At 39.7% G+C, this 72089-nt stretch overlaps 1 protein-coding gene and 1 long non-coding RNA gene across 6 annotated transcripts; both read right to left on the bottom strand.

Annotated features, from left to right (window-relative positions):
• Positions 1–34507: 34507 nt before the first annotated feature.
• On the bottom strand, positions 34508–52669 carry LOC107312187 (uncharacterized). Its single transcript, XR_004306780.2, has 2 exons — positions 51412–52669; positions 34508–34634 (listed from the first exon to the last, which is right to left on the bottom strand). It is a non-coding gene; the product is annotated as an uncharacterized LOC107312187 (long non-coding RNA).
• Positions 52670–62775: 10106 nt separating this feature from the next.
• On the bottom strand, positions 62776–67388 carry MYCN (MYCN proto-oncogene, bHLH transcription factor). 5 transcript variants are annotated; one of them, XM_015859475.2, is made up of 3 exons: positions 67170–67388; positions 65463–66291; positions 62776–64375 (listed from the first exon to the last, which is right to left on the bottom strand). In XM_015859475.2, exons 2-3 carry the CDS (start codon positions 66187–66189, stop codon positions 63777–63779), a joined length of 1326 nt encoding a protein of 441 aa, XP_015714961.2. In that variant the 5' UTR covers positions 66190–66291; positions 67170–67388; the 3' UTR covers positions 62776–63776. The 5 variants fall into 5 exon arrangements, with proteins under 5 accessions (XP_015714961.2, XP_015714959.2, XP_015714960.2 ...); XM_015859473.2 differs by having other exon boundaries at positions 67174–67388; XM_015859474.3 differs by lacking the exon at positions 67170–67388 and adding an exon at positions 66826–67090.
• Positions 67389–72089: the final 4701 nt, after the last annotated feature.

Raw genomic sequence — 72089 nt, 5'->3', positions numbered from 1 at the left:
ATGACTTGTGGGTTAGCTTTGCTTTGCCTTTAAGCAGTCAGAAGCAGCCTCTGTGCTTTTGTTGGGATTCACTTCCCAACCAATTGAGTTAGTCTGATATGTCCTCTGAACAGTGTCCTCTCAGCAGCTCTCCTAAGTGCTCCATCATGAATTTGGTGTTTTTTTCTTATCAGGAGGTATCAGAGCCAAAAATCCAGAACGTCTCGCTTTCTGTACAAGGCTCCCCATGTATTTTAAATGAAACAGATATAACAAAGAACACAATGTGAATTTATGCAGCTCCAGCATGAGAGAAACAAAGTAATTGGTTCAAAAGGCAGACAGAAACATATCAGTCTTCCAACCACAAGCGACCCTCAGGCAGGTACAGCACATACGCCTTCTGGCTTCTGTGCAGACAGAATTCAAAAGACCAGCCTTTTTCTGACCTCAGATATGAGCATCTGGCTAAGACCAGCATCCTTCACAATTCTGGCAGTTTGCAAAGACACAGACTGGCCTGGGTTACAAATTGGAAGCACTCATCACAGCTGAAAGTGCATTTTTGCCATTGGGATAGTAGAAAACTGAGAAAGACAGACATGCAGTTGGAGGAAGGAGAAGGCAAAGCAAGACTGCTTTTTCTCTGCTCTTGATGCAAATATTTATGCATGAGGCTGAGAGGAATTCTTGGGTCCTCCTTCTCCTCTGTCTAAAAAAATACCCACATCTGAAAGGAGAGCTCACAACAGTGCCTAAGTTTGAGAACGTGCTGATGTCAGAATTTTGTGCTATTTACATGCCCTATGTGAAGAGCAGCCAAATACCTGCTTATCATAAATCTCTCCTCTTCTCTTTCTCCCTTCATCCTCTCCACTGAAACCCCTGTGATTTTCAATACATAACATCAATGCACAAGTAGTTTATTCTGTGTATGAAAGCAGTGCTTGTGGAAGATGTTTGAATACACAGTCCCAGAGACTCACATCCCCTGCAGAATAGCAAAGGAGAAAAAGATACATCATGGATAGCAGCACTGTCAGCTTCCTCGCTTGGATTTACCAGGTTCACTGAGCCTGAAGAAACATCCACTGGAGTGAAAGGATCATTCATCCTTTATAGCCAAGTTGTTGTCCTAGCTGCTAAAATTGCCATGCAGAAGGCTAATTAGAGCTGGTTATGGTTATGGCTTTTGCAGTGTTCACAGATGTGAACTGCTCACCCAAAGCAAACGCTGCAGGTTGTGTCACTTATACAAGCCATCAGATGTAACAATCTGCTAAACTACAGTGGACTTATACTTGCCTAAAGAGGAAATCAGAGCGAATGGGTTAAAAAACCCTCAAGATCCATCTGTCTGCATCAGCAGATCATAACTACACCACTATTGAAAACTATTTGTCTAACCTATTTTATAGTTCTTTTCTAAAAAGGACTCCAGGGCTTCTACATGCAGCTCATTCCAGTGCTTCAGTATAGGAACTTTCATGAGAAAGACGGTTTTTGAGTGTTTAAACCAAACTACCTCCATGCTTCCTATATGCTCTATTCCTGCCCTCTCTGCAGGGTTCCAGCAGATAAACATGCCTCTCCACTTTATTCTCAGTTTATAGTCCTTTCTTCAAACATGACACCTTCTAGATCATTCTGTTATCATTCTGTTGTTCACTCTGGACCCTTTCTGGCTGGATTATATATCTTATAAAGCACAGCTTGAACCAGATGGGACACTGTTCTAGTCCATGCTTTGCAAAGTTGGAGAGCACACAAAGGTAACTGCAGTGTCTTACAGGTAATCTTCCTGCCTATACATCCCTAAGTTCATGGGATTTACAGAAGCAAGATTCAGCTCAGCATGTCTGCTATGTGAGTCAAATGACTCACTGCTGTCATCTCCTTTCTTTCGCTCCTTTGTCTGACTCTTCATCCCCCACAGAAAGAGACTACTCTGGCCATGCTCCAAAATTCATGCAGAAGCACTGAGAAACTTGAGTTGCCCTTCAGTAATGATATTAATGACAACAATAAATAAAATAAAAGAAGAAAACTTCACAAGACTGCTATTTCTCACCAGTACATCTAAGCAGGAGGTAGGGAAGTCAGCAATATATTTACCAGCATATCAATAGTCCTGGCTGCTTTTATTTATTTCAGTGCCTCATTCTTTCCTCAGTTCTGTGAAAGAAAAACTAGATATTATTAAGAGAAGGACTGTGTTATTTAGATCAGGATGAAACCATAGGTTTAGGTCCCAATTATTTCTCTTAAAACTGAATATAGACAACACTCAAACTGCATTAAAACTGTTATTTTCATGACAGCAAGTATCTCTGAGCTCACGTATTAATCTGGAACCTTCTTGTATCACAATGCCCCAAACGCACAGCTGTCAAATAGATTATATCTGTGATTGATATAAGATGTATGGATATGACGTCGAGAAAAAGCTGCATTGTGGGACAAATGTCCCTGAGCTTTTGGTAGTATAGTTCCCAAAGAACTGGTATATGTTTGAACTGCTTTATCTGGCATAATACAGAATTTTAGTATAAACTGATTGGCACTCTTACTGGAGAAACACAAAAATCCCTCTATACAGCATTTACAACTTCCATCATTTAGATTTTGTTAGAAAGAATGACGTGTGTAAATAAATGTAAATAAACATCAATACAAATATATATTAGGGGAATGAGAAAATTAAGTGCTATTCATAGCAGAGCAGTTAATCAGATCCCATGCATTCCATTAAAGCCAAAGAACTTCTATAAAAATTAAAGTGTGTGGATATTTATGCTCTTTGGAAAATTGTTGGGTTTTTTTGTTTGTTTGTTTTTGTTTTTGTTTTTAAATACTTGTTTTAATGCTGTGCTTTGTGAGAAAGCATTGCAAGAATTTACAAATAGGCATTTCATTTGATGATGAGGTACCTATATTGAAAATAAAAGCAAAAGTTATTGCATAGATGAGAATACTTCCTATGTAAAAACAGGCTTTTAGATTTTACACAACTTGGGACTACAAATAAACTTGCTGCTTTGCAAAGCATTTGTCTGTAATTTCACATTTTTTATAGCATTGTAGCTTAAAATAGTACAAAGGTATATGGCATTTGGGGCTCAGAAAGACCTTTGGCCTTTGACCTTAGGATATCTTTATGTGGAGGCCCACGGTGGATTGAATTTTGACAGTACAGTGCCAGAGCCATACAAAAAAGGTATTCATATTGACCAAGTCAGTGGATATTTCAGATCAAAATGTCAGCAGTTGTCTTTTTCAGCTGACATCCTGGTCTGAGAAAGTTGGATTTAAGGTTTACTTGACTCTCATATTTTGATTTCCTGCCATATAGGGCTGTGTCATTAGCTCTCTGGAATGCCTTTCAGTTTCTTCCTCGAAAAATGTTAAATAAGTTCTCACTTTACCTACTGACTGAATAAGAATACAAAAACAGCGGACAGCTGTGAGGCATCTGCGTGTCACATAAACAGTGTTGGCACAGTTTCTGCATTCAAGAGATCAGCAAGAGCCTAGTAAATAAGCTTTCTTCGCTAAAAACCACTTTTGTCCATGATCATTGGAGCTGTACTTTACTCATACACTCTCTGAATTCCTCTTTTCTTCAGTAATCACACATGCCTAGCATGATGGCTGATTCTATTCTACAGTCCAGGGCCATGTAATTATGTGGATAATTGGCAGACAAGATGTTGTGAATACCTGAATCCCAGGTTAATTGAAACTAACACCTGCCTGAACTGTGCAGTTGCAATGGATGCAATAATACAACAAGATCAGGTCCTACTGAGTTGCATAAGCTTTTCAAGGCGAGGGTTTTGATCTACTCCTTTGATTTGAGGGCGGTAGTAAACTGAAGTATTATGCTTTTGTTGAGGCTTATAAAAGATGAATCTGAGCCTGAAAATGAAGATCCTTCCAGTTAATTTGCATTGAGAAAAATCACTGAGCACACATCTTTTGCATCTTTCAGTTAGAAAAGAAACAACAGATACAGCTGCGATCACAAATGTAGTCAGTAACAACATTACAGTTGAGTCACCCCGGAGTAACCTAAGCCATTACCCAGGTAGTACAAACTGCAAGCTTTGGATTTGTACAGCTCCATACAAGCAGAATTCCCACCAGTGTCATCAAACGTCCCAAACTGGAACAAGAGTTACAGTGCTACACAGGAGGCGTTATCCCACTGTTTGTGGGCTGTGGCTGATTTTTTGCTCTGTTGTCCTTCGTACTGCTATAGCTCACTGACAGCTTGCTCAGATGTCTCCTGTGATCCTGTGTTACTTTCTTATGCACAAAATAGGGGTAATGGAAAGTCTCTACAGCACAGACAGGAGGACACGAACATGTTCTGTCAGAAGAGAAGGGAAGTACAAAGACAAAGATTCCCAAGTCATAGCAAGACCTTGAGAACAGGTATGCTTTTCTTTGTAAAACCTCTTTTGCTTTTCTTCTTCTTTTACTGAGAATATGGCAATCTTCATTTAAGTCAAATCATACAGATCATTTTAAACACAGCTTTTATCTGACAGCGTTCAGTTCATCAAAGCTCTCAGTTCACGCTGATCTCTATTACAAGAGAATACTGGATTAGAGAAGGAAACCAAAATAGTTTGGCAGTAGAATTTGAGAATAGAATCTGTTCTTTCGCTTAGAACAAATCTATGTTGTACAGTTACTAGTAAGAAGACAGGACTTGATGACCCAAAGTGTTCTTTTCTCTAAGTTAAACAAGACACGATACTTCTCTGTTAGAATAAATAATATTGGACTTACTTATAATGCTGTGAACTGTGTAGAATTACTGTGCTTTTCTCAAAGGAAGAGCAAGTAGAAGAAATATGAAAATGCCAAAATGTAGCCAGGAGTCTTGGAATTTTCAGAAACCCATGGCACTCAGATTACTAAGGCACGTAATCTTATTACAGACTTCTCTGGGAACTGCTTGACCACCCCAGTTGCCTCTGAAAATCACAATCAATTTATTTGTCTCAGGACTAATGGGGGGAAAAAAGATTCCAGGAATGAAAAGATTTTACTGTAATGACCTGAAGCAAATGGGAGAACAAAACACCAGCTTTAGAAGTCATGAGGGGCACAATCACTACAATTAAGGGCAAGGAAGAGAAGTGAGGAGGAGGGAGCTGGGAAAGCAAAGTCCCCAAATTTCAGCAGTTACATAGGCCATGGTTTAAATACAGTATATCTGAAAAAAATGAAATAAAATTATATATATATATATATGTAATGTATTTTGGCTGCTAAAATTTCAGAGACATTTGCGCACAAAGCACAACAATATCTGTCTGATAATCTTTTAAACAGAGAGAAATAGGAAGTAATATCTCTCTCTGGGAATCACATCTCTATAGGTCGTAAGTGAAAGTAACAAGAAAATAAGAAAAATTCGGCATTTAAACTAGTGCAGTTTTAGCAGCTGAACAGAAAGTCTGAGCATATTTATCAGCCCAGTGATTTCAAAATCTCTTCCAGGTGAAGGCTGTGTCCTATATAAGTCTTACTGTGTCATTCTTTCACCTACCAGAACCCATTTTGTTTTCTTTTGTGTTTGTTTTTCCAAGATGAGCACTGTCTTAATAGCTTTCTAACATCTTAGTTTACACCTGGCCTACAGATCCCACCTCACTCCCAGTGATGCTTGTAGGAAACTCTCTTGGCAGACATTCTGTTAGATGACAGTACCTAATGCCGTCTGTTTCCAGCATCTCACAGTGTTACATCCATCCCATCAAAAGCTGTGAACAATTCTCAGACCTACTGACATATCCTTAAGTGTGAACTCAACGTCCAGAAAAGCCATTCTCAGAACCCTTTTTGTAAGATGCTGTTCTGGTGGAATCTCGCCAAATCAGAATGGCTACTCTACTACAAAACTCACCAAAATGAAGCATGGCAAATAAATAGAAAATTAGAGAAAAGTTTTGCATGATCACGTGGCTATTCTGGCTCAGCCACCTCACATAGTAGCCACTTTATCCAGATAGGATTTCACTGGGAAATATCTATGCTACACAAATGAACTCTTATCAAGTGTGCTATCTTCTCACACCATCACCCTTCCTGCAGTAAAAGACAGAAGTACAGTCATCCTTTCCACCACACATCCTCTGGCAAAACACAGGGAGCTCTGGAGATTATGTCTTGTAGTATATATTTGGCTAAGATACTAACAAAGCCTGAAGGTAAATCCCTGAAAGATTGCAAATGCTGAGGTGACAGGAGTGGGGGGGGAGGGGGGTGCTGAGAGGGTTGTGGAGAGAGACACTGCACTGCTGGGAGAAAGCCATAGTGATGCTTCAGTCAAATCTGACCTACTTTAATGAAATCAGGTCATCTGTGAGCTCTTCATTACCCCCAGACTAAACAGTGCAAAACACAGCAGCCAATGTTTCTGTCTTTTCAGAGTACTGCTAATTCTCATCACAACATTGTTATGTGTTCCTTAATATATATTGACTTAGTCATCTGGCCACACCAGAACTGGTAAACAGTGATTTCTAGTGAAAGCTGGAAGGAAGTAAAGCAAACGTGATTACTGACTTTAAACAACAACAACAACGACAACAAATGTTTTAAATTGCAGAGTAAACAAAACCATGCCTCCAGAATGTGTCCTCAAGGGAATACGAAAACAAAAGGAGGCACAACTGTCTCACAACATTAGCCCTGACGGATGGAGCTCACCTATCACACCAGCAAACCCTGAGCTGTTACCAGCCCTGCTGACTGATGAGGCGGAGGCTGGAGTCAAGTGGAAGCTGGTACTGTAGGCTTAGGCTCAAATTCTGCTCAGTGTTCAGTCTTCTATAAACTAGGAGGGTGACAGTCTCATAACAATAAGGTATATACTGGTGAAGTTTTGATGTGATGCTCCTATCTGTATTTCTTTTTCTTTCATGTAGAGATATATGTATCTGAGTGTACAAGTATGGATATTTTCCCAGGTACATATTTTATTACATATATGTGTATATCCATTTGTTTCAACAGCAATATGTCTGTTTGACAATTAAGATGCAGGTTTCTAGATCCAAAAATCTATCTACATATATAGCTATATATGCATACACTTCTAAAGATGTGTATCTGTATATACATATATATACATATGCAGATATATATTCACAAACACACATCTCTGAATCATATTAAACCCACACTATTCGCAGTATGAGTATTGTGTCTATGTGTCTATATGAGTAGCATATGTGTACAATAAAATAATATGCATCAAAGAAACATTCCACTTATGGAAATAACTAATATATTTTGTTCTTAGTGTTTATCATAGAAGTGTAATATTTACAATTTCTGTCCAATATAAGTTAGAGAAGTCTTTATGTTCATTTTGTTTTTCAGATCAAAGGTTCCACTCATTTGTCTATGTCTGTCAATAGCATCTCACCTGCTCCCATGTGAGATGCCATGTAGAATGACATCCAAGCACCTGCTGCCACTCTAAAAGCCATACGTCACCATGGGTCTTGTGTCAAGACCCTATAACCTAACCCATTAAAAAAAGGCCACTAATATAGGGGAAATGCATTGGACCTTTGCTTTTCTTTACCTACAGATGATGCATTCTATTATTCATTCTATGATTCTATGCTTTCCTTTATCTACAGACATTAAAATGCTTCAACAGCATCTTGCTCTCTTTTTCTGTGTTTTGTAACCCATGCTTAGTAGGGGAACCCATTTGGTGCTTAGTACATAACTACCTTCTCCTATTACCTCACCATCCAAATGATATCTCAGTCTGTCCCTGTTACCTGTCTGTAGGTGGCTGTGGGTAACCCATCTCCCTCAATATGGAGTGTAGCAGTTCACACATGCCAGTGCTCTGGGCAGACACAGTTAGGAGAACTAATAGATGGCAGCCTGGAGGTCACAGACATGAGGCCACAGCAAACTTTCTTTGGTAATGTCAAGACAAGGCAACTAACACAGTTCTTGCCACTTACACATTTGTCTGCTTATTTCTGTCCCTGATTGATCCCCTGCATGTGCACAGCCACATCGGGAACTGGTGGTCCAGATCTTGGAAAAGTACCCAATTCCAACCGAAACTAAGAAGTATTACACATATAAATACACTTCAAGTTCTGATGTTTCATATTATGTAGATTCGTCAAATTAAGAAAAACTACTCTGATGACTGGAACTAGGAGAGGCAGCTCTCAGAATTCCAATGTGGGTGTTACAGACTCAAAGCTTGCTGTATGTGATATAACACAGTATCTGTATTTTCATTCTGGGAAATGTCTCTAGAGATATCTTATAGCCTCTGCTGCGACTCAGACTGCTCACTTCCTCTCATCCTAACCAAGTGAAACTTCTGTGTCATCTGTGCGACAGCAATAAATTGCCAGAGAAAGCAGTCTTAGAGAAGTAGAGGAAGGATGCAACATACAGGAGCACATAATATCCTATGTGCTTTTAGCAGAGCGCATTTGACACCAGGCTAAAACACTTTAAGAAAAAAATATATATAGGAAATTCAAAAGTCCTTGAATAAGCAAAACTAACAGTTATGTCCAAACAAATGTATTTTGTCTGTCTAATGTAAGACCTAGTGATAGGAACTGCTGAGTCTCCATTACGGGTTGAAGTAAACCCCTTGTCTTGAGGAGGCAGTGAAAGGGTAGGAAAAGAGGAGGTAGAGAAAGACATTAATTAGTATCTGTAAAACCCAACTTTTAGCAGCGTACTTAATGGTGAGATTTTGACAGACAAATATTGACACCATGCTAATGTTGCTAAGCTAGCAGTTCCCTGATGAAGGGCTGGAATGTGTGAGTTGCACAAAAGCCTGCATATGGGATAACACAGCACCAATGCCCTAGCAGCACCATTCTCTGCTAAAACATACATCAAAGGAGAATGTTTTCCTGCAATATTTGTTCTTTCCAATGGAATAAGTCCATCCTGGGTTGTGTTTGTGATGTCTGTTGTTGTTTTCCTGTGGAAGGAGACAAGGAACAGTATTGAGATAGCGCTCTTTCCCTTGGAGGAAGCAAAGGCTAGATAGGGGAAATGCCTGATAAACAGTTAATCCCCATTAGAACAGATCACACACTGGTCCCTGCTTCTGCTGCTGCTTCAGCAGCACTGTGCCTGGATCCACACTGTACCCAGACCCACACCACACCTGAGCATCACCTCACTGTGATTTAACCCCTGCAGCCTATGGCTATAAACACAAATAGATTCAGGCTTTGGCAGGATTTTGTCTTGTGTAACCTACAGAAGGAACTTGCTTTAGCAGGGGGTTGGATTAGATGATCTCTAGAGGTCCCTTGCAACCCCTATGATTCTGTGACTCTGTGCTCTTTAAGGTCCCTTCCAATCCAAGCCATTTTATGATTCTGTGACTTTATGATCTGCTTTTATTCACCATTGGAACTTCAGATATGCCTTCCACGTTCTGACTCACATAAAGTACAACTTGAAGACAAAATACCAGTATCAGTACCTTTCTATTAAACGTTTTTGACTTCTGGTGTATTCTCCAAAGAAATACAACTATTTCAGTTTGCATACTAAGAAAATAACTGACTGAGAAAATGGGGATCTCAGTGCTGAGCAAAAATATTTTTGCTTTTTCTGAAAGAGTTGTTTTCATATCCCAGTATCATAATTTTATAACTTTATAGTCTACTCTGAACCACAAAAAGTTTAATGCAGAAGAGATTAGAAGGTCTCCCATCAATTTCCAGTCATTTGGACTACAATCACAGCAATGGTTAGAACTGATAGTTATGTCTGACTTAAAAACTTTCAGGAAAAGGTACTTGTGAAGCTTCACATTCTCAGTCGCAGTGCATTTGCCCATCTACCAATATTTCGGATGCCTCCAGAGAATGCAGGTCATGCAATGCTACCTGAAACTGCAGAATGGATAGCCCAATAGTTTTCATGTATATGTTCTACCTGATTAATCATGAACTGTTGATTCAAAGATATCAAGTGACAGAGATCCTTTTTCCATTTGACCGTAACCAAGGTATGTGTACGTATTCATGTACGTCTGTAAAAGCAAGTGATATTTATTCCCCACCACTGTATCAGGGAGCAAAACAGACAGTGCTATATATGCAACTATATTCAGACACCAAAAAACCCACAAAAACCAAATGAACCACTTATAGCTAGGCAGATGTTCATAATCTTAATTTTATGACCTCCAAACAACCATGGTTGATTCAATATACAAAAAGCAGTAAATCGTGTGATGACACATAAAACAAAAAAAAAGAAAAACAGCAATAATCCAGGAAAAAAAACCCAACATTTATTGTTTAGATTATTCGTGGCTTTCCTGGCTTGTGCCTCAGAGATGTTCAGACTTTGGCAAGGTCTGGGCTATATTTTCATAGCTATAGTATGTTATTGAGCACATCAGTGCATTAGCTAGCTGGAAAGAAGAAAAACTAGACAGAATTGCATTGTCTGGTGGTTTTCTGAAGACAATAAGCAGTGGGTACCTTTTAATTGCAGAATGACCACACTAAGTACATAATCATTTATAGAAACAACAAACATAAAGGTGCTTAACATAGTCTTATTTTTCCATATATTACTATACTATAGGAGCATGGTGAAATTACTGACATCTTTACTGAACTGAGCTAAAGCCAACAGAAATCCACATCATCATTTTCTTCCTTTGTCTTTCAAATACTCTCTAGGTCTTCTCTGGCGTATTTATAGCTCTATATACACATTAGTTAGAATCTTTTGGTTTAACTATTTACTTATGCTATATATATATATTATATATATATAATTCTCACCAGTAAGTTAAAAACATTCTTGCATATTATCTGTGTGTGTTGCTCGCAATCCACTCTATAATTTCTACAAAATAACTTGCATGTAACTTTTGCAGTCAACAAGACACAAGAACATGAGGTATTGTGGAACTACTCACTGGTTTATGCCATTTCCTGCAAGAGGAATTGAGGGAAAGGAGGCTGGGGGTGAAGAAACTTGTGCAGACACGGGCAGACATTATTCACAGTCATAACTTTTGCACAAGATCAATCTACTTGGACTCTAGAAACAATGGAGAAAGCCTCAAGAGCTCCAAACATAGCTCAGAGCAGGAACCACAAATGCTATTGCTATTAATTACTCCTGAAGGGTACTCTGTATATTGACCCTATGTTGCAGTGAGCTTCTGCCAATACATTTCACAGTGCGTACAGAACTGCCTTGAAATGAAACACTTTGATCTTATTCAGCAAACTGAAATATCTTGACCTGGATTGATCTGACCTCAAACCAAATATTTCATTATATTCTGCTGACAGATATACTTGATTTTCAGATGAAAGTTTTTGCTTTTTAGGCTAAAAGTGACAATGAATAAATGCTCAGCATAGGTTTCTCTTCAGTGAAAACTTCTTTTTTTTACTGAATGTTTCTGATTATACCCCATAAAAATGTGTGTATAAATTCAAATACTCACAAGAGTATATCTGTGAGATACACACACATAATCTCACATTTATGCTGTATTTGGAATACTACCAACAATCCGATCTGTAGGTTGATAGGTCAGGATTCTCCACTCCTCTAACTGGAAAAGATGTTAAAATATGGGAAAACTGGAAAAAAACCCATAGAAACAAACACACACACACACACACAAAAAAAAAAAAAAAAAAAAGACCTCTTGCTTTCTTGGTATGTAAAAGAAAAACACTAAATAAGCAATTTGCGAACCCAGTAACGAAAGTCAACACTTAAATCTGTGTGAGTTCTTCCTATGTCTATTTATTTTTCTGTCTCCAAGTATTAAATGCAAACTTTGATATAAAGCCAAGTGTTAGGTTCCATACATGGAAATGCTTTGGTGATTGTCAAAAATAATGCTGTGGTGTCGCTAGTTGGGAGGTTTGGAAGAAAGGGAACTAAAAAAGAAAAAAAAAAAATGGGGGAGAAGAAAGAAAGAAAGAAAAACAAGGAAAAAGAAAAAGGGGAAAAAAAAAAAAAAAAAGAAACTGTTCCACTTCATCTAGCAGTGCTGCAATACATCACTCCAATTAAATCCCAGCCAATAAGCAAAGGGACGTGTTAAGTAAAATTCATGAGCTTTGAATGCATGTGAATGAATATGCCAATCAGAATCAATGCCACCCATTCATCTGGTGTAACACCATGGTGATGACAATGAGCTTGAAACCAGCCTTTGTTGTCATCAGCTGTGCAGTAGTTGCCACAGCCCTAGCCTGGATCAAATGTGTGGGACATTTAAATCTTCAGCATGGCACCAACACACAGAACATCTTATTCATGCCAAAAAAGGAGCTATAATCAGCCTCCGAGTAAATAATTCAGGATCATTTCCTTCAGGGGTGCAAACTGCCTTCTTTGAAATAAGGCAGTTCCTCTTGTTGCTTGACTTTACTCCATGGACACAAGCACAACGTTTTTAAGCCGTATATGATATTTGTCACTTCAGAAAATCTGTTGCTATACTAATGGCTGAGACTTCTGTGGGCCTTGACTGATATTGCAATAGGAATATCTTTGTGGATACCCTGCATCTCAGCCCCTTTGAGTGCTGCGGTGGCAGATGGCTAGCTCTCACTGCTTTTACAATAACCATTTCATTTGTGATGCTTGACCTGAATTCCATTCCTTGTTTAAAAGTGTGTCTCTGTTCTCAAATGGTATTTCAGAGAATTGCCATTTCCATAGTGTTTCCACATGCTGTTCTCCAAATAACACATTTGCCCATAAAACAGTGTGGATGAAAAGAATATGGAACTAGGTGTCACAACTGAAAATGTCTAATCTAAGAATACATATCCAAATACTGATGACAACTTCATTTGTGTGTGTGTGTGTTTAAATTACACCACTGATACTTTCTGGTATGTCAGTTTATATCCCTTACAGACCACATTGTATTTTTAATACTTTGTGTAAATGTGAAATACTGTGTTAGAGAAACAGGCCTGTGCATGGTAACATACACTCAACTTCTCTGTGTAAATTAAACATGCATGCTTGCAGTAACAGATCCACCCATTAATCAGTGTTTAAAAAGTTGTGACAACCACTGCACAGATCTGCTGTTCCCCTGATCTACCACAGGATATTTTTTGCTGCTGAATACTTTCTCTGCATGCTTCTCATGCTAGTACTCAGATCCTGAGGAGGAAATTAATCTTAAGAAGAGATATAAGTGATTTTAAAGATCTTTCCTGGTATAATAAGTGTTCCTTCTGAGGTTTCCTCTGCAGAGAATTAAAAGCTTAAGCAAAGGGAGCTGAAGGCTTCAGTCAAGTACATGTTTGATGATACTATATCAAAAAGTATGTCTAGATTTATCAAGAAAAACATGTATCTTGTGGCCATTCCTTCTCACTCCCCAGTGGTCTCTATCAACATAAATTCTTTTTAAAACACATGACAATTTGATGTTTGCATAGTTTAGGGCAGAAACACTGGTTGTTCTGTGCAAAAATGAAGCAACAAACCTTTACTTTTCTTATCTGAATGTGTTAATCTTCAGAGTCTCAGAAAGTTCCAGTTTGCATAATGTTAAAGAAGCCCCAAAAGCATGAGTCTTCTCAGCTTTATACTTAAGCAATCACTAAGTAAAATGGAAAGGTGATAAAAAAATTTAAGTGCTAACAAGAAGTAACAGATACACATTTCCAGCCATTCCTCCTGATATACAACTATGCCATTACCACCAAAGCAAAACCATTTCATTAATCTTTTAAGCTGACCAAAGAGAATTCAGGTAGTTATCCTCACGAGAAGGCTTCTAAAGTTCATTGTCATGACAGAACTTTTTAAGGTTAAGAGTACATATCCACAGTTCATAAAATTAGTCAGCTCTTGGAAGGGCTTCTGGACTCCTCGCTTGGAATAAGATCTCACACCCATGAAAAATATTTCCCCCAGTCAGTTCCTTGGAACACTAAATTTCAACTCAAAGCCGGTCATATCCTTCTATGTACCCAGATGACAGCTGCAGAAACTGGCCTTGGCAGAACTCACCATTCCAGAACAAACTCCAGATCACGTGGACTCCTGTGCTGCCTTCTATCACAGGTTACAACAAGCTCATTAGACCTGTTCTGTTTCTGTTCCACCAAATAAATCTCAAAAGTTTTGCTTTTTACCATCAACAGAGTTGAGCACAAGGTAGCTGAATATGAAGTCTGCAGTCAACAGCTCTTCTGTGGTGAAAAGGTATATGAGAAGTCTTTTTAATCTGAATAGCTCGGTTGGAACTAATGTATCTTGTTAAGTGATCCTATTTTAAAAGATTAAACTCTGGCACGAAATGTGGACACCTTGTGTTATGCCTAAGTGGACCAAAAGGAAATAAGTCACAAACTTACTCTCTGTCTCTACTGTTGCTGTGGTTTAAATGTCCATCCAGTGATCTAAGCACCTCTTTATATTTGAAATTATACAGCAATCTAGTTCAAAGATTAAAAGTACACAAATTAGTATAAAGTAGTCTAAGAGTTTGGAAGCCACTATTTTTACACTCACCCTTACGTTCTGACAGGCGATCTAAGAAATTTCATTCAATTTAATGAGTGAGTTTTCATACAGAATCAAATCCTAAGTTGTTTAATGTCTTTGCACAGGCAAATTAAAAACAAAAACAAACAAACAAACCTCCATCAGTTTGACAGTCCTCGACAGCTATCCTAATTACATCAACCACTTTCTTCTTTCTCCTCCCAAACTAGAGGTGAAGTTATATTCAGTCTTGATCTAACTTATGAGAAAATTATGTACACAACAGCTAGAGAGTGATCATCGTATGTTATTCTCTACATTATTGGGATATTTGTCTGTTTGTATTTACAAGAAAGCCCAAACTCAACTGTGTTTCTAGTCATCAGCTAATTTTGAGCATTAATGGCTAAAATCAGTATCTAAAAAGAGTTTTCAATGGGAATTTATAGATTTATACTGTTTTGTTTTGCTTTGTTTTTATGGCTGAACTCCTCTTGCTGCTTTGGGAATCTTAAAAGGGACAATCTGAAACTGCATCTCTCGACGAACTCTCTTTCAACATTAGATTGAATGGCACACATACTATAACATATAAATGAAGATGTAATGTATAAATCTGTAATGTCTAAATGAAGAGCTAGTGGGGGAACCTTCTTTTTAAGGGAAGTTACTATGAATGGGCATGTTTATGTCCCATTTTCAGGGTGTTCTTCAAGATAAGAAATATTCTTTATATATTTAGAAGATTTAGATTAAATATTCCTTAAAACTATAACAACATGCATGTACAAAGTAGAAAATAAAATACGACACCATTTTAAAAATATATATGTAACAAGTCACCAATTACTTCAGATTTAGGGGACTGCTCATGGGCTAACTTGAGATGTAAGCAAATAAGTGCCAATTAATTAGAATCTGTGACAGTATTCAGTGCCATCCCTTTGATCTTTCACTAGCAGCTGACAACAAAGCACACATACTCACAATGCTTTAGTTTCAGTCAAGTGATCAGCAAAACATGTTCAGCTCATTTAAATAACAGAAGCTGGTAAAATACAGCTATCTTTACAGCAATAAGCAAAGGTTTGAGTTCAGATGACAGCAGTTGGCATTTACAGAACAGATAACTCAGAGCCATTTGCATCAGATGGATAACTGGAGCTAAACTTAAAAATGGGTGAAGCCACAAGCCAGAACCTAGAATAAATTCCACAATAACTCCTCTGCTCACCCATTGGTATTCTAGCTATTTAACCACAGATATAACGTTGCTCTGTGAACAGTGTCACACAAACATCTGGGCAGAAAGACACTCTGGATTGTACACAAACAGAAGATGTGCTTGTTCCAACAACACCAAAACTGAGAGAAAGCACAGAGCAACAAAACCCAGTGATGTGTACAAAACAGAAATGCATTACAATCCTGGCTTTCTGCATATGCAACTGTCACACCTTTTTGAGCTGGGTTGTTGGGATTTTTCTGTAAGTGTTTATAATTTTTGAGGCATATTAAAAGGAATAGGTATTTGACTGTGAAAGTTGGAGATGCTTGAAGCATAATTCATAATACATCATTTGAACAGGGTGCAATATTTTAAATGCCGTTTTAAAACTGCAATAATATATTCATACATTGGAAAAGATTTTTCTAATACCGTCACATTTTAACATGCAAGGAAAAGCCACTAGTTTCTTCTCTATTGCTTTGGGTATTTTGGTCTAGTTGTGTATGCGGTTTCTTCTAGGAAGCAAGCTGTTGAGAGGAAGCAGGAATTTAGCCGCATTGATGTTCCAGTTCAATGGAATGCTTGCTTAAGTTAATCCTACCTCTAATTAGAAATGTAAATTGAAGCTACGCTTAAGTGTGCTGTAGAGTTGCTACTCAGAAAAGACAGCTGCAGACATTCTCATATTCTCAGGTGATGTGGATTGCAGCATGGGGGAGGACTGGAGCACAGGACTGGAGCTTTAGAGAGTAGTGTAGTGTTGCTTCCTTCAATCAGTGTTGCAGAATCAGTGACTCCTGGCCTCTGCTGACTCCCAGACTATTCTCCAGGTTTGTGCCTGTGCCAGCAACTATTCAGCTGATTTGACAGCACAGATTAACAAGTCTGAGATTCTGGGCACTGTCACTCTTCAATTTGCTACAGTAGAATCATAGAATTGTGGCATAGGGTTGGAAGGGTCCCTAAGGATCATCATGTCCCAACCCCCCTAGCACAGGCAGAGCCACCAACTACCAGATCTAGTACTAGACCAGACTGCCCAGGGCCCCATCCAACCTGGACTTGAACACTTCCAGGAATGGGGCATCCACAACCTCTCTGGGACTGCCTGTTCCAGCACCTCACCACTCGCTCTGTAAAGAACTTCCCCCTGACATCCAAAAGACTTAGCTTCTATGCATCTATGTGCCCTGCAAGAAAAAGATCTCAAAACTGGCAGATATCTTAAGACATTCCAAAATTAAAAGATGCTTGGATATTAATAATGTCTAATTATTTGTGTTCCTCCAACCATCAGGGAACAAGCATGTTCTCTAGAAAAATAAAAAAGAAAAAAAATAGAAGCTTCAGAAAGCTCTGAATTTTGGCAGTGTAGGGATACAAAATGTTTTTCATTTAGTGGTACATATTATCTTTCTTTTGTTTTTCTTTTTGTGGTTCATCATCATCCTCTAATAATCAAACAAACAGACTCCTTTTCTGATACAGCAGCCTGTAACTTACAGGCCACAGACTCTCTCCACAGGCAGGTATAGAAGGGAGGTGTTGTGTGTACTACATACAGGTGAACTCACACATGGTTCAAAAATAAGTGTGAGGGTCCTGAGCTCTGGAGCTTCACTGGCTGTTCATAAGGCCATATGTTTCTGGAGAAGCACTGGTAGCCTTAAAGATCTCCAACAAAAAGCTGGAAGAAGCCTTGCTGAGAAGCTTCCAAGTCCTCCTCTTTCTCCTAGTAACATTTTTGGGACAAGATGCTCACTAGGCTTCAATTTGGCCTCAGCTGACGTTTCCATCTGCAGAATACTTGGGTGTAGGGGAGAATGGCTATATGACATATATGACATATAGACATATGACTAAAAGATGGGAGATTTACATTAGATGTTAGGAAGAAATTCTTTACTCAGAGGATGCTGAGGCCCTGGCGCAGGCTGCCAAGAGAGGCTGTGAATGCTCCACCCCTGGAAGTTCACAAGGCCAGCTTAGATGGGCCCTGGGCAGCCTGCGTTGGTGGGGCAAGCAGCACACAGAAGGGGATTGGAACTGGGTGATCTTTAAGGTCCCTTCAAACCTAAGTCAGTTTATGATTCTATGATCCTATGAAATTGCCTCTGATGCTCTTCAGCAACTCCATTTCTCAGTGCTTCCTTCCCACCTATGTTTGACCCAAGCTTAAGAGAATTTTTGTAAAGGAATGGTTCGCTTCAAGAAAAATAAGCTTCTGCACATTATCTGATGGACTTGGAAGTGAAGCACAGAGGTTGACTTCTACATTCAGAACTCAAGAGTGGCCATGTCATGTCAAAGCAAAAGTTCATCTTGCCAGGTACTCTGTTTTCATTAATGATTAACAGCATTTCTATGGAAATACATGGCAACATAAAATATTTCTTAAATCCTAGAACAAAAAACTTGCAATGATTAAGTGGTTTTCTGATATTTGAGTCCAAATATACCTAAAATGATGATGCTGCTATTTGCAGGGAAGAGATAAAATTGTTTCACACATTTTGCCAACCCTGCCCACAGCAAGGATTGGAAGTAGATGATATTTGAGGTCCCTTCCAGCTCAAGATACTCTATGATTGTATCATTTTGCTCAGCTGTAGCTCAGGGCATTAACACTTCCATGGAGACCAAAGTGAAAATGAGATGGGAAGGGGATAAGTGAAGTGGACCTGTGTCCCATTTTTGCTCAAACTCAGTCCTCAGTTTTGTTAAGCTGGTCCAATTAAAATCATGCCTTGGGATACTTGGTTCAAAAATTCCTTATTCTGGCTTGGTTTAGCCCTGTTCCAAATTGATTTAGATTAAAGCACTGTAACCTTAGCCTAAACAAAAAGAATTTAAAGAAAATCCTTTCACATTGGATTGACCAAACTAGTTGAAAACTATAATTTAACTTCATTTGTTGTAGCACTATGGATCTAGATAAAACAAATGTGTAACTGAAAGAACGTGGCCTCCGGCATTTGTTAAAATATCCTATTAATCTCAGTAGTACAATGACTAGCCCAGCTCTCAGTTATAACATGAATTAGTCTATCAGCTCTCACATTTAATCAAATCAAAACTTCTCACCATTTATTCCATCACAGAATATAATGTTCAGTCTCAAAGTACCCAACAGCAATAGACCAAGGTAACGAATAGCCGTCCTAGCTTGTTCTGAAAACACCAAGAGAATCCACTAGAAAAAAAAAATACATAGCTGATAAACACATCCTACCACTGCAGGTAAATTTTCACTTTTCTTATATTAGTGTATCTATTGGAAAGAAAAATGAACTGAAGTAGGAAGGCTGAAGTTCAATGGCAAGACTTCACCATGAAAACTCCTTTGTTTACTGTTAATACATGTAACAATTCACATGAATACACCAACACAGATGAAGCAGCACAGGCTAATTCCCACTTCAGAGACCTGCCACATCAATTAAGAGATGGCTTATGCTTTCATTCTAAAACTTGAAATGCCATACTAAAAAACTAAGCATTCTCATCACCACATTAACATTCAATTCAGCCTTTCCTGGCCCTTTTGCCATGCCTTAAGGTCATTTAACAATGCTAGATGCTAAGCCAAGCCAATGTTTGGCTAAATCTACACTACAAATCCACTGTTTTGTAGGACTACAAGCAATACAGGTTTCCTTGCTTTGAAAATGACAAATCATTTTAAAGGATTCATCTGATACTCAGGAATCAGCATAAAAATGGTATTACCACATTTCCAGAGAAGAACTTAAATAAATTATAATGTTTAGTTTTCATTTATGATAAAATCATACGAGGTCTTCCTGACAGTTCCTAAATTTAAGTATATAGGTGTTAAGTCATTTAAATTTCTTAATATCAAGAATTTTAGTTCAAAGCAAATATTGCAAAGCATTTCTTTTAAAATTCATTCGAAGTTTAAAGACACTGACTTTCAATGAGCTCGTGCATATTTTGTGCTTTATTTCTATGAATATGCAAATGAGTGTCTTAAGCGGCAACATTATCAAGAATTTAAAGAAATTAAATTTTTAAATGAAAGATTTTTTTTACAGTTTAGGCTTAGATGTTATATTCACTCCATAAGGAAAAAGAACCACAGTTACTCCTTCATTCATTCATATATTGAATAATTACAGATCCAAATCCCAGACACTGAAAAATCATGGAAATCTTCCAGAAACCTACTTTCTAAATGAAATTTCATTGTAGTATTAACAGTGATGACTCTATCAATCTATCTTGGAAAATAGATAAAAGTTTCTCTTTCAAATTTGTGAATTAAATAATCAGTATTTGGACGGATAGCTTATTTAAAGTGTATTTTCTGAGATATTCACACTGCTTCAAATAAGACTGCATTTTCCAATTTTCCTAAGTGCTCATAGCATTGCATTAGGATGATCTTGAATGACTTTTATCTGATTACCATAATGCACCTGTGAATTAAAGTAGTTCTTTACTTGTACCTTATAGAATAAAGACTGGCAAAATCAAGTCAAAATATAGGTCTTTATCACCTAAAAAATTGAGAGACAAAGCCATTTTATTGCTCAGAACTGGATAGTAGGAAGGATCAGACTCTTTCCCACAGTGCTTACACAGAATGTTTGACATACCAGTGTCCCTTATGGAGGAATTAGGTAAGGCAGAATGGTACCAATACTTGAAAAATCTAATGCTTCTTACTAAATGTGGGGATGTACAATATATCTGAAAACTATTACATCCAGGTTCCTTTTATAGTCAGTGGAGGGCTAATCATTAAAGTTCATGTAGTGTATATACACTATCACTACGTTCAACAGAAATCAGATGCACATATATCTGATAGGATGATTATCAATTCCATGGACTGTACTCCACTGCTAAGAAGAAAATTCAGATGTGATTAGTTATGGAATGAATCACAGAATCATTAAGGTTGGAAAAAGTCTCTAAGATCACGTAGTCTAACTGTCAGCCATCCCCACCATGCCCACAAACCACATCCCTGATCCATTTCTTTCTCCACATTTCTTGAACACCTCCAGGGATGGGGACTCCACCACCTCCCTGGACAGCCTGCTCCAGTGCATTATCACTCTTTCTTGAGAAGGTTTTCTTAATATCCAACCTGAAATGCTACCCTTCCAGAAACTGAAAATTAAGTGAAACAGTTCAGTCTACACTGTTTTTCAAACACAGGTAGACACACTGCAAGACCAAAATGCTAACACAACTGAGGATTTCTTTCACTGACTGGAAATTACATGCACTCATGCTGTGCAGTAGAGAGGCAAGTAATCTGCTACCATTATGCAACAAATAGTATGCCTAGAATTAATACCAACACTATAGGTGTGGCAGAGGGTTAACTAGGAGTTCTGGAGCCTTTCATGGAACATGAAAGACAACCATTTTCTGTCCAGTAAGAGATGATATGACCAGGAGAATCTTGATGGTAGCTCCAAATACAACCAGTGAGGCTGTTCCTTCTGAGTAAAAGGTTTTCTCCAGAGTTAAAAAAAAGAGAGATGTTCCTCTATAATTTACTTTTTGACAAGGCTTGTCTCAGCGCTGCTCCAACCAGTCTCTTCCCAAAAAGCCTAGTGTGAAAAAAATAAGATATATTCAAGTCTTGTGAATGGCTTGCTAAAGAATGTCTGAATTAGTCAGGGAGTACTCGAGTCATCTTACAAAAGGAATCTCTGGAAATCTTGGGATGAAAAGAGCCTACTTCCCTTTTGGTTTTCAGTGCTGTACAACTAGAAAAGCCAGCAGTCCAGCAGCTGAGGCTAAGCAGCTACTTAAATCTCTGCTATATCACATCAGTAATTGAGAGTCACACCGCTAAAGTTCCATTTGCTTTTGCTGTTACTGATATAGCATAAGTATTACACTCACATTATGTTACTGAATTAATACAGTACTGGTCAAATAAAGCTGTTCACAGTGATACAGCTATCTGCTATTTAATATTATGAAATGATCTTTTGTACATTATGTGATCCTACTTCAGCATAAATGATACTCTTATACAGAAATGAAAAAAGGATTAAAATCACTGTACACAACAAGGAACAAAGTACACACAAAGAAATGTGCTGGCTTAGTAAACAAGATGGGTAAATAGAGGAGTGATTAAATAGGCTAGAGCCCTTTAACCTGAAAAGGAGAAAATTAAGCAGGGAAGACGAATGAGGCCTGTCAGCAGACAGTAGATGTAGAAAGTCAAACTGAAATTTTCTACTGTTTGCCTTTCAAAACAAGAACTAGATGTTCCAACAACCAAAATGAGGCAGTTCTAATGCAGTTCATAAGAAAGTTTGCATCTCCTTTGAATAGTCTTCAGAAGACCTTATTTTCTTGCTTCCCAGCAGCTTCATTGAACTATCTGCAATAAATGAATTAATTCTCTAATTCTAAAGCAGACAAAACCATCTCTTCTTCAAAGGTTACAGTTATGATCACTATTTCCATTTCCTTTAGGGTCTGACTAAATGAAGAATGTTCTACACCTTTTAGGTCCATCAAATGTCAGTGATGTAAGACCTTGCATTAACCAGATTGTGAATTAAGCATATCTGAAATCAAGAGACTATACAATGTGCAATCATAGAAGCCTCAGAATGACAACTGGAGAAGTTTTAAACTATGCATGCAATACAAAATACCCACATCCTATTCACAAAACCACGAGTAAATACCTTAGCACGGTGTGTAGCTTATAGAAATTACCAAACTTTCCTACTACGTCAGCTACACTAGACAGTGTTCTGCCCACAAGCACCGAGGAAATGAGTATCTATGACATCAATTATGCCAGGGGATACTGAGCCATTACATTATTTCTGGTAGATCCAGTGTATAGTGTTCAGTGCAATTATGTAAAATAGTGAAATGGTAATTAGTGACAAGGCTTGCTACCTGTGAGCTTTACAGCATGACTCACATCTCTGGAGGTAAGTGATCCTTCGTCTATAATTGACCATTAAAGCATGAAATTTTTGCAACACTTTCTCCTTACTGAAATGTCACTTTCACTATCAAAAGTTCCTGAAGGTAATGCTAATACTATGCTGCGATGCTAATGTCAGAAATGCTGCAGTAGGAGTTTTCCTTGCAGTCAGTCTGACCAAGTATAAGATTAAAAAGATATACAATGGTGTTACATGCTTTAATTCATTAACATGTTTTTAGGTCGTAGCATGGTTATTCATATTAAACAAAACAAAAGAAAAAGATCAAACAACTTTAAAGCAAATGATTATAAAAAAAGAAAGAGATGAATAAAAGAATAAAGAATGAGAGGGAGAAAGAAGAAGGAAGGGAGGAAGAGAGGGAGGTAGACAGAGAGGAAGGAAAGAAGGCAGGAAGGGAGACAAGGGAGGAAGAGAGGGAATGAGGGAGGAAGGCAGGAAAGCAGGAAAGCAGGAAGGGAGGAAAGAAGGAAGGGGCTTCATTCACTTCTATTTCTGAATGGCAGATGAGGAAATTCATGAATTAACTCAGTATTCTCAATAAATGAACACTGCAATACTACATCATTAATGAAACAGATCAATGTTTGTTTCACACATGTTCAAAGGGGAAAAAAAATTTAGCCAAGCTTGCATGTAAAATTTTAATACAGTTTTTGTGGTATAAAAATATTTTAAATAACAAGAAAAGCATTTGGACAAATATTCATAGATGGTTTAATCATGAACATGTATAAAGGGTGCCTACCTGACTATTTCTGTGCTATTAGCTGGGAAGGCAAGTTGCTGACACTAGCATACTTTAGAACCATTCTTCTTACAGCTTTTAGATGGAAATTTAAAGATGATAATAAAGCTGGATCCTTCCACGCATCTTCACAGAGTAGTGTCCTGCCATCTGCAAATTAAAAGTGGTAAATCAGCAATAATATCTTAACAGTCTTGAATGGGCTTCTGGCCTGGCCTTCTATAAAAGTCTTAACAACATCAGTGGGATTTTTCACATTCTTAACTACTGTAGTAAATTTTTAGTCTGGCAAGATGAAAGTTAGTTACATCAGTATGTGCCGTTCTGAATGTGGCTTCTTTCCTCTACCTTTGCATTCTGTCTGTATCCTTCCTATATAACAAGGTCTATTTTGAGTGAACTGTTGCAGTCATGCAGTGTGAGCTGTACTTGTACTTCATGCTGAATTCACTCCAGGTGACACACAAGAAGTCCCAGATCTCAGTCATGGAAACACAGAATCATAAAACCACCAGAGTTGGAAAAGACCTCCAAAATCATCTAATCGAACTGTCCACCTACCACCAATATTGCCCCCATAGATCATGTCCCTTAGTACAACACTGAAATATTTCTTGAATACTTCCAGGGATGCTGACTCCACCACCACCCTAGGCAGCGCATTCCAGCACCTGACCACTGTCTTGGAGAATAAATTTTTTCCTAATATCCAACCTGAATCTCCCCTGCTGCAAGTTGAGGCAATTCCCTCTAGACCTATCACTATTTATGTGGGAGGAGAGGCCAAACTCCATCTTGAAGCTATCACCCATGCTAGAAAAGAAAGTGAGGCTAAACACAGTGCTGGGAAGCAGTCTCAGGGAGGAAGGGGTACTTTTGCTCAGTTGTGGAGTGAATGCTTCTCAGCATACTGCAGTAATGTATCTTGTTCTGAGCCTGGCCATTAACAACTTGAATGTAGTGCCCTACTAACATACATCTTTTGTAGATGAAAATACAAACAGCAAATACCCCAATGGGACAGTTTGACAAGCATTTCCAAATGGTTTTTACAGTATTGTATGTGCAGAGGATTTGTCAGTATTCACATCTGTGTCCCAGCATCCAGAGATGGAGGTTTACCTGTGCAGTTCATTTTAAGTCTGATCTGCATAGTTCAGTCAGTTCTGCTTAAATTTGAATGAACTGACTTCCACCATTTTTACGTGACCCAAACAGATCACTGTAAATCTATCTTCAGGGAAACCAGATGGATCCAGGTTTAGGTTCAGTTCAATGCACAAAACAGCACAGAATCTGGTCCAGTTTTATGCTTTGCTCAGAGCATCTATTCTGGAAACTACAAACAAGCTACATCATAGTAGATCAGTGATTTGTTTTGCTTGTCTTCTGGCCTACGGTAGTATTTTTAAGTGAAAGACGAGAATATATTCAAAAAGATTTTGACCAGTACTATTCAAAACTAAAATTTGACAACTGACTTGAATGCATATGCATTAAAGCGTATGAAGGCATACATATTAAGAAAGGGTGTTACAAATCTTTTTTGTAATGAATACAGTCTTGTACCATTGCGATTTAGTTTTCAAGATAGGAAAAACAGCCTTTCAATGGTACTTTTGCTAAGAACAAACCTGTGCAGGAGAAAGAAATTAAAATAAAAGGAATATGTAATATAAAATAAATACGAAATAAATTTTCTGTAGTGCATTTGAAACAAAATCATGCAACATACAAGACGATCAATCTGTGCAACTAAAGAGAAAATGATAAATGATGACAGTCAATTGGAGAAAGCCTTCTAGAAACATCTGGCAAGGACTATGTTAGCTATGGTGTCATTAAAAATCTTCATTGTTGCTCTTAAGCAAAATGAAAACAGCATGTTGATAAATTCATGATTGATTTCACATTAGGAGGTACACGCTAGCATAGAGGAAAGATGCACAATACCTACAGAGAATAACAAGAATGAATGGCTTTGATAAATGCATGTTAGCATTTCTCTGGGAAAAGAATCAGAAATGAAAAATATTCAGCTGGAAGAAAAATGTGGAAAAACAACACAGTCAACAAGATAGCAAACAGCAACTATATGCAAAATTTCAATACAAAGAAGTCATGAAAACACTGCATTTTGACACTGCATACACAAACGTGTGATCACAAAATATAACAGCTTCAGATGGCTCCTATCCAACCTGCACACAGCTCTGTATTATACCTTCCTCCCACTATAACTAATGAAAAGTTGAGGTCTGTTGGGTTTTTCACTAACAAAAGGAAATAGGGTGCGCAATGAAGCATTTCTTTAACGTCATCCTGCTTGTTAGTACTGATGTGCAAAGCATTATTTCCTTGAACACCAAGAAATCAAACAACAAACCCCCTGACACATTTCATTTTGTGGCCAGCAGCCCTTGAGGACTATCCCAAATTTTCTCTTGCCCTCTGAATTTGCTCACTATCCGTGCATGCACTAGTGAATCCTGAAAGATGAGGGAATGGATCTACAGTGGTCTGTATTACAACCACAGCATTGTTTCTAGTTTTGGCTGTGCCAGCTGGACTCTCCCAGTCAATGCTGAGGCATAACTGAGGAGTCAGCATGGCCCAGGGACCACTCCCAGTACAGAACTTCAATACAGCCAATGTGTTTTGGAAAGGTATGAGAGTTTAGCTGTATAGGCAAGAACTTTGCCATGCCCAGATGAGATTGTGGATGGTTTTATTATTTATTACATATCTAGGCATGTGCTCAGAGATCTTCCTCAGTTTGTTCACATTTTCTCACACTTCTCACTTATTTCAAAGAAATTGATCTAGCTGCATAATTTCTGTCTCTATCTACTCTTTTACTTCAGATTTTGCTTAGTACAACAGCTGTAATGTCAGCCCTTTAAATATATATTTAAATATATAAATATAATATTTAAAAATTAATATTTAATAATATAAATATATATTTAAAGGGCTGATATTACAGCTGTTGTACTAAGCAAGGAAAAAGTATATATACATATATACATACATACATACATATATACATATATATGTGTATGTATATATACTTTTTCCTTCATTTAATATAAACAGACTTAAGACCCACAGGTTTTCAGGTTGCCTCTCCCCCCACTGCAAACATACAATTCTCAAAAGCAATGAAACTTAAAAATGACCTTTCAAAATCCATTTCTGTAAATTAATCACTTCTTATAAAGGCACATATGAATTAAAGCAATTTTAGCCACAAAACACTGATTTGATTACCTACCACATTCTGATATCTCAGTCACAACAGCGATGTAGATTAGACTGACAGTGTTGGCAATATTTTCTGGGGCCAATTAAAACCATGAATTATTTAACTGTCTAACAAACAAAAAGATCACATTAGTTTTCCCTTATAATGCAAATTATATTGACTGTAAAACTTTTTCTCTCAAAAGTATAGTAATAACACAAAGCTCTTTCCTGTGGAACTTAGTGTATTTGAAAATAACTCTTGATCTGAAATAAAGAAGTACTTTTTAAAAATCCTGATGAGTTGCTGTTATACTGTTAATTTCTGGAGCTTTCTTCTGACAAGAAAAAAAAGAAAGCTGCATCAGTAGAAAAAGGAAGGGCCACTCATGTGATCATGTTCTCTATCTGGACTTCAGTAAGACCTTTGACAAGGTACCCCAAAACATCCATAACTCTAAAGTGGAAAGATATGGATTTGATCAGTGGACTGTTCAATGGGTAAGGAACTATTTGAGAGAGTATATGCAGTTAGTGCTGCTCAAGGACAAAATGTCCAGATGGAGATCAGTGCAAAGTGATGTCCCTCGGGAGTCAGTAATGGGACCAGTGCTCTTTAACATCTTCATCAATTACATTAACAGAGGGGCCAAGTGTACCCTCAGCAAGTTTGCAAATGACACCAAGCTGTGTGGTGCAGTCAACATGCCCAAGGGACAGGATGCCACCCACAGCAACCTAGACAGGCTCCAGCTGTTGGCCCAGGTGAACCTGACGAGGTTCAGTAAATCCAAGTGCAAAGTCTTGCACCTGGGTCATGGCAACCCACTGTTACCAGTGCAAGCTGGGGGATGTAAGAAGGGAGCGTAGCCCTACCAAAAAGGACTTGAGGGCACTAGTGGATGGTAAGCTGAACAGGAGCCAGCAAGTGCCTTTACAGTCCAGAAGGCTAATCATATCCTGGACTGCATCAAAAGAAGCATGGTCAGCAAGTTGAGGGAGGAGCTCCTGACCCTCTCCTCTGTGCTGGTGAGGCCTCACCTGGACCACTGCATCCAAATGTGGAGTCCTCAACATAAGAGAGACATGGAACTGTTGGTGTGAGTCAAGAGGGCCACAAAAATGACTCGAGGGATGGAACACCTCTCCTATGAGGACGGGCTGAGGACAGAGCTGGGGCTGTTCAGCCTGGAGAAGAGAAGGCTCCTGGGAGACCCGAGAGCTGCCTTTCAATATCTAAAGGGTAATAAGAGAGAAAGGAACAGTCTTTAGCAGGCTCTGTTGTGATAGAACAAGGGGAAATGGTTTCAAACTAAAAAAGGGAGATTTAGATAGGATGTAAGAAAAAAACTTTTTTTATGATGATTGTGATGAAGCACTGTAACAGGTTGCCCAGAGATGTGGTGGGTGCCCCATCCTTAGAGACACTCAGTGTCAGGCTGAATGGGGCTCTGAGCACTGTGGTCTAGCTGTCAGTATCGCTGTCTATTGCAGGGGAGTTGTACTCAATAATTTTTATAAGTCCCTTCCAACTCAAAGGCATCTATGGTTCTATAATTTGCAGAAGTTGGTTCATCATTTCCTACTATATTTTGTTCAGAGATATGATTTTACAGCTTCAAATACTGAAATTAATATATAATTTTCATTGAGTCAGTATTTATCAATTTTTGTAACGATAGAGCTTCACAGAAACTGTAATTCCTTCTCCCTTTATTCCATAGCCAACTTCCTGAATCATGCTCTTTAGCTTGATTACCTTTCTGGCCAAGGTGGCCCACTGCCTCATGAACATTAAGTTTAGCAGTTGATTCTTTATTTGACAAAAATAAAGGGTATGTTTTTTGTTTGTTTGTTTTCTTTTAAAATATTGTCCTGCCCTATGGGAAAAAAATAGGATTTGATCTAGATGCACACATTATTTATTTCACTTACTGAAGTAAAAATGTTTTCATTCTAATCCACAGGTTCTTCTGTGTTATGAACCAAATGTGTTCGTTAATTCTACAATGTGCTGACTAGTTCTTAGACTAGTAGTTTTAAAATTCATGCTTCTTCTTTAGACTTCAGGAAGAAAATACCCAGCAGAAAAATGGCACATTCTCTAGGAGAACTTTCACAGTCTGACCTGAAAGAAGAGTTTTTCAAAACAGGACACAATGCAACAAGGAGAAAAAGTCAGAACATGTTTGGCTTGAGGCAGGGGATCTTCTTTTCTACTAGGATCTCATTTATACTTCCTCAGGCTACCATATGTTGATCTGAATTAATGCCTTTGGAAAAGGTCTATACGAAATTGGGTGATACAAAGACCTTAGAAATCTACTGCAGCCAAGGAGGGAATGAAAATCTGGCTTGGGAGAAATTAACCATAGGAAAAAAAAAGAAACATTTTAAGCACTATTACTCAGAAAACCATTTCCCATTCCATCAACAACAAACAGCAATTTAAACCATCTTATAGTCATTTTCTAATATTCATAATTACTGGCATTATTTTACTAATTAATTGCCAGGCTATAGGCAGATTATGGCATTGATTTGAATTGTTCTTTATCACATTTTTCTCCAACTCATCCATTCAAATCACTAGCTCTTGATTTCTCGTTTTAATCCACTACCACAGGAATAGACTCCTCTAAGCAATCACTTTTCTTCCAATTATCTTGTGGAGGCTGCAAAAGGCAGAGGGGAGGGGACCAGAGCTGCCCACCTCTACCCCCAGCTGTATGGTTTCTGGAGTATGCTGGGGATGCTACTGGCTCACCTCCTTTTCTCCCACTGCAAAACACTGTTTAAAAGGCATGAACTCTCATAAGGGTGTTTATAAAATGACGATGCACATTCTGCAAGAAATGAGGGATTTGGTTCAGTTCTGATCCCACTGAAATGAGAGCTAGAACTCTCACTGACACAGAGGCAAAACAGTAACCTCTTCAGCAAGGGCTAATACGCAGCATGTTTAAAACTGAACCTCTTCACAAGCCACACGCATTACTGTAAAATTAAAGATTTGTAATGTTTCTTTCAACATTCTCATATTCTTCCATTCATGTACACACATTCCAAATGGGAATGCAGTCACTTACCCTTGTAGCTCAAACAGTGCCCATTTTGTCAGCTCAGCAGCTGAAGAGTGGGGCAATAACAGGTAAGATCAAAGGGCTTAAATAGCCTCTGCGGTCAGAATGACAAAATGCTTACAGCCTCGAATAGGATGTAGTCATTAGTCTGGGGAAATGAACGATTTTGCTGAATGGACACAATGGGAACTGATTTGGAGTGAAACAATGGGCCTTCACCTAATTGTAAAATCAGGAAGATTTGCTAGGTACACAGGAACACTCCAGCTTCGTTTTGAAGTTAATGTGGGATGAATAAAACAATGGAAGAAATGACCCAAGCAGGGCAACATTAGAGCAAGAACATTGATGGGGTCAGGGTATTTTGACCTTTAGGGTTAACCAGATCAAAGGGTTTGCTGATTAGCGAAGTTGCTTTCTTTATTTTTTTCTTTTTTCTTTTTTTAATTACCATAAAATTGGTGTCTCCATGGTTATTCTTTCAGTTACCTATGCAGGTAGAAGTTCTCTGTATGAAGCAGAAGAACTAATTCATGACAAGCCCTTTGTAATTTGAGAAGAGAAGGTACATCTACAACAGGAAAATGAATCCGTGGAATGTGTTTTCTTAAGGGTGATATTAATTCCTTCTATAATATAAATGTTTGATCAATTACCTATTGCAGGCAATGGAAAAGCTGCTTAATGGCCTCACAGAGGTCTGTCTCAGATATTAAAAGACATCACAAGTTTATTGAGTAATTAGGACTCTTTTACTGCCTTATTCCATAATATTTAAAATGTATGAGAAAGTAAAGTCACTGCTTTCGCTCCAAATATGGTGCCATAGTAGAAGAGAATAGTGCTAAAAAGGCAACACTTTCACAAATAAATGTGGTGTCCCACAATATCAGTACTTCATAATTCTACGTTCCATTTTATTTCTGAGATATGAGATGTGAACCCACTTTCTGGTCTGCTCTTTTTTGCAAGAGGAAGATGGCAGAATTAAAAACTTCTCTTACTAGAATTAGGAACTTCACATTTAGGCAGACACATTTAAAAATGAGGCCCTAAATGAAATGTCTACGTTCACCAAATTTTTCAATGCTACTCTGCCTCTTCAGAGTTGTTTTAATAACCATACATGAGGAATTGCCCTGTGTGCTTCAGTTCTCCGTCTCACTCTGACAGCTTCTAGAAATGAGAAGAGCTAAGGGAAATCATTTTAAAATGCTGTGTTAATTCTGAGTGCTGCATCGCTTTCTGGGTTGTTTGGAAGCTGTTTCAAGTTAGAAAAAGTTCTCCAGGAACTGATGGAGCAGATTTAGGTGCAAAAATCCCAGCTACAACTTCAGAAAAAACTCAGAGCTCTGCAGTCCCTCCTTCAGTGTCGCCTTTTGTTCTGGCAATTTATGTCTGAAAGCTCATTTCTTATTTCCCCAAATGACCTAGAACCTTATCCTCTCTACAGCCCCAACTGAGCTGCTGTCCCTCAAAAGATCAAGGCCCGTAGGAGTTGGTTCTTGGTCCATTGCTTTTTAATTTTAAAACAGCTCTTTGATAGGGAAATCTCAAAACCATAAACATATTTAACATGTTTTTGTTATCATCCGGCCAACATATTCATTTCAGTATCTTTAAGACAGCTGAAAAAATATTCTGCCAAATTCACGAGGTCTGTATCTTCCTATCTCCCAGGTGTTCAGCATACGTTTTGTGAATATTTTGTAGACAACTGCACCTGTGCTTGCCTTCTGCTAGCAAGAAAGTTGTTTTTCAGATATGAGAAAAGGAGTATAATTTATCAGACAGTAATAAAACATTTGGATTCCCCATGACCTGGCACTTAGAACCCCAACATAACTTTGTCTTTCACCTAGAGGTGGCTGCTGTTCGGTGGTAGTCAAGACATTCAGTTTAAAAGAACGATCCATTCTACTGCTTCACAGCTTTCAGATTTACATAACATGCTCACACACAAGTGCTGACCATTAGCAGCCATGCATCCATGAGATACGTTTTTTTCAGGATTACTTCATTAGGAACATCTTCTAAATAAAAATCTTTATTGTTGGATGGGATGACATTATATTTCTATTATATTTCTATTATATTTCTTTTACATTTCTATTATATTTATAAGGATATCTTTCAAATTAACAATTCCGAAGTGATTTGAGATGAAAATAGAAATTTGTGGGAAAGCTATGAAATGCAGAGGAAGTGAAAATGTAATAAATCTTGCCTCCAACATCTAGCTATGTGCTGCACTCTGTTCAAGAAAACTATTTATCTGTATCATCTGTATCAAAATATAAGAAAAGTGAGATAATAAAGCTTCCTCCTGTATTTGGTAAACACTTCTTAATTAATTAATTCCATTTTAAGAAGCAGGCATGCATACTTTTACATGTCTTTATGAATTCTAGGATGCTTTGTGCAAGACATCTCTTGAGAAAGGCAAGTTTTACAATACACTTCTGTTGGAGAATTAGAACAAAGTCAGTATCAGATGGCTCCAAAACATGCTCTGAACTGGGAAGTGTGAATATACATTAAGAATTACTCCAGGCATTCTACATCAAACCATTTTATTCCAATGAAGCCAGTAGAGACCAGAGCCGTATATGATAATTTATTAAATGCTAATGCACCTATACCAAAGTAAGAAAGCTGTTTTTGCTTTAGAGAAAGAGAACAAAGCACAGAAGGAGAAATTCTAAAGCTGTATCAGGCAGTGTCCTTACTGTTTTATGTGTCACCAAGGTTTCACTTGGAGACACTGAGCAGAAACTTCAAGTTTATTTCAATTTCAGTCATTTAAGTTCCAAGCTTTAAGTTTAGCTATTCATTCTATTGATATTACCAGTGATATAGAATTTGAGGGGGAGAGCTGAGTCTTACATTTTTATGGCATCTAATCTGTCATGATAAAAATTCGCTTTTAATAATTTGCACTTTAGGTCTGCGATATTTGCTACAGACAGTGCAGTGGGATCAAAGTAGCTCAGATGATACCATTATGGGGGTGTGCCCAGGAGGACATGGTTAGGACATTCTTGAAGATCCTGTGATTGCTTTGAAAGATTTTGGAAAGCAGCCTTTATGGAAAATATCTGGAACTCCCTCAGACTGGCATAATTTCAGACCTCATAGACCAAGAAGGCATTCAAAGCAAAACCCAGCTCCTGAAGGGATAATTTATATGGAATTTTTGCAGTGTTTGGTATTTAGAAACCTGGATTTCATCCATTGCTAGCTTATTTTTTTTTTCCTAATTTGCCCAGAAGGCTCATGAAATGCATTATAGATCCTACATCTAAAAAAGGGAGCTGCTATTGTGTTCTCCCATAGTCATGCTGCCCTTCAGGTATACGACTCCCCAGAAGATCACTGCAATTCCACCCATCCTTGTTCTAGTCAGGATTTCAAAGAAAAAAATCAAGTTAAAGGCGTAAATCAGGCTCCAGTTTTGCATTCACCGTGTTAGGTCCTGAATCAGCTGCTGGAACATACCTGGTGAGCAGCTGCAGACTGTTGTGAGTTATTGGAGACCTCCCACTTGGTTCCTCCCTGTCTACCTCTACACCCTAATTGTACATGAAGTGTTATGAAAGGGGAATTCCAGTGCTGAGAGGTGAGAGGTGGAGGTTAGCTAGCAAAAGGACTTGCTGTGCAGCCACAGTGGCTTAAGAAAGTATGGTGTCATGAGATGCTGCTCAAATGGAAAGCCTCTATAATATGCAAATAAGGAAATAAAAGTATTGGAGGTGTTGGCGCATGTAAATATTTCAGGTTTTTTTCAACTTTCAAAGTTGCAGTTTTATATAAGTGATGGATGATTTATTGATTCCAAAGGATGGGCACATTAAAACAGTAACCAAGCGTAGTCTTAGGGAATCTGGGACATTGCTTACAAAATCAGAGATTGCTCTACTCTCTTCAGTCCCACGTACTATTTGGAGGCCTGAAGGAAACAAGTACCGTGAGAAACCCAGCAATAGGGATAGCAGTGGCATCTCAGACCCCTTACTCCCAAAAGAGAAGTGGAGGAAATGATCATTCTATCCATCTGTCTCTGTACTTTGCCCCAGGAGAGCCTGATGAAGTGCTAAAGATAAAGGAACCCACTTTACGTGGCCATAAGGTGAGGCAAGAGCAATCAGGAAGGAAGCACCCACCCCTCCAGTAACCACAGCCCTTGAAAAGCTTCTCAGCTCCTGCCCTATTCATCCTGCCCCAGACCTCAGCTCCACATTCTGCAGGAGACAAACAGCCCTGAAAACTAGGCCCCTTTAAAGAGCTCATGCTAAGCAGTCAAAATCAATTAGCACTCTCAAAGTAGGATGAATGATAATGGGTACAGAATTGCCTGGGTACTCAGGGGACTGCGATTCAATTCCTACCTCTCCTACACTTCCTCTGTGACCTTGGGCAAACCCCTATCTCTTGCTCTTTTCCTCTAAATCATGTTTTATATATTTTTACCTCGTAGGATTTTTTTTCAGGGAATTGGAATCCTTTGATCACAAGGTACACAAGTTCTCTAATTCATGAATTAGAATTATACAGAGTTTTGAAACTGTAGGTTTGTGTGATTTTATGCTCCTTACGTATCTTTTGGAGCTATATTACTAGTTTCTTAAAAGGATCGATAAAAATCACGAAGAAATTCAGTAAGATCATGTGGGTAAAACAGTTACACTTGAAGAGCCTCTGATAAGGAGCAGGAAGGGAATCAACAGATTAATTTTATTATTGTTATTACTGTTTTCTGTGAGCCAGGTGAAAGGCATGGACAGCCAATTCTTCTCTCAGAATCAGGAACTGATGTGCAGCTATTGATGAAAGCAGCTGGGTGAAAACTGCAAAGAAAAAAACCAAACTGAACCACGCTCCTAGGCCACAAACTATTTCAGAGGCAGTAATGACAGTTAAGCATAGTTGAAAGCTGATAAAGGTGAGCATCTTTCAAGATCACCCTCTTTTTCATAGGAATTTTTCCAAAGCTCCCTATATTGTAACTAACTATTGACACTCGCCATAAGTATTCTGCATCAGGCAGCATCGTTCTGGGTTATTCTGTGGTCACAGACATTCTCCAAGAAAAAAAAGGTGTTCCACAAACTCATGACAAAGTCTTATAGAAACGTTTTCATATTTAAAACAATGTATTAAGCAGGCACCTATGCATGGATACGGATGCACACGTGTACATTTTCATATCCATACACACACAGAGCAAATCAAGTAAATTCAGGGTTTGTGTCTTCGCAGCCTTAGCTGACGGGAAATTTCTTGCTGCTTAACCTTTGGGTTTGTTTTATTTTAAGACAGTTACACTTTTCTTTATACTTTAAAAATTAGGGTGCTTTTTCTTCCCCCTATCCTTGTTTCATGCAGATGATGAACCCTTTGAAATGTGCTTGCTCTTGTTGCCCACTAGAAGGAGAGGGGTGAATGCCACATATCTAATTGTGTGTCTCCACAGAAACTTTCCTCTAATTCCTGGTTGCTAACCCACATTCTTTAAGTCCTCTGGCCTCTTTCCCAACACTCCTCCTCTGTCTCACAAAGAAAAGAATTTGCTTTTTTTCCCCCTATCCAAGGTCTTTTCTCATTTCAAAGCAAGCTACTTGAATGACTATTCAGTGTGTGCAGAATGAGGTCTCTCCACAACACTATGCTATAGTAAAAGCCGTGTGTGCTTATAAAGGCTGCTTGAAGGCAGCCCTACCCCACAGTGGCCCAGGCAGCATACACAGCACCCTGACCTAGCCATCTGTATGCAAATTCTCCACAGACTAAGTAAACTTTTATAAAAATGTTCTGGCCCCTCTTTCTGTGTGTTTAGCAATTATTAGTGCACATTGGTCCTTTGTGTTATATTATTATGCTTTGTGTTCAGAGGAGACTCCCTGGCACCTGCGCTTGTAGGTGGCAGATGGCAGTTCTTGGCAGCAATACGGAAGTTTTCCTGAATGCAGCTAAGCCACAAAACTGGCATCTTTTATTTCTTTATGTGTGTACTGAGGAGAAAGGATTAGTGGTAGATTACCAGCAGCCTATCAAGGTATTTAACAAAAAAAAAAAAAAGAAAAAAAACTCTATTTTTTTTTCAAAAACAAGGAGAAAAAGAAGAGAATGTATAGTGATGACTTGCATTTAAATTGCCAGAAGATAGCTAGCTATTAATACACTCTGTTACACAGAGACGTTGAGATTTTACCATCCATTTTACCAAAAATGGATATCTTGCTAATAATTTGTGCTTCTTGAGCATTTACTGTTTTCCTCCTGTGTGCTTAGGTGGAGGCTTGAAGTGAGGTAGCCTGGGTTATTGATACAGTGTCTGGGTAATAAGGGATCCTGAGGTGTTCAACAATCAGATAACACGCAGAGTAATCAGAACACAGCCAGCTCTGGGGTGTGGAGAACCATTAAATCAACCACTGCTGCTCAGGGTGCTGCACAGCATGGGTGGAAAGGAGAAATGTTGGCTAATAACATCCACCTGTGAATACCCAGAGGTAGGAGGGGTGTCTGCCTGAGATCTGACACCACACAAATCAAGAAATCAGTGAAGGGCATACAAAACCTCCAGATGCTGTAAAAGGGCATATTGTATTGATGAGTATGGCCACAATAAAATCAAAGAGAGAATGATTCCTACAGAAAGAAATAACTGGAAGGATGAGGACTCAGGAATTGGTTCTTGGTCTTTTTCTAACGCTGCCAACTCTGGAGGATACAGGCCAGCTGTGATTTCTAAGAATGGGTGTTCCTATGGATTGTAACATCTTGCTCCATAGCCATGTTTCCAGCACTACAAACAACATCTTAAAAGAGCCTTTTTATTAATATGATTTCTGTATGTTTCATTTTACAGTGTGTTTCCGTGGTACATGATTTTTGCCTTTGAAACCATTTTTAATAAATGCTATCATTCTCTTTGACTGCATACAGTGTTAGACTTCTCAGAAGATCACACAGCAGCCTAATACTCAAGGGAGAAATAGTCTGCTACGGGACAGAGCAGTTCTCACCCCATTAGGTGGGCAAAAGGCAGAGTATTTGAACCACAGACCTCAGAGCACAGGGAAAATATTGTCTGGTTCCAAAGTAAGCCAGGGAAACTGTACCATGGCAGTGCAACCTTAGGTGGCCTTTTAAGAGCAAAAGTATAGGAAAAATATATGGAAAGCGAACAAGGCACACAGAACAAATATGAAAAAGATGGGGGGAAAAGGGGACTCTGAAGAAAATAAATATAAAATATCAAAATAACAAGTGATCAAAAAGTTAAAGCAAATAAAAGGAAGCATATACACATTCAAAACAAACAAACAAAACAAAACAAACCCAAAAAAAGACAACAAAAAAGAACCCCCTCATACTACACAAAACATACAAACAAAAAAGACACCCAAACCCAAAATGGATAAAAACACGCAGGGAGAAAAAAGGACGAAGTGAAAGGAGACACAGAGTGGAACACAGACTGATGATATTGTATGCATACCCAGAAAAGAGTGATTAGGTTCACCCCAAAAAAGAACAGAAACAGCTATTTGAATAGTATAACCCAGCCCATCTGTGTGAAAGCCAGCTGAGGTGGACAGTCCATAACTGGACTGAGTTTTGCTGGGGTCTAGGAAGCCCCATACCTATCAGCATTAGTCAGTAAAGAGCATGTTCCTATATGTTATGAACTAAAACCCCATGGTGAACAAGTGCTTTTAATTTCAACTCCCAGAACCCTCATGCAGGAACGAGGAGAACTCTTGATCTAATGTATTTTGAATGTGACTCAGTTTGGTTTGTATTATCAATGTATGCTTCTTATGATCTTTCTGAAGACGTGGTACAGCAGTTGCAGCGATGGAGCTACTGCAGAGACATGCCACACATCTTTCTCTTACTTCCATCCCTCCACACAGCAAAACTGTCCAGGTCAAACCCGTTCATGTGGTTTTTGTAATTTCTGACGATGGAAAACTACATGGTCTTGAAAACACTAAAACATTCCAGCTATGTTGATTACAGTAAAGACCAACAAGTGAGGGGAAAATGAAGGTATTTTGCAATTAGACTAAAAGGAAAGAGATTCATAGATTCATTCCACCTGCTTTAACGACATCTATTCTACAATAACTTGAATAACTACTTCAGTCTTAAGCACAGGCAAAAATTACTTCTTCCAGAAACTAAATTAAAGCACATATTCTAGAATGCAAAATTTTAAGGACATCAGGTGTAAAGCCTGTAAAAGCAAGAGAAGCAAGAGAGTGTAGTTTTTATTGCAGTTCAGTTCATTCTTAAAGACAGGGAATTCCCCCCAAGGCAGAAGAGACAGTAACTGCTGACACTGGCTTTCTTATTCAGAGAGGAAAAAAAAAGAAAAGAAAAAAAAAGAAAAAAAAAGTTGTTCACACTATTTTTGGAATAAAAGGTATTTTGATTGCATTTTCTAAATAGTAAACACTAGACTCATTAAGTGTGTATATATACATAGGATATATATATACATATATATATGTATATATTTACATATATATCTTTATCAAAAGGTGTTTTGGTGTGAGTATTAAGAAGAAATTAATTGGAGAACTTTACAAATGACAACCCTGAGGCACTAGCAGAAATTGAGGAGCTTGTGACCCCTGCTAGACTGAGCTATTATAAATGTAACATACTGTAAAGCAGATGTCCAGACTCAGAAGTGCCTCAGGTGCATCATTCTTCCTCAAACATAAGGCAGAGTCATTGAGCTCACACCATCTGAATTTTTTTTGAGTTTAATATTCATTCTCTTCCCTGTAACAATTGCTTTACGCAGCTGTCAGAAATTGCAGCAAGACTGAAGAGTTTTATTTCTGTTTCCATTTTTATTTTATTTTTTTTCAGTAGTAAGAAGGTGAAGTGACTTGACAGAACACAGAACTGCATTCATTATGGACTAGCACTAACCATTGTTATCTGAGCATGATGCTGTAGAGGTTAATAAAAAAGTAGGTAGACAGTCTCCTTTGGAAGACTCGAGAGGAATCTGCTTCTCTCCGGCTGATAACAGGGCAACTAGCCACTCACTTGGATTTACCAAGCATTAAAAATGCAAGTTCAAGTAAGGTGCCAGTACAATCCAAGCTCAAAGAAATCCAACGAGTACTAGAATGTTACTTCACACTTAGTTTATCTGCAGATATACCCAGGAACTGAAGTTCTGATGTTTCTCCTAGAAAACTGTTCTATATTGTTGGTTAATATCAGTTTGGTTTATTTTCAAGTGCTTACAGTTCTGCTGCACCTCTGCTTTCATCTATCTGATGAATTTCTGTAGCTTGTAGTTACAGAAGTATCATCTTGCAAGGTACTGAAGCCACACTCATTAAATCTACCATTTTTAATAACACACAATACATGATGTCCTACACAGAATCTAACCCAAAGGGTCTGCTTTCTTCCCAGTTACCTCCATTATCTTTATGTATCAGATTCTGGAGGTATCTAACCTTAATGTTGACTCCTAAGCAAATGTAAGGATGAGTGATATGTTCTACCAGCCAGCTTTGTAGTCTCAGACTGTATTCTGAAACATACATAGCTATACTGAATAAAACTCTTTCAGATAACTTGGTACTGATAGAGACCTATATACACATTACATTCTCAAACTGTTAGAGAGTAGGAAAAAACGTGAAATTCAGCAGACTATACCTGATACTGGCTAAAGGTGTTCAGAAAGCCTGTTTGTAAGTGCACACTGGTGGCTCACATTAAGTTTTTAAGTGCCAGGACCCCTAAGTCCTTCTCAGCAGAGCTACTCTGAAGGATTTCTTCTCCCAGTTTGTATATGTGTCTGGAATTACCACGTCTGGAAATACCTTACACTTCGCTTTGTTGAACCTCATTAGGTTCCCACAGGCCCACCTTTTGAGTTCACCAAGGTTCTTCTGGATGGCATCCCTCCCTTCTGCTGTATTACCTGCGCCACTCAGCATGGTGTTACCAGCAAACTCGCTGAGGGTGCACTCAATCCCATTATCTGTGCCATTTACAAAGATGTTAAAAAGTGCTGGACCCAAGACAGACCCCTGGAGGACACCACTCATTACCAGCCTCTACTCGGGCACTGAACCATTGACCACAGCCCTCTGATTGTGACCTTCCAACCCATTCCTTATCCATCATATAGTCCTCACTTCAAATCCATCTCCCTTCAATTTAGATATAAAGATGTGGCGGAGGACCTGGGATTAAAACAACATCAACAAAACAAACAAACCCAAAAAACAACAACAACAAAAATGGAGGAAAAATAATGAGAATGATGAGAATACTTCTCTGGGCAAGTAACCTTTAAAATTGATGATTCTAAGTTAAAAGCCAGTATTGCCCCAAAACCCTTAAGGGTGAAACACATCCAAATCTTGAATTATTAATTTTTGATTATTCAAGGCTATCAAGATACTTCATTCCTTTCATGAAATAATCAGCACTGTTGTGTCTTGCTGAAATGAGGTAATTCAAGATGCACTCAGCAACTTGCAGAACTAAAAGAAGAATGTTTTCTGGGGAGACACCATTCCACAGATGAGTTTACAAAAAGGCTTAATATTATATTCATACATCCATTTTAAATGAGTGAGATTTATTTCATTTTATTGTAGCCAGTCAGAAGTTAGGTACTATTCATCTGGAATTTGCTGCCATTAAAGGAGAGGTGGGCATATCTGAAGAGATTCTCACAGCTGTCTTAAACACCTGCCGTGTTACAAGATGAACTGCCTTCTGGGGGTGCCCATCTCTCACCACTGGCTGCAGGGAGACCCTAGAAGATTTAGCTTAAAATACATATATAACTGAAGCTAATTGAGATGGATCACGGACTGAGAATATTTGTTCTTTTGTGCATGTTATGTAAATAATTGTCCACTTTCCTAAAGAGATACAATCATGTGGGTCCCAGCCACACAGCCCTGTTAGGACAGTCCATTTCCATCACCCTACCATTTGGGACCTGATCCACCAAGTCAATGAAGCTCAATGAGAACTAAAGCGTTTAAGGCCAGGTTGAATGGGGCCCTGTGCAACTCATCTACTGGGTGGCAACCCTGCCCACAGCAGGGGGTTGGAACTAGCTCTCTTCCAACCCAAGTCATTCTACGACTTCATGAAAAAAAAACAGAGCTCCAAGTACTTTAAAGGTCTATCCTGTGAGAAACACTTTCTCTGCTAGGGGAATTCCACTCAATATATCTAAAAAAAACAACACCAACCAACCAAACAAAAAACCACCACTACAAAAATCGGCTTCCTGTAGAACAAATGAAAACATAATACTGCAGGACTGCATATCCAAGAGGAAAACTTGAGCGAGGAAAAAACAGGGAATAGCAAAGGAATTTCTGGGGGAAAGAACATAAAAGAGAATGAAATTAGGATTGTAACAGAGTTTTATCTTTAGAGACAAAGCTGAATGATTCACCTTACCCCTTATGCAGTAAACAAGAACAAACTTCATGCTACAATAATACTCCTATGTATGCACTTAAAAAAGCTGAGATTACAGGTGAAATTATGGTTCTAAGAAACTGAAAACCTGTAGTAAGCCTTGATAGGCTTATTAAAACAAATACAGCTTTGATTTTTATATAAAGCATAGAGTATTATATCCACAAACCTGAAACTTGTAATATAAGGGAGATTTAAAAATGTTGCCTGGCATTCATTCTTTGAGAGGAATTAACTCTACTGGCCTTGAGATAGATTGAGCGCCAACAGGAGGATGTAAAAGGAAAGACTCATATTCATCAGAGGATCATGGCATTTAAATGTTTTAAACAATCATATTCTAAGGTTGATTTTGCAGGCTGCCTTAGTCACTATCTCCAGTCAAGACTCTTGTGTAAATGGGGTTTGTTCTACCCTGACAGTGTGCCTATTGTAACTTGGGGCCACCTGTTAGACAGCATGAAGTGTTGCCTAAAAAAATACACAATAAGCAGATTGTTTGTTACAGTTGTGCACAGACAACTGTATTAGTGTTCTTCACACCATATGTCTATATAAACAGAGCTGCAGTGAGCTATTCACCAGACTCAAATGCTGATGAAGAAGCTTCTCTTAAAAGACCCGGGGCTTACAAGCATTGGTTCACCTGTTAGGCTTACATCAGGATTCCAAATGCTTTGTATCAAAAAAAGAAATATTCCATCACAAGTTTCTGCAGTAAATTTTATGCTAGAAGCAATAAAAGCAAACAAACAAACAACAAATATCCCCACAAAGCCAAAGCAAACAAACAAAAACATAAATCTCACATTTGGTGGGTTTAGTAATTCTGTGTAAAGGGAAGAGGGAGGAAATTCACTCTGCAGAAGTATGTTGGTTATCTTCTGAAGTAAAAATAATGTTGTATCATTATATACTATGTGTGATAATTGCTGTTATTGCTTTTGTTATTGCTATTACAAAGTACTCCTTCATCCACATGTCAAAGGTAAATTTGAAGTCTCATAAAGTGAACTCATGCTTTCAGTCATACCAGGCTTCTTGCAGCCTTGGTGAAACTGCCAAAGACGGCCTTTTTTGCTCATTACACATGGATGGATTCTGGGGAAGGCAAGGAAAGAAAATGTGTATTTTTCTTTTTTGCAGGTAAATTAAGCAACAGATACCACTGATAGCCATGGGGAAGAGGAAATGGAAGAGAAAGGATGGACTAAACAGGCCATTTAGCACGTCTGGTGTAAGGCTAATGGTTCAGTGTCTGGTTGGAAATCAGTGCAAAGTGATGTCCCTCAGGAGTCAGTAATGGGACCAGTGCTCTTTAACATCTTCATCAATTACATTAACAGTGGGGCCGAGTGCACCCCCAGCAAGTTTGCAATTGACACCAAGCTGTGTGGTGCAGTCAACATGCCCAAGGGACAGGAAGCCACCCACAGCAACCTAGACAGGCTCCAGCTGTAGGCCCAGGTGAACCTGACGAGGTTCAATAAATCCAAGTGCAAAGTCTTGCACCTGGGTCATGGCAACCCACTGTTACCAGTGCAAGCTGGGGGATGTAAGAAGGGAGCGTAGCCCTACCAAAAAGTACTTGAAGGCACTAGTGGATGGTAAGCTGAACAGGAGCCAGCAAGTGCCTTTACAGTCCAGAAGGCTAATCATATCCTGGACTGCATCAAAAGAAGCATGGTCAGCAGGATGAAGGTGAGGCCTCGCCTGGAGCACTGCATCCAGATGTGGGGTCCTCAGTAAGATACATGGACCTGCTGGTGTGAGTCAAGAGGAGAGCCACAAAGAACATTCGAGAGAAATGGTTTCAAACTAAAAGGGATATTTAGACTGGATATAAGGAAGAGGTTTTTTATGATGAGTGTACTGAAACAGTGGATCAGACTGCCCAGAGGTGCTGGAATTTCCATCCCTGGAGACACTCAGGGATCAGGGCTCTGAGCACCCTGATCTTGCTGTAGACTTACTGTTTACTGCAGGGGAATTGTAGTAGATGACTTGTAAGTATCCCTTTCAATCTCAAAAGATTCTATGATTCTGTGATTCTATGGTCACTTGCATTAACCTGGGTCTTAGTAGTTAATGTCATGTGATCACAAATAGTATAACAAAGCTTATCAAGTTCTACTACACACTGACAACAGTGGAGCATACATAAGAAGGCATGTATTAATTTCTTTCCTACCTGTCACTTTGGTAGCAGAGAAGAGGAATGGAGCAGAAGCCTCTTTGGCTGCCATCCTCCTGAATTAGTTTCCCTCCTAGAGCTGGTGCAGCTGTGGGACATAAACTCATCCACAGCAGAAAAGCCCATTGCAGCTATGTCCTCATGGAGCAAGGGCACAGAACCAACAAAATGTGAAACGGGGGTCACCATCTGGTGCCTGCTCTGTATTATGTTCTTCAAGGCCAAATTTTTTGCGTGACACTCTAGTCCTTAGAAAAAAGAATTTTTTTGCAGAGGCTAACAGAATTGTTCCTACAGCACTAAAGCTGATCTAAAACATGCAAAACACCTATCAGAGGGGGGAAAAAAAAAGGTATTATGAGGGGATTTTTATTCTCTGGCATAGAACGAAAGAACCACAGCAATTTATTTTCTAATGGCTGTTACAAAGGCTCACCTTACTACTGAACTCCTTTAAGCTGCATAGATCAACTGTTCTAGCTCCAACTACATGTTGGAATTATTGTAAGCCTGTTTTTCATGTATGAAGTGTTTACTCTGATACAGTTAAAAGTAGATAGGCAGGTTATGGCCCCATTCAAAATAAAAACATTATGAACTAATCTTCTGCATTTTATTTTACTTTTTCTCCACTCCAAAAAGGAGCGTTTGCTCTAAGAAGCAGAATTGAAGAGATGATTTTTAAAAGGTTCTGCTTCAGGGACAGTAAACTCAATCCTCTTTTCCAAAAATCACCATTTTTTTTCCCTGTGCTTGCTTATTTCTATTATCTCAAAGAACACAATGCCTCCCAGTTTTATGCATTATACTGGTCTATAGAGTAATATTATGTCATAATATTATGTCATAATATAGTCATCATTAAAACAGAAATGGATTTTTTTCAGTACCATTCTGTGTAAAATTTGTGAATTTCTTCTTATTTCATTGCCAAAGCATGTTATTTTTTTTTATATCCAAATGCATGTTAAAGTGCATTTAAACTGCATATTTAACTTTTTTCTTTCCCAAGTCAAACACAGAAATTAATTCATGTTTAAATAAGCAAATTTTGAAGAAGTTTTCCTGGGTATAATACATGGGGCATTTTGGGTGGGTGCTGAAATTATTTCTTAATTGTAATACCTAGAGATCCTTATGTGAATGTTACTATGAAGTCAACAGTCCAGAGCATAGAGAACTAAAGCCTGGGGGATATGGCCATATAAAAATAAAGGAGGCACAATTATAGCCTGCATTGAGTTTTTGGCCTACCTACTGCACTTACAAGTAGCGAAGAGGATACCGTGACACAGTTTCTAGCAACCCAACAGCAAGTTGTTGCTACAGGCTTTACAGTGAAGGATTCTGCATTTTACAGAAACTCAGGTTCCTAGCTAGGAAAATCACGGGCAGGGGGGAAGTGAAGAATGACAGCAGGCCAAAGACGACTTCTTTTCCCTATGACCCCAAGATCCACTCCAGCCATGCCTTTGTCAACGATTTACATGATGTTATGATGGGGAATACCAGTAACCAAAAATCGTAAAACCATGACATCCATGAATTTAACTTATGTTTCTTGTCCAATTTGATATAATATAGCAGAGCCCACACTTTCCTCGTGTAACTAGAGGTCATTGCCGTTTGGTTATGAAAGGATGTGCCATAATCCCACATACTGCATTTTGGCTTCAAAGCCCTACCCAGAGAGACAAAAAGTGCAAGGTAGAAGCCTTATTAAACTTCTTTTACAGAGCAAACTAAAACATCGCAGCCACATCTACAACACATCACAGATGGTCTCAGAAACAGCAGGAAGCATGGGGAGGAGGATGGGATGCAAAGTACTGGGAGACAACTAGCCTGCCAGGAGTATTAGCTAGATTGTTCCAAAACTGAACTGAAGGAGTTTTTGCAAACAAGTAATGCAGATGGATGACAAACTTGGCCTCAAACCCTACACCAAGATTGACACTTACACAGACTCACAGTGAATACAAATCCTCAGTCAAAAGACCAGTCCAAGCACAAAACTCTAAGTAAAAAAGGGTGATATGAGCTTCTGTACAATCGCCAGACTTATGAATAGAGAAAATGTGTTTATTTCATTTTCCTGGTGAAACAAACAAAAGAGAATCCATTTCCCTCCCAAACTCTATCTTCAGTTATACTAAATCTTTCGTTCCCTTATCAAGTCTTTTTTCATATATACTAGTGCTTTAGTTCCTTCTTTTTAGATTCTAATTATACATAGATCACTCCGAAAGTAATACCTCCAATTTATTTCCATACAGCTAATTTAAATCAAACTACAACATATACAAAAAGAGCAACAACACTATTTGACAAAGCAAATTCTCATCTACAAAGCACCATTTAGCAACACGGTCACCACCATTAGGTATGCCTTTTTGGCAGCAATGAACAATAGCCTGCATGCCACTCATGAAAGTCTACACCAGTAGAGGTCATCCACTCTTTCCGAGCCACTTCTGATGGTGTCATTGTTGGGAAAACACCAGAAACACAGTCATTTCACTGGCCCAAACGGACCAAAGCCAGAAGGTCACAAGAACTGATGGACGGTCTGGGTTCCAGGAAATCCAGAAGGATCACCCCTTTCCTATCCTAAGAACATCCACATCATTCTGCCCACTAAGGGCTGCAACCTGAACTTCTTCTTCAATAAGAATTCATGTAACCATGAAGTTTTGATGGAATATTGTCACAAAGTTACACACTCTACTGCCATACCACCATCTGCCTCTGACAAGGCTATGCATGATAACCCAGTACACATGGCTATGCCCTTCTTTGCTTCTTAAGGAACTTCATCTACTTTCTCTTCCAGTTCTTCACACAGCTTTCTTCTGGGAGAAATAAAGACGGGTATAAAACAAAGAACCACAGTAAGACAAGATATGAAGGCAGCAGTTAAAGAGAATGATTATAGTCCAGTGGCACTGTGGTAGCTGTGATGTCAGGAACACACATCAGAAACAGGGCAACATCCTAGAATTAGAGACCCTGTGCTAGCAGCAGCCAACCTGCCTTGATGTTTGGCTAGCAAACAGATAATATAGGTTTCAGGTCTGTAATAAAATTCACATGATGATGTCTGAGAAAGGAGGAATTCTTTTTATTATATTATATATTTACACACATATATATTTCATTTGAACTGTCTACGCAAAATTTTCTTATTTCTGTTTAAATCTTTAAGCATTTGGAGGCTTTAACTACAAGGTAAACAGGAAAGCAAAAAGTAAAATGAAAACCCCACACTTCTCTAGAAAGGTTGAGCTTTTCTGGGATTATCTTTACCTGACTGAAATTTTATTACCATCTTCATTTGTTTGTATGTTACCAGTTCAATACCACCCATTTCAAGTTGTTAAATTACACAGCTCTTGTTATTTACGTTGTAAATGCCCTGAATCAAAGCCTGTGTCAATGGGGGCTTGAAAATATTCCTGGCATGCACATTATATTGAGAGGTTCCTGGCTGCTCCTTTAACATATATGTCCATCATTATTTGTTCAGCTTCTTCTGGGATCAGAGTTTATTAAACAACGGAACAAAAAAGCAGTCAAAACAAAACAAGAAAATCACAGACCAAGGCCACATTTCCTTACAACTCTACTTTCTTCTGTGTCACTCAGAGCTTCTTAGAGATGCCACAGAGGTTTCTTAAGATACTGGTGCATCACTGGTAACCTGTGTATAACATCTCCCCTGGACTCAACAACAGTCCTGCTGTTTGATGACTGCAGTGCTAGAATATAGTTGAACTGTTAACTCTTTTGGGGTATGACACTGGTGGTTTTATTTTTGCTTTTGTTTTTATCTGCTGAACACCTAAATACACAACTCTAAAAAGGCAGATCTGAATGATGCCAATGGTGCACCTAAATGTTTTGTTCTGTTTTGTTTTCTAGTCCAAGCTATATAAGGTATACCCTTACATAGCATTAATTTTTGCTGGTTGTTGTACTGGCTCCCCAGCAGCCAGTTGGGGTAGTTCTGTAGATTGATGATTTGTTGTAGTTAAATAACTCCTTTAATTTACTTCTGTGTCACAAAGGAGAAACCACAGAAAATTAACCTCCTTCTAAAACTGAAGTCATTTATCTCTTAGAGGTTTAGGACCCCATCAGCAAAATGTAGACACACTGTTTTATTCCACTTTACTGCCAAAAAAAAAAGACTCAGCTTGAATTTTTAGTGGGAACTTGAAACCGCAAAAGTGACACAGACATTTTTGCTACATTTGATCAAATTGCATTTGATCATATTGCCTGGCAGTTTGTTAGGCCATCGGAGAATACTGTGCATATGAAACTAAGATGATAAACAGTTGACTCTACATGCAAAATATTAGTTGAATTCATATCCGCAACTGAAATGGAAGGCAATGTTACACCAATAAGAAGTTGAGGAAGCTGAGTGAGAAGCACAGGGCAGAAAGTTAAAATTAGTCCAGGTCTCCCGTTTTCAAATAATCTCCTATCACTCTTTTCTTATCTCAAATGTGTTTCATCAGTGCTTAATGGAAACACTAAAAATAAAATGAAATAAAATGTCACAACCAGCTTTTTCTTTTCTTTTCTTTTCTTTTCTTTTCTTTTCTTTTCTTTTCTTTTCTTTTCTTTTCTTTTCTTTCTTTTCTTTTCTTTTCTTTTCTTTTCTTTTCTTTTCTTTTTTCTTTTCTTTTCTTTATTTTCTTTCTTTCCCCCCCCCCCCCCCCTTGGAATGTTTCTTGCTATCATTAATTTTAGTTATAAAAAAAATGATGGTAATTTTCTATCAATTTAGCACAAACAATGCAAATATGCACTTTTCATATGACATTTCACTGAATACTGAGATCTAATAATGTATTTAACCCTAACTTCCTATTTTATATTTTTAATCATTTGCACACTTCTGAAACATCGGCTTTCCAGGGTCAATATACGCCACTGAGAACGAAGCAATACTGCTCTTTTCTGTGGTTTTGTGTTAATATATTCATTTCACTTTAGATGCCCTTGTACTGACAGAATTGGCCATTTTAATTTTATAAATCTTAAAGTAGTTGTGTATATATATAAGGATATTTTAATGCAAGTAATTATGATCTATGAACTATGACGAAGCTTCCCAGCCATTTCACATATTTTAAACTACTCCCTACTATTGCTGGATGGTCTTCATCTGCATTTTACATACTGCCAGCTCCTGGGCCTTGTAAGCATCACTGCTCCTCGGGACTATATTGACTTACTCCTTCTTAGGATCTGATTCATACTATCTCTGTGGCATGATTTAGGCTAAATTATACCCTATAAATCCATTCTAATTGGTATTGTCTGCCTCTCAAGCTTCCAACAGGAAAGCCTGTATTCAGGTTTCACAGCTGGGCAACAAAGGACTTCCCCTAGGTACTACACCACTCTAAAGCACATAGACTACAGAGGCCCAGCATTTAAATAGCAACATTTGCTACCCTGGCTGAAGGAAAAAAGTTAAGCTCCAGCAATAATCTCACGCTGTAAATTTGCTAGAGAAACAACACGCTGGTAAAAATACATCTGAAATAAGACTGTCAGCACTGGGACTCTTGTTTCTTCCAGCCCCACTGGCATTATCAATAGTCTTAAGCACAACATTCATAGGAGCCCTTTGTGCAGGGAGGGAAACCGCAGCGCTCCACAAGCTCAGCCCAAGGCGGGGCCAGCACTGTCACCCTAAAAATGCACACATACACACATATATATATGTCTATAGATGAATATAACCCACAGTGCCCTGTGGAGGAAGGATCTCCAGTGGGATGGCAGGTGGTGGCCCCCACTGACAGATTTCTCGGCACATTGCAGGCAGGTTGGCCGGGTGCCTGGGCAATCCACTAGGACTGACACATTTTGGGCAGATCAGCGGTACGGAGGGAGCCATGTGGCCGATGTTAGTAAACATTATCCAGCACAGTCTGGCGTGCCACCGCCAGCAGCGGGAGGGTGAGCGGCTGGCGGGGCTCAGGGCCCGGCCGGGACCGCCGAGCTGCCCAGGGCCGCCCGCCAAGGCCCGTCCGCCAGCAGCTGCTCCCGTCGCCACGACAACGGCGACCGAACAATGGGCCGCAAATTCAGCGGGCGGCCTACATGGAGAGCCCGATGGAGAGAGAGGGCCCGACGCCCAGATCCCCCACATAAAGAATATTCCGTAAAAACAACAATAATAAAGAGTCTTCAGGGACGCCACCCCCAGATCCAGGTGTTTGAACATGCAGGGCGTCCATCCTCCATCTTTGTTGTGCCTCTCAGAGCAGCAGGTGTAGGAATAAAGGCTGGATTGAACAGTGTTCAGATAACAGGGGCTCCATTTCTAGGGTGTTGGGCTCTAAGGGAGTTTTGTCTCTTATGAATTTTAGACATGACTGGAAGAGTTCGGACTACGGTATTTAGCCCAACATTCACAGAAGCAGAGGAGCTTCTAGACACAGCTGCATACCTGAAGATAACACTTTGTTTTTTTGCACAAACTTAAAGCTTTCAGCTTAATTTTCCCCTCAAAAGTAACTCTTCTTCCTACTGGAAGAAACTTATATTTATTTATTTATTTATTTTTAAGAAATAAAAAAACAAACATGGGGGAACTGCATTTAATACTCCTCGTATCCCTCCTGATAAGAAGATAAGTAACTAGGCAGTCTCGAGCTTCCCACTCATAAAGAGGATTGTCCTTGAGATAAGGCAAGAGGTAGTAGTTTCAACTAAAATACCCCTATTTAGATTGGATATAAGAAGAAGCTTTTTTACAATAAGAGTAGTGAAGTACTGGCACAGGTTTCGCAGGGAAGTGGTGGATACTGTGTCCATGGAGACAATCCAGATAAGGCTGGACAGGGCTCTGAGCACCTGATTTAGCTGTAGTTACACCTGTTCATTGCAGGGGAGTGGGACTAGATGATTTTTAAGGGTCCCTTCCAACTCAAACAATTCTATAGTTCTTTGATTATATAAAACCTGTGAAAAGCAAAAGCAGGCTCCCTCATGCACTTGCAGCATGAATAGTTTCTCCCACTTGCAAGACCTCTGTAGCTGTGTGCAAGAAAGGACATCTTTAAAAAGAGGAGTGGACACTGTCATAAACTTGGAAAAAATACTGCAGCAGCCTCTGCGTGCAAATAAAAATAGCATCCCCTCCTAGTAATCTAATAATCATAGAATCACAAGGTTGGAAAAGACCTACAAGATTATCTAGTCCAATAGTCTTGCTTTCTGCAAAATCTCTTAAGAATCTGTTACCCAGAAGAAATCTGTATCTGCATACAATTATGTTGACTTGCCACGTGTCACTGAAGGAACTGTGCAAGCCAGGTTGTGCTAGACAAATGTCCCTGAGTGATAAAAAAGAATTGTATGGAAGTGCCTTCCTTTTTTTGCCGGTATATGTGTTCAAGATGACAAGACCCTAACTCACAGCGTAGAAGGAAGTAATTAAGAAAAATCTCCTAAATGCCAGGTATGTCATCTTTATGGGTAATATGTCATATGCAGTCCTACAAAAGTCCAAATGAGGGGTAGAGCTTTTGAATTTGATATGTATGTGCAATTAATATTTATTATGAATATGATTTATAAAATGTAGTAATGCTTTTAGGAATGTTCCGAACTGAAGAAAGTTCATGGCGTGCACAAAGAGTGTGCTAATTATGGGATACTGTACATATATCATCACAGGGAAGCTTTCAATCAGCAAGTAACCTATTGACTACATGCAAGTAATCTATTGACTACATGTGTATTTTGCATCTGAGACTTAGTTCTGGAAAGCAGGGAGCAAAGAAGGTGAGATGTTACAGCCTTGTGTGGCCACATTCCTGTTACATAAAAGAATCTAAAAGAGTGAGGAGGAGAGTTCTGGATTAGAAAAGCAAAGAGACAAAGCTGGAGGCTGAATTTCTTACCTGGCTCTGTATGTCAGCTGAGACCTATATACGACCAAATGCCAGGACAGCAGGAGGAATCCTTTGACCTTGGGAAAACTCTTCTTGGCACCATGCACAAATGTGAGCTGCAGTTAATTAAGTTGCTTGGTATAAAAACAAAAGCTGTGTTAGAAGACATCTAAAATTGAGTGGGTCTAATTGCTATAAAAGTAATTGAAAGACTGAAATTGAAAGACCCTTTGTTCATTCAGGCATGAAAAATTATTAGTTGTATTTATTACAGTAATTTCAATGGGCTGTCTCTGGACCTAAGTCAAACTGGTGTGGTGTGGTGCATTATGTACAACTGTGCCTAGCTATTTACATTCTTAAAACTAAGTCCCGCAACTTCCAGCACATGGTGGCCACATACAAACTGCTTATTGGGAGTGCTCCCTAGCCCCTGCTAACCCATAGCTGTGACTGAACATGGCTGGGGAAACAGTGGTTGAGGCAAAGCCCTGCCCAGAAGTGTGATGGTGATGTAACAGTGGGGACAGTCACAGCCCACTGCTAACACCTGTGTCTTAGGCCTCCTTCACTTACTAGCTAGCTCACAGATAACCTAATTCAGTAGGTTTCAGTGGGAACTGGGACAGGATCAGTTGGCCTTTCTCTGTTTAATTTTTCCAGTTACATTCTTAATTTGCCCAGCTGTAGTTGCTTATAGTACAATTACAACATTACAAAGTGAAAGAAGAAAGAAATAGGATTAGGAAGTTCAAAACAAACAGAATCTTGCATCGTGGAAAATGTGCAAAGCGGACCTTTCTGTTGAGGCCCCTTAACTGCCTATCTTGGCAACAGAGCAGAAAGCTTAGTGGAATATTTAGCATTCTGAAATATCAAGTAATTCTAAAGACAGAAGAGTACCCATAACTCTGATGCAAACAGTGGATCATCATGGATTTACCAAAGGTCTAAAGACTTAGAAATGCTGTTTTGTTTGATAATGGCAATGCACATGTAAAGAAAACCATTTTGCAAACTCTGCACTGCATTGCATATTTAGGTGAAGAAAAATAGTAAAACCTGCTCTCCCCATAGGAACAATACACCGTGATTCAGGATTTGATTCAGATTTGAATGAAGTCAAAAGAGATTCCTGCTATTTCACTGGCTCTTAATATCCACAGTTCACAGGTACTTGATAGGACTTCGGGTATTGTTCAATGTTTGTTCCTTCTTTTACAGTTTTTCTGGTCATTTTTATTGGCTTACTTGTCAATATATGTAATGCTCCTAGCAACAAAATACAATAAATAACAGAATATAATTAATTAGCTCTAGTTAGAATAGAAAACAGATGGGTTATGTTTCAGCATGGTTGAAAAATTAACACAGAATATCTAATAACTAGTGTTATTTTACCATTTATACCAGAAATAGGCATTGAATCAATAGCTTTGATGAAGGTAGCTTCACAGAGCCTGACATAGCTCTATGAGGGAAGTCTCACTGCATAAGTCCTGGGTTGGACACTCTACCTGGAAGTGAATCCAGAGTTTTTCAGGGTTCCACTGGTACTGTAAACTGCAATGTCATTATATACTTTATTAAATTAAGCAATTTGGAAATACATTTCCATCTTTTGTTTTTAGACTTCGTTTCATTTTGCTTTCTTCCTCCACAAAAGTATGTCCAATAAAACATGAGGATAAAATTGACTTCTTACCCAATTACTGCTACGTTACACTTGTGTGAACAGTGCAGATACTGGGTATTAGACACAGTACTAATACAAGCAGTAGTTCTTCCTGTGGCATAGATTTCTCTGGGAATGTTATTTTATTGTATTGCATTTAGTGGTTGTTTGTTTAAGAGGGAATAACAGACATTGCTGGATTTCACTGATTCAGTAAGCATTCTGGCTTCAGTCCAGCAAATCATTTAAGCATGTGTTTAACTGTAATGAAATAAAATTCTAGTTCGTAGTACTGCCTTATGTATTGAACATGTAGTATGGGCTGAAACAGGACCAAAATGACGAAGAAAATAAATAAAAATAAAAATAAAAATAAAGAGCATTTTTATACACACATTTTTTATAAACTTGATATTGCTAAAAGGGGCATTTTCTACCATCTATGCTATACAGTTCCCTTGTACCCCACCCCCAAAAAAGGGCAACTAACTTTTCTTGATATGACAGTCTGACACAGTTATATCTCGTGTAACTGCCAGTCTGGCCCTTTTAAAAAATTTGCTATTAAGTTAAGTGGAAGCTTTGCCTGAGCAAGGTATGCAGAAATGAGTCACAGGGAGTATAAGGAATTTTCTCAGGACTTAGGGCTGCGCCTGTTGTAGCCAAAGGCAAAATCTCTGGTGTAGCTCAGTAGTGCTTCTCTGAATACATTTCATTTTCCGTACCAATCTCTGTTTTAGTGAGAAACATAAAACCAACATGAAAGTCATGCTGAAACATACCACAAAGAAAGGTGTGTTCTTAAATTGGGTTACCTAACCCAGGTTAGATAATTTAAGCTGTGGTTGCACAGCAATTTAAATTGCCTGCCAGGGAGGGTAGAACTACGTCAGCCAACAGTTAGATGGGCATCAACTAATGCTGAGCTGTAGCCCCAGCTTCAGGCAGCAAGTGAGACAGGTGAGGTTCCCTGGGTCAGTTTAGATGTAATACGATGCACAAATCCCATCTAAAGCTCCAATTGCTTTCACCTGTCCATGTAAAGACATTGCTGTTAGATTTTTATAAGTTTTTGCAATGTAGACAGACCTGGTGAACATTTTGAGAGAGACAATAACTTAATAGAGCCTTAATATACAGACTTCTGTCTGTAGTAAAGGGAAGACACTTCCTTCCTTAGAAGGCTTGCAATCCTTGTGCTATCATTCCCTGTAAAGACCCCAAGTCTTATGTTTCAGCATGGTTGAAAAAATTAACACAAAATATCTAATAACTAGTGTTATTTTACCATTTATACCAGAAATAGGCATTGAATCAATAGCTTTGATGAAGGTGGCTTCACAGAGCCTGACATAGCTCTACAAGGTAAGTATCACTGCATAAGTTCTGGGTTGGACACCCAACAAGAAGTTCTGATGAAATTTAACAGTTATATAAAACATACAAATTCTGCTGCTGCTCCATTTTCTTCTTTCCATCTCCCATCACTGCTTTCAAAACATATGTTTAAATGGTTATTGTTTTGCATTCTTAGCACACCACAAAGAAGTGAGGAGAAGATCATGCTTTGGGTAAAAAAATGATGCCCTTTGTAAGTTTTTAGTTAATTTTGAATGGTAAGAGGTGGGTATAGATTTGCTTCTCTTGTACTGAACTTTTATTTCCGAACGCTGACTTCAGCACCAGATTTCTCTGCACACCAGAGAGGTCTCTGGGGACACAGGGAAGGGGAACAGATTATAAGAAGTGGATATTATACATGATCATATAAAATTATCCAGTACAAAATTATCCCATTATCCAATCCAAATTATCCATTATTGTGCCTATCTAGGATGCAGTACAGAAGAAAACTGACATTGTAAACCCAAAGACACTCCTCCATGACTCCTTGTACAGAATGTCTGCCCTTGAGGCTTACAAAACCACCCACAACTATGAGAAAGGATTTAGCCCAGCATTGGAGGGCTGTAGTGTTAGGAAACAGAAAACACATTAGAAAAGCATCAATCAAAACTGGAAAACAAAACAAATCATTTTACTTACAGTCAACAAAACCCTCAAGATGACTTCTATTTATTTTCTCTTCGACTTATTCCAAGCATCCACATTTGGATATCCAGTCTTTGTATGTGGCTTCAGGTTTGACTCAGCATAAGGATGAATGTGGCAATGTTGTAGGTATGTTGTAGGTATGTGTAGGATGATGTATATATTGGATGTTGGCGTGTTTTGTAAGAGCTGTATTTCCTGACTGATTGTTGGTTGACTTTTATCTCCTTATCTATAATTACAACTATTATATTTCAGAAGACTAGAAATAAACTAAATTCTATGCTAACTTGAAACTTAAGAGCAGAAGATGAGAAATAGGGCAGAAAACTTGTTTAGTTTTGTTTGAAGGTAGACTGAAAACAAAATGAAATGTTTGAGGCCTAAGAAAGCCAACTACTGACTCATTTGTTCCAGATCTTCTCCCTTGGATGTGCTCTAAAATACCCTGGCACTAACCTAGAAGTTGGCAGTTTTTCTGTCTTTCCTTTTCTCCCTTCAGTTTCCTTTAGGTCAGAGAGCTGTACATCAGTCTCTCTGGTCCACCGTGGCCCAGGAAATTTGAAATATTTTCAGCTGTGTCAGGTTCTACATATGCAAGTTAGGAGGTTCAAAGGGAAGCTTAATTGACACTAATCCTCATCTTGACTTTTGCTCACCTCCTCCTCTTTTCCCACTAAGCCTTCCCACCTTCCCACCTCAAAGCCACAGAAGCTTTACGATTTTTCTTATAAAAATATATATATTTAACCCTTTGGCAATCTCTTAATGCCCTTTTATTAAATCCCTTAACTCCTTTTATTAAGTCCAGGGTAATTAAAATGATTATAAACCTCTCTTGAGAGATTATACCCTTTAATCACAGTGCATAATTGCTGAGATGTAGGCAACATTTGTGGTATATCAAATATAAAAATACTTTGTGCAAAGATGTTTAATAACAATTTTTAAAACTAAGATCTTGATTAAGGAGGTTTAGGGCATTAAAAATTGTATCTACATGTGGTCACAACAAAACACTGAAGGACTTCCAGTACTTTTCCACATGTACAATGGCACAGTTGTAATCAGGTTTCTCAGTTTTTTTTCAGCTCTGCCTCCTCAGATGGCATAATCTGTCCTAATGCCATTGACTCCCGAGCTGTTACTCTACTCTGTTTTCTGGGCAACCAGAACAAATACACAAGTAAAATCCCTTCTTGAGTCATTATTCCCCAGTCAATAGAAGAAAAATCAAGGTCTTTTTTTCTAAAGCAAGTTTAGATTTCCTGGCTGGGAGCTGTGCTCACATCCAATCTGCAGCGTAGTAAGGTGGTCAGCTGAATATATCCTTTTGAACATGCGTATGGATGGATGTTGTTGTAATATGGCTGTGTCCGAAATAAGTTTAGGAACCCCTTTTCTAGTGTAAAATATTAATATGCACTGAATTTATTCCCTCATCGGAGTTTAGGGTTTAATTAAGACAATGTTAGCTAAAATTTCTCACAAAAGTAGGCTTCATTATCACATGCATAGGACACTAAATAGGACCAAATGAGTGCTAAATCAGGCCTTGGCAGCTGCTAATCCTTTCTCTAACTACTAGTGGTGGTTTAATCCCTGTGTCCCTTCTGCTTGTTAATATATGTCCTGAATTTCAGTTCATATTTCCAGAACCAATCTCCTAGAAGTTCAAACATTGAGAGCTGAGAGAAACACGAGTGGTAACACTCATATTATGGGCACTCTTGAAGTTGTAGGCACTTAGAAAGCAGTAGAATGACACGGATCAATACCAAAAGTGTTTATTTACTCTGATGCTTGCTACTAGACTGAATCCTGAAGGCTCAAAATTAGAGTTCTGATAAGAAAAACACTAGACAGCCAAGATTTATTTGTTTTATTTTCGTTTTTATTGATTAACAGAGAGGAGAAAAATGAAATTTGATAGGGCAGACGGCTTAGTTTTGATCACTTCTAGTTGCTGTTTATTTTCACTGGTGTTTACAGAACTGAAACACTGGAGCACTGCGTATTGTCAACACCAAAAGCAGGATAGGAAGATGTAATGTTCTGTAGGGAAGGAGTTCATGAGTAAACCAACTGCTTCTAGGTTAATATTTAATGCACATCCTTTTGTTATTCTGGAAGAACAAAATCCAGTCTTTGAAAGCCTTCTATTGCTAAAAAAGAAAAAAAGAAAAAAAAAGAAGAAATAAAAAAAGAAACAGTATTAATTTTTATGCAAATTTTTAATGTTTGTTCAGTTCTATCTGTATGCTTTTATTATAATAAATTGGCCTTTCTAAAACAAATGCCAGTAAGAAATAAGGGACTCAAAAAAGGGCGAGAGTATAAAATACACTGCACTGTAACTTTGTAGGCATTGTAGGTATATCTACAGTTTTCCTTTAGAAATTTCCTTTAGTTCATACTTAACCCCTCACCTTAGCAAGTATTCAGCAGCTCACTGAATGGGACCCTATGTTTTGTTTATGTTTTTACTTAAATAACAAAATTACATTAAGATATAAGTATTAGCAAAGGTGAAACAGATTGCAAATCAAAAAAGGACTACTGCAATATGAAGCAATTGAATAGAAACAATGGAATTGTTAGAGCTATGATATAACAGATCAAGCTGTGAAAGTTAACTGTGATTTTCAAAACATTGTGTTGTTTTTTTATATTGAAAAGAGTGTGAGTTGTACTATAATTCCACTTAATTTATAATGTTTTCAGTATATAAACATCTGAAATGTATGCAGTAGAAAAGATTAACTAGACAGGTTTAAGATAACTTGATTAATTAAAACAACCTTTAATATGCATGAGTGAATGAAAATGGGCTGAAGACTAGTTGGACTCAACTAGTAATTGTAGGCACCTGAAATTAGGTGTTAATACATAGGTCACTCTGAAATTAAGGCCTCTTACTTATTTCCACAAAAACTAGAGAAAGATTTAAGTTCTTTGGAGTTTAAAAGAAAGCAGTTGTGTAAGTGGTTTAAAAAGGTTTTATGAGTTTTCCCAGTTACTAGTCATTACTGACCTCTGTATGATATTGTATAGCTACCTCATCACTTACATAATGAAATACTAATTACATATAAAGGGAAATTCTGGGAATTCCAAAGTTCTACACGCTTATTTTGACAGTGTTTGGAAGCAAAAAGATACAGCTGCCATTGAAATATTTTACTTTATTGCAACTAAAATTAATATGCCAATTATAATCCTGCATCCATTCTCTATTTTATTGCCATAACTACAATTATTAACCTCCAATCCAAATCACTGCTTTAAATTTCATTTTGTAAGTAACATCAAATACAGGTCAAGTAACTGATGGTACCTAGCAGCAATAACAAAGCTATTAACATAGTTCCCATAACTGCCACTTTCACGTTATAATCACTTTTTCTCCACACTGCAGAACAATGTTTGGACCCATCCCAGTAAGAATCCTATGGAGATGTTCTACATGTGAATGCAGATGTCTTCAGGGAAGAATCTATGTCTCTCTAATAGTGACATGAGGAGAATTAGGAAGGTAAGAAACTAGGTGCTTCAAAGAGTGCCACATTTGTAATGCCCGTAGAATGAAATGTGTAACTAAGAAGTCAAAACCATGATTTATGCTACCTCTGGCATAAGACTAGACCGTATTTAGCTCCTAGACACTGTTCTTTTGAACAACAGGACAGCTGTCATTCTTGAGTAATGATTACTACAGCAGTTCACAGGAATACGGTCTAACCTGATTCAAACAACAGAATGCAGTTAATTTCCCTAAATGCATGCAGTATAAAAGACAGAAAGCAGTAAATACTTAATGCAGACAAATGAGATTGGGAAATCGGATTGAATAGAATGTGAAAAACGAATAACAAGTTTATTTTATCATAAAATGAAAATGTTTCCACTTACCTAAACATTATCAGATGGAAGGTCTATATCATGGGAAATATAGATCACAAATAGAGCAGCTGTAATAGCGTACACAAAGCCTAACAATGATTATGCATATTAATTTTAATTCAACACTTCAGAGATTAGTAGTAAATAGGCCTAATTCATTTATGTCTGATGCATGCTACACACCCATTCATTTCACCAGAACGCTTAAAAATATTGGCCATTAATTGCACTTTGTGGATGCGTTTAATTTTTCAGTTTCTGTGTTGTTTAGGAGTGTCACACGGCGATCATGCAGTGGGAAACAAAATACAGCTGTTTGCTTTTTCTTCAAAGGCCCAAGTGTTCTTATTCACTCAAAATATAGATTAGGTTTTATTTAATGGGGTTCATAACTGACATAGAGAATTCCTTGGGTGCATGCAGCATATATGTTAGCATATATACAGGGGATCTTCTAAGCTCATAGATGAAGAGTAGCTAACAACTTGTTGCACACTATCTTCGTCACTTGTTAAATGCATACATAACTGCTCTTATTGAAAGAAGAGGCACAGAGCTGGATGCGCATTACAGATCTGCAACCAGATGAAATTCTCACCTCATGCATCCGAACAGCAAAATACCCATTTTGCTACAGCCAAGCCTCCTTGGAGGGTCAGCACAAGCAGACAGGCAGCAAAAACCAGCTTGCAGTGGCAGGATGGGAAAGGTAGCCCAGCAGAAGAGAAAGACTGTCTAGGCACAAGGTGTCTTCAGGCTGAGGCAAACTGGTGCTCTGTTCATTGGTACTCCAGCAAACACTGCTGTGCTGGCCCTTCAATTAGCATGGCTCTGTTTTTGCAGTGAGCTTTCTGGAAGTTTTGTGTCTCATGCTTCTACTGAAATCCCTGCTTATTTTACAGGGCTGAACCTCAAATCCCTTCAAGTTTGACAGCTTTAGGCTAGTGAGAAAAAATTGCAGTTTCTAGTAGAATGGTGAAGGGGAAAAAAGAAAGTGGAAGTAGAGTGAAAGAGAAGAAGGGAACTTAGTTATAAATCATGAAGCATTTGCCAAGAATGTGATAAACAGTATGGTACATTAAAAAGTACTTAAATTCATTATACCAAACTTGAACCTTTAAATAAAATTAATCTGATTTAAAACAGTCACAAGTCAGAAAACTCAGGGTTAAGAACAGGATCCACTTCAAGTCACTTTATTCTAGCTTGGTTTATCAGCATATTTACCGGGAGCTAATGTAACCTCTGCAAATCTTACACATCGTCAAAATTCAAGCAGTTCTGCCAAGAGTTGGTGATAAGTTGCTATAACTGCAGCTTGGGGTTTGAGAAATGCACTTTCCTTCACACTCATGGCAACAAGTGACCTGGTGGTAATGACATCATTAACACATTTCACCTTTTTATGCTCTCCCGCTGGTATTTTACTTATACTGGTTTATGGGGGAATCATTTCATTTTGGTGTTTGAAGTCCCTTGTACTTTTAGTAGTACTTTTAAGGAAATAAAGATAAAAGCGAGAGGAGATTGTCCTCTGTGATATGTAATTTTGGGAGGAATCCATCTGATTCTATCACCAGATTCAATCTTGAATAAAAACTTGGGAATTTTTTATGGCAAATCAGGTAAGATTGCGATTATTCTCAGTTTTCCCTTCAGGAATAGGCAATACCCTCTTTTAATAACCAGCTATGAGGCACTTGTCAAGTTTTCTAACAGCTTCTCCACATATTTCTGCATTTTTATGCACGGTAGGTGCGTATATTGAAAACAAACAAAACAACAGACTGAACAGTTCATTCATTACATGACATAGTCCTTAATAATTCTTAATTCTAGCTATGCTTGAAGCAGGATTTTTTGTTCTGGTTGTTGCTATGTCTCAATGTACTTCTCTATGTACTCTTTCAGGTACTGAAAAGAATTATTAAATCTAGTGTAAATCTCTCTTCAACAGCTATCCTTCCGACACCTTTTTTTTTCTTATGAATCTAAAACCACTATTCCCTATTTAACAATTGCAGTTGAATAACATCCTACACCTGAATTTGTTTACAAAAGCATTTGCCATTAACAAATTGCTTCCAGCATCAACAATGAAAGCAAACATATTAACCCCCAGAAGTTGGGGGAGGGAAGGAAAAGAAGATAAACTCACCCAACAGCAAAAAACACTACAGTACCCTGGAGTGATTGGGGCAGATCTTATCTCCATTGACATCAGTTGGGCGTTTATCCCTGAATTCAAAAGGATTGCACATTGGAAAAGGATTTCAGGATGGGAATTTGTGCTCGATTTCCAAACAAAGCAAAGTATCTGACACCTTTATTACACTCCAAGTGCTCGCTAACACAACAATACGGGACAGAACTTGGTTCATCCTCGAGAAAGGAGCAGTAATTGCTGTCCTCAGCTACCCAATGGAAGGTTGCAGAGGTGGAGCCAGGCTGAGATTAAACACAAAAGACAGGAGGAAACGGACTCAGGTTACAGTAAAGAAAATTCTGAAGGAACATCAGGAAAACTTGATTGTCGTGATTGAAGTGTCGTCTGACTGTTCAATCTCCATCCTTTTAAGACATTCAGAACTTGGCTAAGTTTGACCCTGAGCCGCCTTTTTTTCTCACGTAGTTTGTTCTTGCTTTGAGTGGAGGATATGAACCTGATGTCCTCTAAAACTGGGAAGGAATAAAGGTTGTTTATGGAACTGTTGCAGCTCTCAAGTCCGATTTGAGAAGGTAACATGTTAAGAGTAAATATTCAAGTGAAACCTTTAGAAGTCACATAGGCCAAGCTGAACCCAAACAGCACTGCACCAATTTATTCCAGTTGAAGATACAGACTTGCTGCACTGAAACATAAGTTTAGCTCCCTATGTTTTTGGGACTGGGGGTCAAACACACAGACTATAATACACCAAGTTACTGAAGGACACGGACATATGGCACACTTTATTGTGGTGACTTTGCTCTCTACTTGTCTTACCCTCAATGAGATGTTCCGTAGCTCAGTCACCAAGTATGCTATACCTGCATCGGGGATGAATAATAATCATGTCCTAGATTAACTCCTTTCAATTCATCCTTTGTTCACCAATGTATACCTTATTTTTTCAAGTTTGACATTGACAAAGAGAACATCAGAAGTACCTGTACAGTCTAGAAAATAAAACAGGACCTTAGTCTCAGGCAACTGACCAAAATATGACCTGTGTTATCTAAGTCTTGCTTCTGTCACACAAAACACCGTTGCATCACTTGAGATGACCTACTACTGATTTTTTTCCAGACTTCATGCTGTATGACACATGCTTCGCAGCTCTCCATACTTCATTTTTAGTCACCCAGCATAGTAGTAAAAAAAGAGGATTTGCGGCTGGACAAGAATATACATTAATTCAAGTCTACTAGCCCGCCTCACACTTCACTGTGTAGCACATGTTCCATAAGTCTTCACAAGACACTGAAGTTGGTCTTTGCTGCTGGTCCCCTGCAAAGACTCTGACAGCACAAAAGACGTAAGAACTGTGAAAGAATAGGAAAACTGTTCTTGCAATTACTTTTTAACCAGACAAGGCAATGTCATGACTGCCTGAATTTCTGTATAATGTCAACTATACTTTTGAGAGTATCACATCCCTAGATATGGCACTAGTTTTTTGGTTTTTATTTCATAGACATTGCAAAGTTAAAGACTTTATTTCAAGGAGCTTCATTTTGAAGAAAAAATAGTAAGTGGCACATCATGTAATTGCTATTTATTTTCATAAACATGAGGTATTTCAAAGTGCTATAAGACGCAGCACTAAATGTACACCATTGGAAGAAATTAAACACAGAACTTTGCAGTTACCCAGTTCTATGCACCAAACATTAACAAATACATTAACTGGAAGAAACAGGCTAGGAAAAGGCATATATAGTAAATTTCTTTACAAAAGTTTCTTAGTTCAAAAAAGTGATAAAGTAATATCTACTCAAAACTTTCACAACTCATTTTCATACGAAAATATAAGTATCAAATTTAGTTATGTATCAGCATCATACTAAAGTATACAGGCAATGTAAGAATTAGTACAGTACATAACAGAGATTAACAATATATTTGTATACAAAAACATGCTCCTCAAACATTGAGGTATTACAGTACTTAGGTATGAACTTCCAGTCTAATACTGGCAGCAAAAGCCACCTCTCATAACCCAAGACATGTACAAAAGGCAAGTGTGTAGATGGTATTTACAGAAAATTCCCAGAGGGCTACAAATGCCAACCCCCTAAAGTAACATCTGTTAGAACATAAGCACCATCAAAATTAGGAATGAATGTTTTGAACTCAACTAGATGTCATCAGCAGCTCCAAATGCTCACAACAATTAAAAAAAAAAAAAGAATTAAAAAAATCCACCATCTACAGTTCTTAGAATGAAAAACAAAGGCAGTCCATCGCTGTTTGGGAGTCTTGCAATAAACTTCTTGCAAGAACATCCATTTGCTCCGTACCCGGATAATAAAAGTTTGTCAATTACTTCAGGGACTGAATTGAAAGTAAGACCAACATTCTTAACGTCAAAAAAACACCTTTTCTGTTTTTTTTTTTATTTTTGTTTTTTTTTTTTAAAAGAATCAAAAATGTGCAAAGTGGCAATGACTGTCCTGGTCAGCCAAAAAAAAAAAAAAAAAAGAAAAGAAAAAAAAAGAAAAAGGAAAAAAAGAGGATAAAAAACAGAGAGAAGAAATAAGTTTAGCAAGTCCGCTTGTACTCTATTTTCTTTAGCAATTGTTGTTGCCTGGCTTGCAATTTCTCCTTTTCTAGCAATAACTTCTGCTCCTCTGCCTGAAGGGAATGGACATATTCAGTGGCTTTTTTCAAAATCACAACTTTTGCAGCTTTCTCGTTTTTAACAAGTTCTGGAACGTGGTCCCTTAACGTGAGGAAACTGGACCGCAGATCATTACGCCTCTGACGCTCCAAGATATTATGGTTCCGTCGACGTTCGCTATCCTCCGAATCAGAGTTTCGAGGACTTGAACTCTTAGACTTTGGTTGGATGATGGGTTTTACTGGACGGGGCACCTCGGCTTTTAACTTCTTCTGTGGCGGCACATCTTCACTCTCCATATATGGAGAAGGAGCGGCATAATTATGCTGCTGGTGAATTGGTGCACAACGCTTTAAAATCAGTTCATTCTGCTGTGTCCTGACCGATGGAAAAGTGGTATTTTTAGGACGCATTGTAATCGTGAGGGTGGTAACAGCCTTGTTGGAGGAGGAGCGTCTTTTCTCCACTGTCACAACATCTATTTCTTCTTCATCATCCTCTTCCTCCTCGTCTTCATCATCTTTTTGGTCAAAGGAAATGGAAAATGAAATTATTATTCTCTCAGAAAACAAATACTAATATTTATTGACAAAATACGTGTAGTAGAAACACCAATACTGATTACTATCAATAACTGATAGTAAAAAAAAAAAAAAAGAATAGGGTGTGCTCACTGTCCATAATTAAATATAGCTCTAGAGATGTATATCACACACATAAAACAAAGAAAACCAACACAAAATAAGATTTCTGCAAGTTTGGGAACTTTATGAGGTTTGTTTTTCATAGGATATTCCAAGTTTGAAGGGATCCATAAGCACTGTGTCCAACCACTTCTAGTTTCAAATAAAAGTGGGGCTACCACCCAACTAATCCCAGTGGTGAAAAGTTTTCATACAAAATGCATTCATTTTTACTACAGCTGCAGACCTGGGGCACAAACTGCACACACACAGAGCCACAACACAGCCCTGGCTTGGTGGAAAAGCAGACGGGAAACGAAACAATCGCTGGGTTTGTTCTAGTGCAGAAGGTGAAGCTGCTCCCGCCGGGGACCCTTTAAGCCGGCGCTTGGTGCTGTGCCAAGAAGACAGCTGTTGGAAGTGCTTCCTCACCCAAAGCTGTCAAACCAGACATTAAAGGGACAGCAGGCTCCGCAAGCCGAGACGGATCGCCAAGTTTATGGTGACGATCATACGGACCGCTTAGACACCCAGAACTACTACACTACCGAACCGGATTTCTCCGATGGGAACTATCTGAGGGCATTTTAGGCTCTGGCAGCGTACAGACAACGACCCCGCCGTGCGGGCTGCCAGTCAGTTCCATCCTCCCCACACATAAACATCCTCCACCGAACGTAGCTCAGCATGGCACTGCCTCTCGCTTCTGACCACACGGCCCCCGGAACGGCGCACACAACCCTGGAGGACAGGAGGACATTGGGAAGCCCCAGGAGCCACACACAGCACCGATCCCCTTGCTGTTGGCCCACAGCCCCGCACAGAACCCAGCCCCGGGCCCCGCAGTGCCTGTTGCAGCTGCTGCCGCCTGCCGGCCGGCCCGCACCCCGCACCACCCGCCCCGTCGAGGCCCGCCGTGCTTACCCGAGTCGCTGAGCGTGTCGTCCCCGGAGCTGCTGCTGGCCCGGCTGTCCCCGGCGGGACGAGGCGGGCGGCCACCCCGCAGGGTCTCAGCGCCGCTCGGCACCGCCGCTTCCCGCTTGTTGACGGGAAAAGGGAACACCACGGCCGGGTCCACGCACTCGGGCACGGAGCCACCCAGCTCCGCGCGGCCGGGACCGGAGCTGGGGTTGTTCGCGGCGGTCACAGCGGCAGTGGATACAACCGGGGGAGGAGGCGGAGGGGCGGCAGCGGGCGGTTTGCCCTGCAGCTTCTCGCTGACCGCCCGCTCCAGCTTCTCGCGGGCCGAGAAGCCGCTCCACATACAGTCCTGGATGATGATGGAGTTGAGGTTGTTGTTCGCCCCGAGGCCCGTTTCGAAGAAATCCGCTCCATCCGCGCTGCCCCATAGCTCGGCCTCAGGGGGCAGGAGAAGCAACTCGGACGCCCAGTCCAGGGGATCAGCGGGGCGGCAGCTCCCCAGGGCCGCCCCTCCCCACGGCGATGGAGCCCCCCCCGGGGGGAGCTCCTGCAGCCCGGCCCGGCTGGGGGACAGCGGAGGGGTGGGCAGCAGCTCGAACTTCTTCCAGATGTCCTCCCCGGGGGGGGCCGAATCCGGCCCACATAAATAGAAATCATCTTCGTCCGGATAGAAACAAGGTTGTAAAGAGTCGAACTCGAGGTCTAGGTTCTTGCTGATCATTCCCGGCATGGCGGGGCTCTCCGTGTCGATTCCTGGGCTGAGGGCTCTTGTTAGAGGCGGGTTTTACGGTAGTTCCACTAAAAAGAGGAGAGGTGTGTCCGGGACCTGAAACTAAAGCAAAAAAAAAAAAAAAATGGAAATAAAGAAACAAACACAATTAAAACACGAAAAATAAAAATAAATAAAAAGCGCCTGTAATTCCTTACAATATTGTGGGGAAAATAAATAAATAAATAAATAAAAAAGAAAAAACAAAACACAGGACCCTGTACAAGTTAAGGAGGAACGCACCGCACCTTTTCGGACGCCGCAGGGCAGCGGCCATGAGCAGCTCCGGGGTGCACACACACCTCCGGTCCTGCACAGAGCTCCAGCGCTCAGAGCAGCACAGCCTCCCTGCAAGAAAACCCTCCTGATACGCGACCACAAGCAAAGGAAGTTTACTCCTTTTGTCATTTCCAATATAATGGGGAGACAAGGATGCAAAGGAGCTCCCCGAGCCGTGCACCCTCATCAGGGGAATCCAACAGCAGCAAACACCAAACGCATGAACACACCCCAACAAAGCCTGACTCGCTACAGGAAGTTTTTTTTTCCCCCCTTTCTTTGCAGTTTAACACGAGCCCCGGGGAGCAGCTCCCTTACCTCGGTGCCCCCGCGCTACCCGCGGCCGCTCACCCGCAGCCCCATGCTCCTCCTCATCGGGCATTGAAACCGAAATGAGCTGTTTAGTCCCGACCCAGCGAAGGGAAAACGCTGTGGCTGGGTTTAGCGAACAGCTGACGGATAGCAAAAGGGGGAGGAAAAAAAAAAACAACACACACACACACACAACAAATCCGTGCAAAGCGCTCTGATGAAACGCACCGAAACGCAGCTCAGCTGCTCGCCCCCGCCCCGCCCCCTGCTCCCTTCCAGCATTGTGAGCTTTCCTGCTCCCGAAATACACGAAACCGTTAAAAATGAGAAGCAAGCAGCAAAACAGGCACCTACGGAGTGAGGCGAGCTCGGTGCGACCGCTCCGCAGCGCAGACCCCAAAGAGCCGCTCAATGAAACCCCCATTGAAGGGCGGCGGAGCGCTGCCGCTCCCGTCCCATCCTCCCAGCTGGATGTGGGGATTGTATTTATTTCATGGAGGGGTTTTGTCCTCCCCGCTGCCGGCAGCCCAGACCCTGCCGCTTCCTCCTCCTCTTACCTCCCCGCTGCCGGCGGTGGGTGTTGCGAGGGGGAGGAGTGGCGGGGTGGGGGGAAGGGAGGGGAGAGAAAAAAAAATAATAAAAATAGCTGACACACCCGGGGAGCATTTAAAAAAAAGGGGGAAGAGCAGCGTAACCCCACCCCCTGATTAACATAGAGCAGGGAGGTGCCTCCGCTTGGCGCCAAAAGCCCCATTCGCTCTTTATTCTCCGGCGCGGTTCGAGGTGCGGGGCGCTGCCTCGGGGTGCGGAGCTCACGGGGGGACACGGAGCTGCGTGATATGAGAACAGCGAGGAGTGGGGAAAAAAACAATAATAAAGGCAGAGGAATAAAGGGAGTGACTGGAACGCGGGGTCGCCTCCGCTCTGGGCTTTATATGGAATGAAAGCTCGTAGTGCGGTTATCGTCTCGCCGCTCACACCTCCGGCACCGCAAAGCAGCTCCCGGCCGGACCCGGCGTTGAGCTGAGCGCGGCGACACCTTGCGGAGGGCTGGAGGCGTGGCGGACGCCCAGCGCTCTGCTCCTTCCCCCCGGGCGCGGGGCAGCGGCGGGGAGACACCGATCGACGGTGCGATCTCGGTCCGGCGGCCGCTCGGGGAGGCGCCTCCCCGCTCATAGGCTGCAGGTTGAGGCGGGGACGTGGGCGTAGCTCGCAGGGTGGCTGCAGGCGGCTGTTTGTGTGCGGCCGGGCGGGGCGTCGCCTCCCGCAGCCGCCCGGAGTGAGCCCGGCTGCTTCAAATGTGGCAGCTCCGATAGAGGGACTGTGTGAGAGTCACTGAGGGGGAGCTAAAAAGAGCGTGTCCAGCAGGTCGAAGGAGGTGATCCTCCCCCTCTACTCTGCCCTGGTGAGGCCTCATCTGGAATATTGTGTCCAGTTCTGGGCTCCCCAGTACAAAAAAGACAGGGATCTCTTGGAAAGAGTCCAGCGGAGGGCCACTAAGATGGTGAAGGGCCTGGAGCATCTCCCCTATGAGGAGAGACTTAGGGAACTGGGCCTGTTTAGCCTTAAGAAAAGAAGGCTGAGAGGGGACTTGATCCAGGTTTATAAATAGCTGAGGTGTGGGAGCCATAGTGGTGAGTCTGGTCTCTTTTCAGTAGTGTGTGGGGACAGGACTAGGGGTAATGGGATGAAAGTACAGCATAGGAAGTTCCGCACAAATGTGCGGAAGAACTTCTTTACAGTGAGGGTGACGGAGCACTGGAACAGGCTGCCCAGGGAGGTGGTGGAGTCTCCTTCTCTGGAGATATTCAAGACCTGCCTGGACGCCTACCTGTGTGACGTGGTGTAGGGAGCCTGCTTTGGCAGGGGGGTTGGACTCGATGATCTCTAGAGGTCCCTTCCAACCCCTACAATTCTGTGATTCTGTGATGTCCGCTGCTGAACTGAAAGCACACAGATGGTGCTAGTTGGGCCTGGCTGCAACAGACTGCCACGGGAGGAAGATGGCAGCTGTTGGGCTCCCACCTCGGTATGAAGTCCCTGCTTCACACCATCATGGTGGTGGCCCGGTAGCTCTCTTTTCTGTGTTTTAATGAAAAATACTGTTATTATTTTGTTTATAAGTTATGTTGCTTATATGCATTGACTCAGTGGAGTCACCGACCATGGGAGTGTTCAAGAAACGTTTGGATGTGGTGTTGAGGAATATGATTTAGCTGGGAAGTATTGGTAATGGTTGGACTAGATGATCTTCTAGGTCTTTTCCAACCTTGATAATTCTGTGATTTTGTGACTTCATCATAAATTTTATGAGGGCTGCTCCAAAAGTAATGATTTCTGTTTTATTATATCAGCTCATGATGTCAGAGGCGGATGTTGGTGCTATGGCAGTAAAAGTTGAACTTTTCCCACCAATGTTCCATTCCATTTTGTTGCCGTGTGACAGATAGCAGCAGAGGGGCAGCCTGACAGAATGGAATCTGACACAGAAGTGCAGGTGAAGTGTCTCACTGTAAATCCTTAATGCAGAAAAAATGGTGCCCACTGACATTCATTGCTGTTTGCTGAACATTCGTGGAGACCAAACATTGGATTTGAGCACAGTAAGGCAATGGATCACAGATCACAGAATCACAGAATCACAGAATGACCCAGGTTGGAAGGGACCTCAAGGATCATGTAGTTCCAACCCCCCTGCCTAGCAGGGCCACCAAACATACACCTTTACTAGATCAGGTTGCCCAGAGCCCTGTCCAACCTGGTATTGAACACCTCCAAGGATGGGGCATCCACAACCTCCCTGGGCAGCCTGTAATGGATGGTAGTTTCAGCAATGATACCATCATAGCAGCTATGGGAAAGTGGCTCACCTCTGCTGGTGCAGATCTTTATGAGTGTGGCATGCAGGCTCTTGTTCATGGATGGTGAAAATGTGTGGCTAATGGTGGTGACTGTGTTCAAAAGTAGTGCTTTGTAGCCTGGAATTGTCTCTATCAAATAGCATTGTTATGTTTAATTGAAGACCCCTAATATGCAGCCCAAGATATTTTCTCTTCACCCACTGTAGCTCAGGCAAGTCAAGATGTTGGACACCCATGTTCAGAGTGATTGCAGTTGAAGTACAGGGTGCTGTAGATGACTCTGGATACACTCTTGAATTACATCTTGGCTAGGAGGTTACAGCTGGCTGCAGTCAGTCACGGAAGGGGGCAGTGCACCATGAAGTGGAGCAGTGCTGGAACCCTGCTGGATCCATGGCAGTATGCCATTGAGATGTTTGGGGTGCCTGGATTTGGTGGTTTGGCCTCCATCCCCAAACCACACTTGGGATTCAAGATGGCTGATTGCATTCATTAGATAATGGATGCTCAGCACTCTGAAAACGCTAAGGAAACACTGAGCTTTATTAGTTTGTTTGGGTGATTTGGTCAGGCAAAAAAGTGTGGGTGTTTTTCATTTATTTTTTCTTCCATTTCAGTAGCCTTTAACAGGTTGCAGCCCATTAGTTTTATCACATATAAACAATTTATTCATGCTCATCGTTTGAACACTTTCCACAATTTATATATAATAACTATTTTTGATTTAAAAGTAATTCTTATGATCAGATTGTCTTAACTATCCTTTAAATTAACTCATTCTATCAGTCTATCAACTTTCAGTCTACTGTGGTGTGTAGTGTGATACCTTTTGTACCTGAATGTGATCATTAATGAAAAATGATGCTCAAGACAAAACTTCTAAATTGATTTTCACTGTGGGAAAACAGACAAAAAGAGGAAGTGAAAAGCAGTACATTGAGAAGCATAGCAGTTGACAAGCACTAATTCTAAAAACCTATGTCTCTTCCTTTGTCTTGAACATTTAAGAAAGATGTGAAAACACTGTGTAAATCTTTTAAATGACTGCACACATCTATGTGGGTTTTGTTTAGTTGACACTTGACTATTTTATCAAGATTTCTTTCTCTTGTTTTGTTTTGGTTCTTTGATCCCTTCTGTCTCTGAAATAGCATGTATCAGGAAGGCTCTAGGCAAGTGGAAACCTGAAATTACTTACGGTTACTGTGCACTTACAATTACTTCATGTCATTGAAACAACCTGGGAGTTAAGATGTGTTTTAGTATTGGGTCCCAATGAAGACCATATCACAGAATGGTTTGGGCTGAAAGAGACATTAAAGCTCATCTAGTTCCAACCCCAATGCAAGGACGCCTCTCACTAGATCAAGTTGCCCAAAGCCCCATCCAGCCTGGCTTTGAATACTTTCAGGAATGGGGTATGCACAAATTCATTGGGTAACCTGTTCCAGTGCTTAACCTCTCTTGACTTAAAGAACTTCATACCATCTAATCTAACTCTAAACTCTTACAGTTTAAAACCATTATACTGTCTCTACACTTCTTGATAAAGCATCCCATTCCAGCTTTCTTGTAGGCCTTCTTTAGGTATTGGCTGCAACCAGGTCTTTCCGAGCCTTCTCTTCTCCAGGCTCTCTCAGCCTGTCTTGGTAGGAGAGGTGCTCCAGCCCTCTGATCATTCTTGTGAGCATCATGTCCTTGTACCAAGGGGCTGCAGAGCTGAACTCAGTACTCCGGGTGGGCTCTCATGAGAATGGAGTAGAGGGGGACAATCACCACCCTCGCCCTGCTGGCCATGCTTCTTTTCACGTGGCCCAGGATATGGTTGGCTTTCTGGGTTTCAGGCACACACTGACAGCTCATGTTTAGTTTTTCATCCACCAGTACTTTTAAGTAAGTCCTTCTTCTCAGGTCTACTCTCAAGCTGTTCTCTTCCCAGCCTTGTATTTTGCTTGAGATTGCCCTAACCCATGTACAGGAAATTGCACATGGCGTCATTGAACATAATGAGGCTCACAAAGGCGCACTTCTGACCCCTGTCAGGTTCCTTTAGATGGCATCCTTCTTTGTTGGGATGTACATTTCCTGTTCTTAGAGAAGATTATGCAACTTTTTTGGCCCCCTCTTCAGGGCTTTATCCCATGGACCAAGCAGATCCATGAAGAGATCAATGAACGCTTTCTCAAAGTCCACAGTTAAGAGCTTACTTGTGTGCCCTCCTTGCTCAAATAGTGATACTAACCTCCACTTTCTCATGTTTACCACAACCAAGGCTGCCTTTGATTTTCACATTTCCCACTAGCCCCTCCTTGCTGGTAAGAACAAGGTCTAGCAAGGTTCCTCTCCTTGTTGGTTCCTCTATCACTTAGAGAAGGAAGTTACCATCAGCAGTTACCTCCTAGATTGCTT

The sequence above is a fragment of the Coturnix japonica genome, chromosome 3, assembly GCF_054131305.1.
Source record: "Coturnix japonica strain WE chromosome 3, WE-NBRP24, whole genome shotgun sequence".
In the NCBI taxonomy this organism is placed as follows: domain Eukaryota; kingdom Metazoa; phylum Chordata; class Aves; order Galliformes; family Phasianidae; genus Coturnix; species Coturnix japonica.
The sequence above is the reverse complement of the archived record's forward strand: the minus strand, read 5'-3'. Positions and strand labels throughout refer to the sequence as shown.

Coding starts and splice junctions, on each gene's coding strand:
- MYCN (XM_015859475.2), bottom strand. CDS start 66,189: ATGCCGGGAATGATCAGCAAGAACCTAGACCTCGAGTTCGACTCTTTA. Junction 64,376..65,462: donor CGACACGCTCAGCGACTCGG/GTAAGCACGGCG, acceptor TTGACCAAAAAG/ATGATGAAGACGAGGAGGAA.